Here is a 72089-nt window from a genome sequence, read left to right as displayed (position 1 = left end):
TACTTGAAATCCTATTTAACAGATAACAGATCGATTCGAGTGCATATCCCCAGAAGGATATCGACAAGCTAGCAAAACCCATCATGGATCGAACCATGTCTAACAGAGTCTGATTCCTCCTTTCAGACACACCATTATGCTGTGGTATTCCTGGAGGAGTCCATTGGGAGAGAATCCCATTCCCTCCTAGATATGTGAGAAACTCACTAGAAAGGTATTCTCCTCCTCGATCAGATCGAAGAGTTTTAATACTCTTCCCAGTTTGTTTTTCTACTTCACTTCGGAATCGTTTGAACATTTCAAATGAATCCGACTTATGTTTCATCAGATAGACATATCCATATCGGGATAGGTCATCCGTGAAAGTTATGAAGTAGAAATATCCACCTCTAGCACTGTTGCTCATGGGCCTACATACATCAGTATGTACTAGGCCCAAGAGCTCAGTAGCTCTCTCATCTTTTTCAGTAAAAGGTGACTTGGTCATTTTACCAAGAAGACAGGACTCACAGGTTGGAAGTGATTCACATCACTGACTTCGAGGATTTTCTCTTGAGTCAACCTATTTATTCTTGTTCTTCTTCCCTTTCTCAAAAGGTCGAGAACTAGAAGACGAACCTCCCACTAAGTTCACCGACTCCTTATGAAGTTGGTGATCCTTCTCAAAGTTCTAAAGCAACCCCAGTAACCCGTGATAGTTTACTTCAGGCTTTGTCATTCTATAAGGAGTGAGGAATGGGAGATAAGACTTGGGTAGCGAGTTCAGTATTGCATCTTTCCCAAGCTGCTCATGCAAGGGAAAGTCGAGCTTGCTCAATCATTCCATCAGCTCGATCATGTACAATACATGATCAGTGACAGAGGCACCATCCCGTATTTTGGCGTTGAAGATGGCACAACTAGTCTTGTACCTCTCCACATCATCGGGTGTACCAAAGATATCCTCCAACACTTGAAGCATGTCCTTTGGCTGAGCCGTCTCGAATCTGTGACTGAACTCGTCGCTCATGGCAGCCAGCATGATACAGTGCACCGTGGTCTGATCACTTAGCCACTTCTAGTAAGTGTCTATGACTGTTCCACATGCATTGACAGCTGGCTCCTCAGGTGTAGGATCCATTATCACATATAGGATCCGTTCATGCTCCAGGACTATCTTCAACTTTCGGTACCAGCTATCGAAGTTGGGACCCACCAACTTATCATTATCCAACAATGATCGGAGCGATAGGAAAGTGGCCATATTTGCACAAAGGAGAACCATAACCTAATTAGTAATTGATTCATTAAACCTAAAGATTTGGACTTTAATCAAAAGGTTTCTCTCACTATTTTATTCGAATTGGTAGCCTCTACCTCCAATTCGAGGAATTACCCTAATTTCTTAGTGGGTACTAGAATCCACTTAGACTACACACAAGCCCAACTTTGGTTGGCCAACCCATGTACATCTAAGGGTAGGTTCATAACCAATTATTTCTCTAAATAATTTTTAGTAATTTTAATTTTGCCCCAGAAACCTAATTAGTAAGCTTTGGCCTCCACTGTAAGGATCCGGTTAGGTCCAACCATTAACATGATCATACTTGGTGTATCTAACCAACGAATGATTAAGCCCAACTTTGGTTGGCTCACCTAACCACCATTAGAGAGACACTTTCAAGTCGTCATATGATGAGTGATAATTCCATTAGTCAACAAGCACCAGGCCTTTGGGTCTGCAATGATTATTGAGTTAATGGACTCATTATCAAATACCTTAATGGGAGGCTATGACTCAATTATCTCCATAACTTTATCATTTTAAGGATCTAATAATTTTAGAGGATTCAAATAATATAGAGGATGAGGTCAGATGAACCAACTTATCATGATCCTCCCACTGGCTTCACCAAGTCAGCTTAAGGGAGACCATTAAAAGGGCTGGTCTAGGAGCACCTAAATTAGTCACACTGATTTACCTAGCTGACATGGATCAGCTCGAATAGTCAAGTGATCCGATCAAAACATAATTTCACCAAGAAGCCAGGTAAGTTCGATCAGTGGGAGGGTCTGTCAAAGCTTGCCTTAGACACCATCAGAAATGGCTAGGTAAGCGGGCTCCCAATTAAAAACCATCGGTCTGGTTTACCTTAGACACCAACTGGTTTAATTAGTTTTGATTAGATCAACCTAACAGTTCGTGCTAGACCGCTTAGCCAAGAATCAAGTCCATTTGGTTCTCGTTAAAGATATGGACTTGACCAACTACAACTATTGTAATTAATCTAGAGAATCCTTGACCTAATCTAAGACAACAATTGATTAGATTTAGTCAATTCTCTAATTAAGTCCATCTTTAATCTAACCATAGGTCTAACCCAATTAATGGACCTAATTTCCACTAACCCATTAACTCAATGTGTTATGGTTTGTGTCTTAGGTTCTTCAATTCACAATCCTAGAACCTAATCAAACAACTTCTTAATTCTTAATTAAGTTTTGGGCTGAGGGTTGGGTTCGATTTTTCAGAAAATAATTTTTATATTTATAAAATAATTTTATAATATGATTCTACCAGTCATATTGCATGTTTGATTCATAATCAAGATACAAGTGAAATAAACATGAAACTATTTTAGATCTAATCTAAATAGGTTCATGTGATTGAAACAATTTCAACTTTAAATAATTTCTTTACACAAAAATTATTGACAAGAAGATTTTATTTCAGATTTAAATACTTTTTAAATCTAATAAATCATAAATTTAATCTAGATCATATCTCATAAATTTATGATTAAAGATAGATCTACACAAACTAGGTCAACCTTTGCACTGTAAGGGGTAAACCTTACAGCAGGACAACCTTGCAGTTCGTGATTGATCTAAAATTTTAATTTTAGATTTAATAATCAGATTATAAATTAGATCTAATCTAAGAAATAATCTAAGCATGTATAAATAATCATGTAATAAAGAACCTAGGCTCTGATACCAATTGTTGGAACCAGATCTAGGGTTTCATGGTTAGATCTTGAAACTTTTTCAAGATCATACAGTGGAAGACTAAAATAAATCAAAATTTATTTTTTAAAACTAGAGAATTCCTAGATCTAAGATCCTATTACATTATTATTATATAGTATTAAATCAAAAATTAAAATATAGAAATATAGCATGAACTACATGTTGATCATATCAACATGTTTCTATACTACATCTAATGTATGTGTTAAACAATAGATCAAATCTATTACCTTGCAAGTTAGATGTTCTAACCTTGCTGATCCAGACTTGAGGATGATGTTGAAAGCCGCACATGCGTCCGGCCTCTAGGAGTCGTCCACACGAGCCCACGAATCTCGATCAGAAGTCCTGCTTCAGGAAATCAGCACAGTATGCTAGTACTGCGCTGATCCTTCTTTGATGGTTGATCCAGTGCCTCCTTCTTCTTGATTTGGACTCTTCCAAAGATGAAAAGTAGGAGGAGGAGTTTCAGATCTGAGACGCTCTCAGGAAACTCAAGATGGAGGGAGGAAAGATATGAAAACAAACAACCCTAGAAGAAGACCCTCTTCTTCTTCTCGTTTCTCTCTCTAGACATCCTAACTTGTGTCTATTATACCTCCATGATCTAAAAGTCTTTCTCTCTGATTTTTGGATGGATCAAAGGTCTCTCAAATCTCTATATTTTTCAAAAATTTCATAAAGAAACTTATTTTATATAAAGAGATATGATAGAGTCCTTGTCTAGGTCAAATACCTAGTCAAGGCTTATCCAAACATGGCAAGTTAAGGGGTGCCCAACTCTTGAGCACCTCTTCCTTATTTCCATGCATGGATCATTAGCAAAGGGTGCACAATATGTACCCTAAAATCCATGAAAATTTTAAAAAAAATTTGGATAGATTCGGTGCAAAATTGAAAGAGTTTTGGATTTCTAAAACTCTATCTCATAGAATTCAAAATCCAAACTTATTCCTTTTTTATTTGATCCAAACCACCTTTCATATAAGAAAGAAGAGAGGAAACCTTTTGTGAATGTGGGAGAGACCTGGGAGAGGGATTTTGTCGCACAAAATAAGAGGAGATTGGCTTTGAATGAGAGAGAGGGTGTGGGGAAGGCTTATGTGGCGCAAGGTGGAATCCTAGTCTTATTAGGATTCTATCTTATGACTTATTTTAATTTGGTTTCTCAAACCAAATCAAACCAAAATTAGATCAACCCAATTAAAATAGGTCTTAATCCAATTAAAAACCTAATTTAATCAGATTAAATTAGATTTAAATCTAATTTAATTTTCTAATCAAATTAGAAATTAGATTGACCCAAGTCCTAGTTGAACTAGGACTAGTTTTTCCTTGCACTTGGCTTATCCAATAAACCAATTGGACTTGATCCAATCAAGTCCAAACTAAATCTAATTAAATTATATTTAATTAAACTTAATCTCAGCCTATTGGCTTAATCAAATTAAGCCAATTGGCAATCAAATTGCTAATCGATCCTCCTGCAACACTTGCACTGGGTTAAATGTCAATCGTATTGATCATTTAACCCTGGAACGATTCTTAATCATTGATCAACCATCCGATCGGATCATGAACTCTAATATGTGTGACCTCATAGGTCCAAACCTAAGCCGATAGCATAAGAATAAATTTTTGTACCAATCGAAGTGACCATCTAGTAATGGTATCCGACGACCGGATAGGTTGAATGTGTAGAACAACATCCTTAGAACCCATACGGATATAGTTTTCATATAATTCATCCCCTTGACCAAAATGATCATAGAACACCCCAAAGTTCAACTGTCAACTCTGATCAGGTTGTCCACATTGTATTTCAAAATATCAAATCCATCTGATGGATTACCCTGGCCAAGGTTTTGCTAAATTGAAATACAGCGACTCATTCTTCTCCAACTCTTGGAGTGGTCAATCCCATCTCGATCACACTCTGACTTTTCAAGTACTTGACTGTGCCCAGAAGCCTTCCATCCCTGAATTAGAAATTCAGTTAGTCCAGTACCAAAGCACAGTGAGTTGCTTGCAAGTTACTGAGGCGATCTCAAGTCTAAGGGATACTTATACCTATATCCTATCAGAGATATTCTCGACAGCAGAATACTCTGGAGTTGGTCACGTTCCATGATGATGTACCAGTACATCTCACCTGTATACCATACCAGTGTCTCCACACTCTTTGGTTAAGAGGACAACCAACCCATATGGCCTACAGTGACCTATGCTCGATAGAAGCTGTCATCCTTATTAACAGCCTATCATTTGGTCGTGAACTGTTTTAAGGACTAATCGATAAATCCTCTCTTTATCGAATCTAAATAGTCCTAAGGACTTCATCATAACGATGAAGTTCATTAGAAGATGAAAGCTTATGATGAAAATGTCAAATATATTTTATTTATTAACAAATCAATTACAATACTTGGTTGCTCAACCGTCAATAGCTTGACGATTGGTTTTTTGGGACACATTTCCCAACAGTATAGGGGTGGGAAGCTTTGCCAAATTAGAGGAGATCTATCTCCTCTTGGGTGAGAGACCTAGATCTGATCTAGAGTTTTGAGTGAAGAAAAATCAAAGAGAGAAGAGAGTTCTCCTCCCTCTTTCCAACATGACATCCTCTTTGTTAGTATTCATCTCTCAAAAGAGTCCGTGAGATCCGAAGAAGGAACATAATCAGCCATCAACAGGATTTATGCGTTAGCTAGCACTCCTGGGGAGATCGATCAGTGCAGAGCTTTGAGTGGATGTTCCATAGAGGTCGGTCATTCTATACGGCTGCGAGCAATCAGTAAGACCACAAATTCATGATATTCAATCATGGTGATCAGCTACCCGTGCTCAGGTATTGGGTTCGGAACTCAATCACTTAGTAGATATGATCTATTATAGATGTGATCTACTGCATATATTGATATGATCAATGCATGCTGTTTTTATTTTTAGATCTTATATATGCTATATATCATGTTGTAGATCCTAAGATAGGTATTTTTAGATCTGATCTAAAATATGCTTATTAGATTAAATCATTTAATTTGATCTGCTTCCGTTGAAAAGTTTTGAAATGCATGCTTGAAACCCTTGCTGATTCTTTCAATGGCTACAACAATCATCAATGGCTACTTAGGGCTCCCTAGGTATAATTGGATTTTACTTTTGATTTCTTTTAATGATTTTGTGTTATAATCTCCTATATGATTTCATATGGGAAAATCTCACATTATTGAAATTTCTTATAAGGTGGGCTCACATTATTGGCCTTTCTCATATGGACTAATTTTTTGTTTTGATTCATCATGAAATATGAATTAAGTTGTCATTTGAATAGATGATTGAGGAGCCTATAATTACCTATGATCATATTATTATTTTGGATTCTATTATATTAATCATGTGATGTAGCAAATATTGGTATAGGCCTGATTTGATTAATGGATGCTATACTGAGTAAGAAAATATTGACTAAAATTTTGCATTACTTTTCTCTAATATCTAAATTAAAAAAGATCTATGCATCATCGAAGACAACCTCATCAATGAGATGGTATGATGAAGGTGAAGAAAAAATGGATAGTTCAAAGTATGCATTTTTAATATTTTACAGCAAAATAATAAAAGATTAAACACTTTAATCTCTTAATCATACCTTAGATCATATTTAAACTATCATTAAGGATCTATGACATAAAAAATTTACATATAAAATATGATATAAAATAGAAAACTACATCAATCACATCGATGCTCTAAATCTGATCTAACCTTTAGATCATATTGGTTGAGTTCAAAACTCATCACCTTTTCATGGGTCGATAATCTCTACTACTGGTAGACATGATATGAAGCTCTTGCTGATATCGAGCAATCGCATAGATCGTCCGGCCTCTACAGGTCATCCACTCGAAGTCCTGATCGGATCTTCCTTCGTGGGAGTGCTAACTCGCATCGAAGGCTCTGGATGGCTGATCCAAGCTTTTTTCTTTGGATCTCCCAGACTCCTTCAGATCAGAAGATGAAGCTTTGGAAGAAGGTAGTGGTGTGGAAGATTGGATAAAACTCACTCTTATATTTTCTTCTTACAAAATCTAGAGTTGAAATCCTAGAACCCATAGCTCATACCCGAGAGGAAGAACACTTCCTCTGTTTCTCACGCATGGAAGACCAACCCACTCTCAACTTTTCACATCCCCACTTTCAAGTTTCTCACACCAAATATCACTTCTAATCTCACACAAAACTGATCTCCTTTTAAGGTTGGCATTCCATGGAAGATAAAGATAAGAAAGAGGTAGTTTCGATTCAAATTCAAATATTGGTTGATCCTTATCATCAATTCAAATCAAATTTGAATTAAATTTTGAACCAAACTTTATTCTCATCTTATAAACTCAAAGAGAGGTTTACCAACATCAGAATGGTGCAAAAAATCTCATGCAAAAATATTTTATGCATAGAGAAAGGTGGTGGTGTGAAGAGGAGAGTCCAATGGTGTTGTGAAGAGGAGAGTCCAACTCAATTTAGACTTTAAGTTCATTCAAATTCAAACCCATTTGAACTCAAATTTAAACCAACCAATTTCTAATTCAAAAAAAAATAGATGAGGATGTAGAAAAGACTTTTGAGCATGAGAAAAAATTATATAAAAATATTTTTCACGTGAAGAATAAAAGGGCAAAGAGAAAGGAGGTGCAAGGGATTCGAATTCGAATTATTTTCTCATCTAATTAAATTCTTAACCCAACCGAATTAGGTTAGACCCAATTGGATCACTAAATTTAATTTAATTAGATAATAAATAATTTTGATTAAATCTTAATCAAATCAAAAATTAATCGAGTTCAAGTCCTGATCATATCAGGAATCAAACACCCTTAGTGATTAGGTCATCTCATAACCTAATCGGGTCAAATCAAATTGAATCCAATTCAATTACATTTGATCAAAATATCAATGCTAAATCAAATTGAGCTAATTAGTAATCTAATTACTAATCAATCCTCCTACAATTCATCAACAATTAGCAAATTGATTTATTGCAACTTTGTATAGGATTAATCATCAATCGAATTGATTGTTTTACTTTAGAATGATTCTTAATCGTTGATCAGCTATATAATCAGTCAGAAATTTTTTTTGAGTGTGACTCCATAGGTTCGAACCTAAGTCAATAGTATAAGAATAATCTTTTCATACCAATCAAAGTGACCATCTAGCAATGATACCCGACGTTCGGATAGAAAGATTGCAAAGCATCATTCAAGAATCTACTGGCATATGGTTACCGTATAATTCATCTCTTTAACCCAAATGCTCAAAGTAACCTAGAATTTAACTGTCAACCCTGGTATGATCATCTATATTATATTTTAATTTTTAAAATCTATTACATGGATTACCCCGGCTAAGGTTTTACTGAATTGAAATATACTGATACATTAACTCCTACTTATTCAAAGGGGTCAATTTTATTGCCCAACTATGCAACCCAAGAGAAAAGGGTCAATTGGATTTCTAAAAATTTAAACTTAATTTGCAACTATGAAGATTATTTAACAAGAGCAAGATAAGTAAGGAGAGTATAATTTATGCAAGGATAATAGTTGGATGCAAGAATGCAAGAGAATAAATAAGTTTAGGAGTAGAGCAATTAAGCACAACACAAACAAGAAGATTTATAGTGGTTCGGTGCCAACCTTGCACCTACATCCACTCCCCAAGCTCCTACTTGAGAATTCCAATCCACTAAACTGTATTCGACCTGAATACACTCGTCGAAACCTCTGACTCTAGCTATCTCAAGCTAGAACACTTATTTTTCGGATACAAGCCAATCCAATACAATCCGATTCAAGGTTCGGATCAACCTTCCCACATTTTAGAATCCTTCCAAAATAAAAGTAATAACTCAAAAAGAGTATTACAGTTAATTGCATAAAAATACAGATGAAGCTCCTTTAATGAGCGAATAAAGCTTTAAATATATTTTACACAATTAGAAGGAAGCTCTTTCAGATTTCCTCAAGGTGGTTGAAGACTTGAATGAGCACTTGAGGAGTTGGTGAACTTGAATTAAAAGCTTCTTGAACTCTTTTGGTGGGCTCTTGCTTAGGGTTGAAATGAATGCTTGAAGATCCTTTTTCAAATCTCTCTCTTGTTATTGATTCCCTCCTTTAAGTGCCTTTTATAACTTTAAATGATGGTGGAGAGTAATCTGGACAGAAATAGAGTCATTAGAGTACATTAAATGGGTATTAAATACAGTTAAAATAGGTTAAAAACTAGCCATTGCGGAACTTTTCCGTCACAGAGGGCGACTCATAGGGTCGACTCATGCTCATGGGTCGACTCATGGGGTCGACTCATGGGGTCGACCTCTGTGGGAAAGAGCAGAAAATGACTGTTCTGTAATTTTGGCTTGCAAAGCAGTAGAGGTCGATTTATAGGGTCGACTCATGCCAAGGGGTCGACTCACAGAGTGTGCCAGCCAAAATTTTCCCATGCCGTTCAGCCCTTTTAGCCATGAGTCGACTCATGAGGTCGACTCAAAAATAAAAACTTGATTTTTTTACAAAATATATTTTCAAAAATATTAAAATTATCTCCAATAGATTGTACATCTTTTGTTTTTGCTCTTGAGGCTTTCGAATCAGAATTTGATAAAATTATGATTTTGCTCCTGAAATACAATAAGTCTTTTTTCAAGTCAAAATCATTAGTAACCCCCTCAAATGCTTTGTAATCATCAAAATCAATTCAAAGAGCAACAATCTCCTCCTTTTTGATGATAACAAAATACTTGAGCAAAAGTATATATAGAGTATTGAATATGAATTTCAAACTTATGAAGATGCATCACTTAAATATTACAGTCAAGTATTGGAACGAAATGCATCATAAGTAGTTTAAAGATAAATTTGAAATTTGCTAATAAGTGCATTTGCTTGGAAAGAAAAGCTGATTTTGATTCTTTGGCATATGACACAAGTTCCCATTTGCTTAATAATTTACTTGTTGCTCATTCTTTATTTACTGCTTATATCTCAATCTTGATTTATTGCTTATTGTTAAATCTTTATTGCTCTTATTGCTCAATCTCGATTTCAATTTTTATACCATCTCCTCTTTTTTGACAGCATCAATTGAGATTCTCTACTTTCCTTTTTAAAGGACATATTTCCTCTATTCCTTCTTTTTTATGGGATCAATTTTACTTCTTTAGCTTCCTTCTTTGATTGCTTGTTTCTTTATTGCTTATTGTTTTACTCCCCCTCAATATAGCAAACATAAAAGATATACCAATTTGCTCATTTAAAAGATATTGCTATTCAAGTGTTTCACAGCACAAATCTCAAAATTAAAAGTAATTTAATTTGATCACATTCAAAGACATTCATTGAAGGTCAAAGTATCTATATATATATTCAAAAAGTAACTGAATACATAGGTGTTTCAATACATAAGTGTTAACTTAGAGTACAAAAGTCATGGATAGAAACTATCCAAGAGTCAATCAGTCGACATTGCATTACATGGCCCATAAGATAGATCCTAGATAAAAACTAAAGAACAGACTACACTGGATCTAATAGATATCATGGCTGGATGGATCGGAGTCTGATGAATCAGAGATGGGGTGAGGAGATGAAGGATCATGTCCACGAGCTCGACCTCGATCGCGTCTGCCTCTGCCACGGGTAGAGGTGCCAGCACGAGTGGAGGGGTGAGAAGATCCTGAAGGCTGAGAAGCAAAGGACTAAGCTACTAGTGAGAGTCTGATGGTGTCCAGAAGGTTCAGAGCTTTCAAAATAGATTGTAGCAGGGCACTGAACTGAGTGGAAGCATGTTCACTAGAGCCCCTGATCTCTCTCCTCAGAAAATCAAAACCACTCTCTAAGACTCCTCGTAGTTTGGCCGCCTCCGTAGATAGGTCTGAGACCTCAGTGATGTCCTCATGCGGTTGTGGATGGGCTAGAGCTACACTTGCCCTTGCAAGTCAAGTACTCTGCCAGTCAGTCTCAATATACAACCCTCAAGCTGCTCAATGCGTACTGACTGATCAGCAATCATCTGGAAAATAGTGGAGATGTGAGGGATCAGTGTCTGATCAGATACATCATGAGGTATCGATCCCAGTCCAAAAGCTGAAGTACCAAATTGACGAGATAGTATGGAAGCTACACGCTGAGCTATCATGTCTATCTGATCATCAGCCAATCTGATCTCTGAAGAATGTCCTCTGCTGTCCAACTGCTGAACTGAAGTATGCCTCATCGCAGACTCTAACGGGCCAGCCTCGTGATCAGAAATAAACTAAATATCTGGTGATACTACCCTGTGATCACGGAGGGGTGAGGATGGTCCTTCTTCCTCTGCTCTATCCTCAGCTCTCTCTTCCACACCTTTTGTCCAACCACCATCAGTTTTAGAAAATCTCATACGGTGCAATGTATGGTGGTTGATAGTGTCGGAGTGAGATAGCCTAGCTACTGCCTCCCTCCCCCTCAAAGCTAACTCCGAACCTCCTAAATACTAAAGTGAGAGCCATACCAAAAGGCAAGTATGCCTTGGACCTATTCAAGGTCTCTCACATAGCCTCAAACATTAATGCCGGGAGGTTCAGGGGGGTTTGAGTAATTACATGATACATAATGCATATGTCCCAACCAGAGAGAAGATCATGTCTACCACTTCTAGGGAAAAATAACTTAGTTACCATGTGGTGTAGCAGTCTCATCTCAATGAAAAGAATCTTTGCCTCTAATTTGTTCAGGCTTTCAGTAAAGGTTCTCCCTAGAATAATATTTATTCCTTCTTCTTTAATTGGGAGTTCCATGTTTGTGTACCCCTCACAAGGTAAATGAAGTATCTCCTCCAAAAGCACAGGATCTAGGTTATGTCTACACCCTTCACTGTGGATTTTACTGTTTCATTGGTGTATCCCAAATTCAGTAAAATTCTCTAACAAGATCCACATAAGTATTTTCTTTTAGGGAGCAATAGAATTTCCAACCTTGGTTCTTAATTTTTGATCCGATAGTGAACCCTTCCTTTTCAAAAAATCTGAAATCAATATTTTTGTCGGGCTCTACCTTCCTATCAGAGAGAGGAACCTTACTAGGGCTGATTGGTGATCGGGTTGTAGCTGGAGCTGAAGCAGGAGCAGGGTTTGAAGCAGAAGTGGTCTTGGTTGCTGGTCTCTTTCGGCGCACACTTTCTTCCAACCCACGAACTGATTTCCTCCTCTGTGGAAGCTTCATCTTGGGAGCCATTTGCATAGGTAGGACTAGCATGAAACTTTGGAGAGCAAATGTGAGGGAGAAATGAAGGGTTTTTAGTAGAAAGATAAGGATTTTGGAGAAGTGGAGTGCCGATTTAGAGAAGACGGGTTGAGTCTAGGGTAGGCTCGAATCATTCCAAATGAAGAAGGAGAAGGGGAGGAACTTGGTTCCCGGAGGGCAACTTAAAGTGTGAGAGACGGTGGGAGAGGGATCTTGAGAGAAAACTTGGATTTAAGGAAGAAGGGAGGGAGACTTGGGTTTGGTGGAAGGAAGAAGGTGGAGTGTTGGGTCGGCTTAAGGAAGGATTTCCAACAAAAAGAGAGTGCCCGAAGGATTTTGTCATTATTACAAGTTTACCCTGGGGTCGACCCTAGGGGTCGACTCATGGCACAGAGAAATTCAAAAAAATGATGAGACAATTTCAAAGAAAATTGAAACATTAGGAGAAGGATGTTTACCCAAAAATTGATTATGAAAATGATAATTTTGGACTTTTGAGCTCAAAAGAAAAGATGAGAATTAAGCCAAAAAGATTTTTGGTAGTGATACCTTGAAATCAGAGAGACACTTAAGCAGATGGATCAAGGATTCCTAGTTCTCTCCTAATTTCACAAAATCTATCTTCACTTAAGGCCTTGGTAAAGATGTCAGCTAATTATTTTTCAGTACAAATATAGTCAAGAATTATGTCTTTATTTTGGACATGTTCTCTTATGAAATGATGCCTGATTTCAATATATTTTGACCTAGAATGTTGAATTAAATTTTTAATAAGATTTATAGCACTAGTGTTATCATATCTTATGGGAGTTTCATTAAGTTTGATACCAAAGTCTTCGAGTTGTTGCTTAATCCATAAGATTTGAGCACAACAACTTTCGGTTGCAATATATTTGGCCTCGACCGTAGACAGTGCTACCGAATTTTGTTTCTTGCTAAACCAAGAGATTAAGTTAACTCCAAAAAATTGGCAAGTTCTACTAGTACTTTTTCTATCGAATCTACATCCAGCAAAGTCAGCATCTGAATATCCTATTAAGTCAATTAATTAGTCCTTAGAATACCATAATCCTAGAGTTTGTGTACCATTTAAATATCTTAGGATTTTTTAACTGTATTCAAGTATGATTCTTTTGGATTTGATTGAAAGCGAGCACAAAGGCAAACACTAAACATAATATCAAGTCTACTAGCAGTTAAATATAATAGAGAACCAATCATGCCTCTATAAAATTTTAAGTCTATATTTTACCTTCTTCATCCTTGTCAAGCTTACATGATGGGCTCATTGGTGTGCCAATTGCTTTAGAGTTCTCCATTTCAAATTTTTTGAATAATTTTCTTGTGTACTTACTTTAGGTGATGGAGATTTCTTCCTTTATTTGTTTGATTTAGAGTCCGAGAAAGAATGTAAGTTCTTCCATCATGCTCATCTGAAACTCTCCCTGCATGAGCTTTGCAAAATCTTGACAAAGAGTTTCATTAGTAGACCCAAAGATAATGTCATCAACATATATTTGTATAACTAATATATCATCTTGATTTCTTTTAATGAAAAGAGTAGTGTCTATATTTCCTCTTGAAAAATCATTATTAAGTAAAAATTTGCTTAACCTTTCATACCAAGCTCTGGGTGCTTGTTTCAAACCATATAAAGCTTTATTTAATTTAAAAATATGATTAGGAAAAGCATGATTTTAAAATCTGGGAGTTGTTCTATATAAACTTCTTCAGCAATATATCTATTTAAGAAAGTACTTTTTACATCCATTAGGAATAATTTAAATTTCATAAAGTAAGCATATACAAGTAGAAGTCTAATGGCCACTAATCTAGCAACAGGTGCAAAATCTCATCAAAATCAATTCTTTCTTCTTGATTATAACCTTTTGCAACCAATCTTGCTTTATTTCTTATTACATTTCTATGTTCATCCAATTTATTCCTATATATCTATTTTGTGTCAATTATTGAATAATTTTTAGGTCTTGATACTAAGGTCCATACATTATTTCTTTCAAATTGATTAAGCTCTTCTTGCATTGCATTAATCTAATTATAATCTTTTTCAACTTCGTCTATAGTTTTAGGTTGAAGATGAGAGACAAAAGCAAAATGATTGAATGCATCTTTAAGTGAAGAACGAGTTCTTACACCCTGTGTAAGATCACCAATGATTAGTTTCTTGGGGTGATTGTGATCATACCTCCATTCTTTGGGTAGATTATTTGTACCTTGAGGTTGTTCTTGTTGTTCTTCACCTTCCTCATCCTGTTTGTCTTCATGTTCTTCATCATCTTGAATTGTTGAATCTTTTAGAGTGATCTCCTTTATCCCTTCTATAAGAGGATCTATATCATCAAAACCTTCATTCTTCCTTGAAGGAAGATCGTTAGTTTCATCAAAGACAACATGTATTGACTCCTCTACTACTAAGGTTCTTTTATTGAAAATCTTAAAGGCTTTACTAGAAGAGGAGTAACCAAGAAAAATTGCTTCATCAGATTTTGCATCAATTTTTCTAGTCTTTCTTTACCATTGTTTAACACAAAATATAGGCAACCAAAAATATGAAAATATGCAATGTTTGATTTTTTCCTTTCCAAAGCTCATAGGGAGTTTTCTTTAAAATTTATCTAATTAAAGCACGATTTAATATGTAACATGCCGTGCTAATTGCTTCCATCCAAAAATATCTTGGAAGGTTACTTCACATAGCATGGTACGGGCTATTTCTTCAAGAGTTCTACTTTTTCTTCCTACTACCCCATTTTGTTGGGGTGTCCTAGGTGCCGAAAAGTTGTGACATATTCTTTTTTCATCACAAAACTTTTCAAAATCTTGATTTTCAAATTCGGTTCCATGATCACTTAAATATTTTGAATTGAAAAACCTTTCTCATTTGTGACTTTTCGATAAAATTTAGAGAAAATATGAAAAGTTTCATCCTTGTGTGCCAAAAAGAAAACCCATGTAAAACGGGAGAAATCATCAATAATTACAAAACTATATCATTTTCCTCCTAGACTAGTAGTTTTAGTGGGTCCAAATAAATTCATGTGTAATAGTTCTAATGGCCTAGAAGTTGAAACAATATTTTTAGATTTGAATGAAACACTTGTTTGTTTACCTAGTTGGCATGCATCACAAATTCTATCCTTTTCAAAGTTCAATTTGGATAGACCAATAACCAATTCTTTCTTAATGAGTTTTGAAAGTGAATGCATGCTAATATGTGCAAGCCTACGATGCCAAAGTCAACTAGTCTCATTAATCTTGGCATTCAAGGATACTAGGCATTGCATGTTTATTTTGATAGATCATTCAGATTTACCATATAAATATTACCATATCTATGCCCAACAAATTTAATGCCTTCATTAATAGGACTAGTTACAATACAAACAGAAGATTCAAAAATAACTTTGCATCCTTTATCACAAAATTGACTGATGCTTAATAAATTATATTTTAAACCATCTACTAATAAAATATTTTCAATATACTTGGAGGGAGTGATACCAATGTTACCTATACCGATGATCTTTCCTTTGCCATTGTCTCCAAAGGTGACCATCCCTCCATTTTTAGCATCAAGTGTGATGAATTGAGATTCATCACCAGTCATGTGTCTCGAGCATCCGCTATCAAGATACTATTTTCGGTTTGCTCCTTGGGATGTAGACACACCTGCAAGCAAAAGTCAAGTTCTTACTTTAGGTACCCAAGCTTTTTGGGTCTTTTTGGTTAGCCACAATGGTTCCTTTTGGAACCCATATTTTTTTGTATTAAAATTTATGAATTTATTAGAGAGACAAGTGTATGACTTGTGACCTATTCTACTATATTTGAAGCAAGTAATATTTGAGAATTTATTGTTTGAAGAGTTTACATAGATATTTTTTAGAAATTTTATTTCTTTAACGGGTTGTAACCAAGACTAGCCTTATCATAAACGGCCTTTTGATTTTCAAGAATCATATTAAGTTTATTAGAACTTAAAGTGAATTTTTAACTATTATTTTAGCTTGGCAATTTCATTCTTTAAGTTAGATTTTTTTGAAATAGAGTAGATTTTTCATTTGAAATGCTCTCATTTTGTTCTAGTAAAGATTGATTCTTAGATTTTAACTCTTTGTTCTTTACCCTAGCTTCTTTAGTTCATCAATTAAATCATAAAAAGCTTCATGAAGTTCTTCAAAGGTAAAGTCAATAGGAGTTGCAGAATTTATCTCATTTTCATGTGCCATAAGCACAAGTTGGCTTGTTCATTTGAGTCTTCTTCTTCGGATCTTGACTCATCACTTCCACTCCAAGTAGCCATCATGGCCTTCTTCTTGTACTTCTTGGACCCTTCTTCAGTTGCGGCATTCAGACTTAAAGTTCCGATTTCTTGCATTCATAGCAAATAAGGGTTGGTCTTTATCCTTTTCTTTGCTATGTTCTCCTTTTGTGGGTGGCCTCTTCCTCATTTCATGTTTCCTTTTCCTCAAAAATTTCTTAAACCTTCTAGTAATAGAGCCATTTCTTCATCCTGCTCTTCATTTTTCGTATCATCAGTTTCTTCATCAAGTTGAGCATGGATTTGAGGGCGATTGTCCTCTCTTTTTGACTTCTTCTTCTTGATGTTGTTTCATGCTCAGCTCATGTGTCATCAGTGATCCTAGAAGCTCTTCCAAGGGTAGGATGTTCAGATCCTTGGCTTCTTGGATAGCGATCACTTTGGCTTCCCAAGTTCTTGGTAAGGACCTAAGAATCTTTCTTACGAGATCACTGTTAGAATAAGACTTACCAAGACTTTTCAGACCATTTATAATATCAGTAAAATGAGTAAATATTTCAGTTATAGATTCATCATGCTCCATTTTAAAAGTTCATATTTATGCACGAGCATGTTAATTTTGGATTCTTTCACTTGATTAGTTCCTTCATGAGTTACTTCTAATCTATCCCATATTTTCTTAGCAGACATGCATGTTGAAATACGATTGAATTTATTAGCATCTAGGCACAATACAAAATATTCATGGCTTTAGCATTTAGTTGAGCCATTTTCTTATCAACCTCATCCCATTCTTTTTCGGTTTGGTTGATTCCACACCATCAATTATTTTAGTGGATGGGTGAGGTCCGTTTACTATGATACTCCACATATCATAGTCAAGAGCTTGAATAAAGATTTTCATCCGAGCTTTCCAATAGGTATAGTTTGACCCATTGAAAAGTGGAGGTCGGTTAGTGGACTGCCCCTCGGCTAGAGAAGTGCCAACTTGAGTTGCCATAGATCTTTAGCTCTTTGATGGTTAAATCAAAGTAGGGCTAGAGCACCGAGCTCTGATACCACTTGTTGCCCAGCTATGCAACCCAAGAGGGGGGTGAATTGGGTTTCTAAAAATTTAAACTTAATTTCAACTATGAAGATTATTTAACAAGAGCAAGATAAGTAAGGAGAGTATAATTTATGCAAGGATAATAGTTGGATGCAAGAATGCAAGAGAATAAAAAGTTTAGGAGAGAGCAATTAAGCACAACACAAACAAGAAGATTTATAGTGGTTCGGTGCCAACCTTGCACCTACATCCACTCCCCAAGCTCCTACTTGAGAATTCAATCCACTAAATGTATTCGACCTGAATACACTCGTCGAACCCGACTCTAGCTATCCCAAGCTAGAACACTTATTTTTCGGGTACAAGCCAACCCAATACAATCGATTCAAGGTTCGGATCAACCTTCCCATTTTGGAACCCTTCCAAAAAAAATAATAACTCAAAAAGAGTATTACAGTTAATTGCACAGAAATACAGATGAAGCTCCTTTAATGAGCGAATAAAGCTTTAAATACACTTTACACAATTAGAAGAAGCTCTTTCAGATTTTCTCAAGGTGGTTGGAGACTTGAATGAGCACTTGAGGAGTTGGTGAACTTGAATTAAAAGCTTCTTGAACTCTTTTGGTGGGCTCTTGCTTAGGGTTGAAATGAATGCTTGAAGAACCTTTTTCAAATCTCTCTCTTGTTATTGATTCTCTCTTTTAAGCCTTTTATAACTTTAATATGGTGGAGAGTAATCTGGACTGAAATAGAGCGTTAAGCATTAAATGGCATTAAATATAATTAAAATAGGTTAAAAACTAGCCGTTGCGAAACTTTTCGTCGCAGGGTCGACTCATAGGGTGACTCATGCTCATGGGTCGACTCATGGGGTCGACCTCTGTGGAAAGAGCAGAAAATGACTGTTCTGTAATTTTGGCCTGCAAAGCAGCAGAGGTCGACTCATAGGATCGACTCATGCCAAGGGTCGACCATGGGTCGACTCAAGGTGTGCCAGCCAAAATTTTGCGTGCCGTTCAGCCCTTTTAGCCATGAGTCGACTCATGGGGTCGACTCAAAAATAGAAACTGATTTTCTTACAAAATATACTTCCAAAAATATTGAAATTGCCTCCAATAGATTGACATCTTTTGTTCTTGCTCTTGAGGCTTCGAATCAGAACTTGATAAAATTATGATTTTGCCCCTGAAATGCAATAAGTCTTTTTTCAAGCCAAAATCATTAGTAACCCCCTCAAATGCTTTGTAATCATCAAAATTAATTCAAGGAGCAACAAATTTTATCTTGACTCACACACCGACTTCGTCAGTACTTGACTGTGTCCAAAAATCTTTCATCATTAATTAAAATTCAGTAGTTGACATCAAAGCACAGTGAGTGCTTGCAAGTCACTATGGTGATCTAGTCGGAGAAACACTTATATCTATATCCTTCGTGAGCTACTCTTGACAGAGAGTACTCAACATTGATCACATTCAGTAAGATGTACTCCTACATTCACTGCATACTACCAGTGTCTCCACTCCTTGGTTAAAGAAAACCAACATACATGACATCAATGGTCTATACTTGATATAGCTATCATCCTATAATAATATCATTTAGTCAGAACTTAGTTTAAGATTAAACGATAAATCTTCTTTAATCGAATCAAATAGTCCTTAGGACTTCATCATATAACAGGAGTTCAAAATAAGATGTACACAGCAATTAAAAAATTAAATAATATTTATTAATTAATAATTCATATATAATTATAATAATAAGCTCAACCGTCAATATTTGATGATTGGCTTTGAGACACAATTTCAACAACTCTCATTTAGACTAAACCAATCGATATAGTATCATATATCCATCTTTGATTTGTAGTCTTCGAACTCCTTGACACGAGAACTATAGTAAATAGATTGGTCAGTTCTTCTTTCCATCGATCTTCTGAAGCTCGACATCACCTCGATCTATGATCTCCCAGGTTAGGTGGTAGCGGCATAGAATGTGCTTGGTTGCTAATGTGACTTTGGTTTCTTTCCTTGAGCAATGACGCTAGTGTTGTCGCCGTACAATAAGATGGAGCCATCAAGAGAGGGTGCCACTCCGAGCTCATTGACGAACTTTCGTAACCGCACAGCTTCTTTTGTAGCATTGGATGTCACGATATATTTTACCTCACAAGTAAGGTCAGCCACAGTATGTTGCTTGAAACTTTTTCAGCAGATTGCTCCACCATTCATTATATAAATATATCCCGACACGCTCTTGCTGTCATCATGATCTGACTAAAAATTAAAGTCTGTAAATCTCACAAGTTTTAAGTCGGATTCTCTATAGATAAGCCACTGATCCTTAGTATTTTTCAAATACTTAAGGATGGTCTTTACGATCTTCCAGTAATTCTCTCCTGGATTGGATTGGTATCTGTTCACTACTCCTAGTGAGTATGCCACATCCAGTCATGTACACATCATGGCATATATAATAGATTTCACTATCGAAGTATATAGAATTCTACTCATACACTCTCTCTCTTAAAGAGTTGTCGGATAATCACTCTTCGAAAGAAAAATTTCTTGACCTATCGGAAGATAGCTTTTTTTAGAATTCTTCATGCTGAACCTTTTCAGTATAGTATCAATATACATCGACTAGGATAATTCAAACAACCTTTTAGATTATCTCTATAGATCTTCATTCCAAGGATGAAGGATGCTTCTCTTAAGTTCTTCATAGAGAACTGTGATGACAATCAAATTTTTATTTCTTATAATACAGGGATGTCATTTTTGATTAAGAGAATATCATCGACATACAAACTAAGAAATACTGTCACAGAGTTATTAACCCACTTGTATATGCAGGGTTCCTCTCTATTCTTAATAAAGCTATACATTTTGATCACTTTATCAAAATGCATGTTCCAACTCTGAGATGCCTGCTTAAGTCCATAGATGGACCTCTGAAGCTTGCACACCTTAGACTCATCTGTGGATATAAAATCTTCAGGTTGTATCATATATACCTCTTCTTCTAGCTCTCCATTTAAGAAGGCTGTTTTCACATCCATTTGTCAGATTTCATAGTCCAGATGTGCTGTTATTGCAAGCATGATCCAAATGAACTTAAGCATTGCCATAGAAGAAAATATATCATCATAGTCAATATCATAACGCTGACGGTAACCCTTGACAACCAAACGGACTTTATAGGTCTCTACCTTCTCATCCACGCCCCTCTTCCTTTTGAAGATCCACTTACATCCTATGAATTTTATCCCTTTAGGTGGATCAATCAATGTCCATATATTGTTGACTTTTATGGATTCTATTTCGAATTTCATGGCTTCTAGCCACTTATCGGAGTCAGACCTCTGTATCGATTCATATAGGTGATCAGATCTTCATTGTTCTCATCGAGTTTAACTGGATCCCCATTCTGGACTAAAAAATCATAGTATCTATCTGATTGATATGGTACTCTGCTGGATCTCCTTAAAGATGTTTCTATAATAGATTCCAAATTTGATCTAATCAAGTTCGACTCTATGGGTTTACTAGATTGTGTCGGTTCTTCTACCGATCGAACTTCATCAAGTTTAATCTTTGAGACATTAGTTTCTTCATCAAGAAACTCCTTTTCTAAAAAGACTATCCTATTGCTGACGAACACCTTCTGCTCGTCAGTAAGATAGAAGTAACATCTTTTGATCTCTTTTGCATACCCTACAAATAGACACTTGTCAGACCTAGGTCTAAGCTTGTCAGTTTTCAAATGTTTGACATAAACTGGACATCCTCAAACTCTAAGGTGAGAGAGTGCTGGCTTACACCTTGTCCACATCTCATGTGGTGTTTTACTTATAGACTTACTTGAAACTTTATTTAAAATATAACAAGCTGACTCGAGTGTATATCTTCAAAAAGAGATCGGTAGACTTACAAAGCCCATTATGGATCGAACCATGTCTAACAGGATTCGATTCCTCCTTTTTGATACACCATTATACTGTGGTGTTTCAGGAGTGGTCCATTGTAAGAGAATTCTATTCTCTTCTAAGTATGTCAAAAACTCACTGGAGAGGTATTCTCCTCCATGGTCGGATCGAAGAATTTTAATACTCTTTTCAATTTGTTCTTCTACTTCATTACGGAATTGTTTGAATATTTTAAATGATTCTGACTTATGTGTCATTAAGTAGATGTACCCATATCTCGATAGGTCATCTGTAAATATAATAAAATAATAATATCCATCTCTGGCACTAGTGTTCATTGGTCCACATACATGAGTATGTATCATACCTAGAACTTCACTGGCTCGCTTATCTTTTTCAATAAAAGGTGACTTGATCATTTTTTTAAGAACACAGGACTCACAGGTTGGGAGTGATTCATAGTCACTGACTTCGAAGATTCTCTCTTGTGTCAATCTATTTATTCTGTTCTTATTAACATGACCTAACCTATAATGCCAAAGGTAGATATCAGAGACATCACTAATTCTAGGGTATTTGCTGGATGTGTACGTTACACTAACAGATTGTGACAATATGTAAATACCATTATTCAGCTGTCCATTTATCACATTAACACCATTCATAATGATATTAAAATTATTTTTTTTTATTAAAATTTTATAATCGTATATGGCCAAAAAGCCTACAGAAATAATATTCAATAAAAAGAAAAGACAAAAGTAATATTCACTTAGAACAATTACATTAGACTTGAATACAAGCTTAATAGTCTCTAACGCTAGAACTGAAACTGAACTTCCATCTTCAATATTAAAGAATCTTTCATCTTCTTTAAATCTCCTATTGACCTGCGGACCTTGCAACAAATTACAAATATTAAAAGGACTTTCAGTATCTAATATCCAGGTAGTAGAATCACAAATTAAGAAATTACAAGATGTTATCATATAATTACTTTATCTAGCAACAACTTGCTTCTTTCTCGATCTATTCAGATCCAAGGAGGTAATGTATTGAGGATAATTCCTCTTTCAGTGCCCCTGCTTCTTGTAGTAGAAGTATTCTGTCTGACTCTGATCGGACTTGGGTTTCTTAGTCTGACAGGATTTGGGTGTCCCAGCACTTTGCACTTTTTTTTTATTCTTCTTATTTTTTTTCTTTCTTAAAAAGTCGACGTCTAGAAAAAGACCCTCCAACAATATTCACTGACTCCTTGTGGAGCTAGTGATCCTTCTCAAAGTTCTACAGCAACCCTAGCAAACTGTGGTAGTTGACTGCAAACTTTGTCATTCGAAAATGAGTAAGAAAAGGGAGGTAGGACTTGGGCAAAGAGTTCAAAATAGCATCTTTTTCCAACTACTTATATAGGAGAAAATCGAGCTTACTTAGACACTCAATCATCTCGATCATGTATAATACATGATCAGTGACTGATGCTCCTTCCTTCATTCGAGCATTGAAGATGGCACAACTAGTCTTGTGCCTCTCAACGTCATCGAGTGTGTCAAAGGACTCGTTTAACATTTACAACATGTCTTGTGATAGAGCATTCTCGAAATGATGGTTGAACTCATCATTCATTACTGCCAGCATAATACAACGAACTATAGTTCGATCATTGAGCCACTTCTGATAAGTGTCTCTGACCGTGTTACATGCGTTCGGAGCTAGCTCCTCGAGTGTCGGATCTATCAATATATACAAGATCCATTCGTGCTTTAGGATAATATTGAGCTTTCGATATCAGCTATCGAAATTTGGTCCCATCAATTTATCACTATCTAATAGTGATTGGAGCGACAAGGTGGTGGCCATAACTGTAAAAAAAAATTAGAACCCAATAAGTATATGAATTGATTAAGCCTAAAGACATGAATTTTAGTCTAAAAGTTCTTCCACTATTTTATTCAAATTGATAGCCTCTACCTTCAATTCAAAAAATTACACTAATTTCTTAGTAGGTACTAGAATCCACATGAACTACACATGGACCCGAGTGTGGCTCGACCAACCTTTGTGCACCTATGGGTAGGTTCTTAACCAATATTTCATCAAATAATTTTTAATATTCAATTTTGCCCTAGACACCTCTTCAGCAGGCATGTGGAGCCTCCACTGAAAGTTCTGATTAAGTCCAACCATTAACATACCAGAATTTAGTACATCTAACAAACGAGTGATCAGACCTAAGTGTGGCTCGATCAATCTGATCATTATCAGAAAGACACAACTAAATCAATATATTATGAATGATAATTCTGATAGCTAGATGAGCACCAGGCATGTGGCACCTCCAATAATCATCTAAATTATTGGATTCATTATTATCCAACTTAATGGGAGGCTATGATCTAGTTATCACCATAATTATTTCATTTTTAGAGACCTAACAATTTTAGAAGATTTAATTAGTTGAATTGAGAGAAGAGAAAAGACTTGATCAGTTAATCTTAATCCTCCCACTGACTTTACCAAGTCAAATTAAAGAAGATTAGGTAAAAGCTAATCCAGCCAACTAGTCATAAATCCTCCCACTGATTTCACCAAATCATAAAGAGGACTCAAGACAAGTTGAACTAGAGGCACCTAAATCAGTCATACTGATTTTTTAGTTAGCATGGGTCAACTCCAATCATTAAGTGATCTAACCAAAATATAATTTATCAGGTTAGCCAGTTAAGTAAGATCGATGGGAGGGATATGCCATTAACTTGATATAGACTCAATCTATGCGAGTAGCTCTCAATTAATGACCACCGATCAAAGTTGCCATACTTACCTTAGACACCAACTAGTTAGTCATTTTTAATTTGATCAACTTATAAATGGATTCGACCACGAAGCTACGATCAAAGTCCATATTGGTCTAATCAAAGACATGGACTTGACCAACTACAACTATTAAAATTGATCAAGAAAAGAAATTGACCCAATCAGAATTGATTTTTAATTAGATTTAATCAATTACTAATATGATCCATTATCAATGATTTCTAATCTTAGGTCTAACCCAGTTAAATGAACTTGACTTGAGCTAACCCATTAACCCATGAATTATGAAATTAATATCTCAGATCTTTGATTCTCAAATCTAGATCGCTTAATTCTCAATTAAGTTTTGGACTGACATGGGTTCGGGTTTGGTGTTTGAAAATAGTTTTTAATTTTATAAAATATTTTTATAATCAATCATCTAATGATCAAGACTCTAATTTCAGATCTAATATATATTATTTTAGATCTAAAATAAAATTTTAATTTTTTTTTATTATTCATCATCATGGAAAAGATCATGCAGCACTCCTACATACCATAAAAGATCCCATCGAATGAATAAATAAGATTATGAAATTTTAATTTCTCCTATGACCAGATGACTATGAGAATCTATCCAATCAGATTACTATACTACTCAGATTTAAAATTAATTATTTAGATCTAATCTAAATAATTAAAATTAAATTATATGTAAAAAGTTTCTGTCATAAGAAACCTGGCTCTAATACCATCTGAAGAAAAAATAGATACTTCAAACTATATATTTTTAAAATTTTACAACAGAATAATAAAATATTAAATATTTTAATCTCTTAATCATATTTTAGATCAGATCTAAACTACCATTAAGGATCTATGATATAAAATATTTATATATAAAATATGATATAAAATAGAAAACTGCATCGATCACATCGATGCCTTGAATCTGATCTGACCTTTAGATCATATTAGTTGAGTTCAGAACTCATCATTTTTTTTTTAGATCGATGATCTCTGCTGCTGGTAGGTATAGTACAAAGCTCTTACTGATGCTGAGCAGCCGCACAGGTCATCCGATCTCTATAGATTGTCCACTCGAAGTCTTGATCAGATTTTCCTTCGCGGGAGTGCTAGCTCACGTCGAAGGCTCTGGATGACTGATTCAAGCTCTATTTTTTGGATCTCTCAAACTTTTTCGGATCAGAAGATAAAGCATTATGAGGAGGTGGTGGTGTGAAAGATTGGACAAGACTCACTCTTGTATTTTTTTCTCATAAAATCTAGAGTTGAAATCCTAGAACCCACAGCTCACACCCAAGAGGAAGAACGCTTCCTCTATTTCTCATGCATGGAAGCCCAACCCACTCTTAACTTTTCACATCTCCACTCCCAAATTTCTCATGCCAAAAATTATTTTTAATCTCATACAAAACTGATCCCCTTTTAAGGTTGGCATCCCATGAAAGATAAGGATAAGAAAGAGGTAGTTTCGGTTCAAATTTAAACGTTGGTTGATCCTTATCATCAATTCAAATCAAATTTGAATTAAATTTTGAATCAAACTTTATCCTCATCTTATAAACTCAGAGAGGGATCAACCAACATCAGAATAGTGCAAAAACTCTCATGCAAAAATACTTTATACGTGGAGAAAGGTGGTGGCGTGAAGAGGAGAGTCCAACTCAATTTGGACTCTAGATTTTCATTCAAATTCAAACCCATTTAAACTCAAATTTAAACCAATCAATTTTTAATTCAAAAAAAATTAGTTGAGGATATGAAAAAGGTTTCTAGGCATGAGAAAAAATCACATAAAAATATTTCTCACGTGAAGAATAAGAGGGCGCAGAGAAAGGAGGTGTAAGGGATTCGAATTAGAATTATTTTCTCATCCAATTAAATTCTTAATACAACCAAATTAGGTTAGACCCAATTAGACCTCTAAATTTAATCTAATTAGATAGTAAATAATCTTAATTAAATCTTAATCAAATCAAAAATTAATCAAACTCAAGTCCTGGTCATATCAGGAATCAAACACCCTTAGCGATTAGGTCATCTCATAACCTAATCGGATCAAATCAAATTAAATCCAATTCAGTTAGATTTGATCCAAACCTTAATGTTCAATCAAATTGAGCTAATTAAAAATCTAATTACTAATCAATCCTCTTACAATTCATCAACAATTAATGAATAAATTTATTACAACTTTTGCATAGGGTTAATCATCAATCGAATTGACTGTTTTATTCTAAAATAATTTTTAATCATTGATCAGCTATATGATCAGTCAAATTTTTTTTTGAGTGTGACCCCATAGGTTCGAACCTAAGTCGATAGTATAAGAACAATCTTTCTATACCAATCAAAGTGACCATCTAGCAATGATACCTGACGTTCGGATAGGTCGAAAGATTGCAAAGCATCATTTAAGAATCTATTGTCATATGGTTATCGTATAATTTATCCCTTTGACCCAAATGCTCAAGGTGACCTAGGGTTTAACTGTTAACCCTAGTATGGTCATCCACATTATATTTTAATTTTTAAAATCTATCACATGGATTATCCCGGCTAAGATTTTATTGAATTGAAACACACTGATACATTAACTCTTACTTGTTCAGAGGGGTCAATTCTATTTTGACTCACACACCAACTTCGTAAGTACTTGATTGTGTCCAAAAATCTTTCATCATTGAATTAAAAATTTAGATAGTCTGACACCAAAGCATAGTGAGTTGCTTGCAGGTCATCGTGGTGATTTTAGGTCAGAAAGATACTTACACCCATATCTTTCGTAAGCAACTCTTGATAGCAGAGTATTCAGTAATTGATCACGTTTAGTGAGATGTACTCCTACGTCTCACTTGCATGCCGTGCCAGTATCTTCACACTCCTTGGTTAAGAGGACAACCAATGTATATGGTACACAACGACCTATACTTGATATAACTATCATCCTAATAATAGTATATCATTTGGTCGTGAACTTAAGATTTAAGGACTAAATGATATATTCTCCTATATCGAATCAAATAGTCCTAAGGACTTCATCACATAATAGGAGTTCAAAATAAGATGTACACAGTGATGAGAAAACTAAATAATATTTATTAATTTAATAATTTATATATAATTATAATAATAAGCTCAACCATCAATAGACTGATGATTGACTTTGAGACATCATTTCCAATAGAAGATCGTACAAAGAATGGAATATTAGGACATCTAACTAATAGTTTAGTATGAAAAGCATTTGATGATAAGCTTCCTAATTTTGTCTCTGATATTTGCAATGTTAGATTGGGTTTCGATAGTGATGGCTTCAAACCATTTCTGACTTTGAGTTCTACTTACAGTACTTGATCGATCATTTTGATTTCTTATAATTTGCCACGGTGGATGTGTATGAAACTATGTTCACTTATTTTATCAATGGTCGTTTCGGGTAATAAGAGTATAGACAATGATATTGATGTCCGTTTGTAATATTTAATAGAGGAATTAAAACAATTATGAGAGGATATTGATGAATTCGATGCTTCCGATGGTCAAACATTCAAATTGAGGGCGGCTCTTATCTAGACTATTTATAATTCTCTTATATATGCCAGTTTATCCGATTGGATCACTAAGGAGCATATTACATATCCCTCTTATAGGAATTCAGTCTATTCATATTGGTTAAAACATGAAGAGAAGTTGTGCTATATGGGCCATCGTCGATGGTTAGAAGCAAACCTTTCATTTCAATTTTAAAAAGATCTATTTGATGGTACTATAGAGTTACGATTTGCCTTCTATATCACTGTTGGGTATAAATTACCCACAGCCGAAATCGACAGCAGAACGGCTCTGCCCGGACTCCTACGGGAGCCGGGCTCCTCCATCAACAGCAGAACGGCTCTGCCCGGACTCCTACGGGAGCCGGGCTCCTCCATCAACAGCAGAACGGCTCCGCCCGGACTCCCACGGGAGCCGGGCTCCTCCATCAACAGTAGAACGGCTCCGTCCGGACTCCTACGGGAGCCGGGCTCCTCCATCAACAGCAGAACGGCTCCGCCCGGACTCCTACGGGAGCCGGGCTCCTCCATCAACAGCAAAACGGCTCCGCCCGGACACCTACGGGAGCCGGGCTCCACCATCGACAGCAGTTGCAGCTCCGTCCGGGCTCCGCTCTCGGTACCAATTGCAGGAGGAGCCGAGCCTTAAAAGAGCCGAGCCTTAAAGGAGCCGAGCCTCATCCCTGACGCCAACGACTACAACCGCAGGCAGACTCCTCCCGGACTCCTACAAAGGCCGAACTCCGACCACTGTCGAGCCTTGATCAACAGATCTGTATCCCCTGGCAGATAACAATAACTGCCATGATCCTGTTCCACTTCCTGTAGCGGATTCCATGCGGCTCCACCTCCCCCTGCGACAGGTGCGGCACGATCCCACTACTCTCTGACAGGCTGTGTCGACAGCTATGATGCTGCTCCGCTCCCTGCGGCAGGTGCTACACGATCCCACTACTCGCTGACAACTAGCAGTAACGGACGCCGCCCCACTACCTGCAGCAGGTCCTATGTGGCGGGATATGATGATGACCACGTGTCTGCTCCATTATCTTTCGCAATCAATTCCCCTGACCATGGGCGGCCCACTACCAGGCGGTTACAGACGTCGCCATCAGTCCATTGCTTCCCCCGCCTATAAAAGGGGGGGACTCAGATACGTTATTCCTTAAGCTCTTTTGCCTTATCTCAAAAACTCTGCTAAATTCTCCGTTCGAGCACTCCATTCTTGTTGAGGCAGAGAACTGACTTGAGCGTCGGAGGGTCTTGCCGGAGCAACCCCACCTCCGGTTTAGACTTCCCTTGCAGGTCCCGGTGGCGACCGCGGCTTCCTCAACTCCAGCTTCTCCGGCGCCGGCGGATTTTTGCACCAACAATCACCATTTGGAACCAAAGTTCTTAAACAAATGCATGACATCAATTACAAGTATGGTGAGATTTTCAAGAATTATAATAAAAAAGAAAGAGAAAATATTGGAAGCTCAATAAATGAAGGGTTAATAGAGGATGACATCTTGTAATCTTGATGCAAGAGTATTTGAGAATACTGATAACTTCTATGAGGATGATGATCATATAGACAAAAGTGAAAATGATGATGACACAATAATAGCATCTACACATAGAGTTGTTAAGCAATTATGGAAGAAAAGGAGTAATTTTTTATTTGCCTTGTTGGGAGTACGATCTTTTTGGCATAATCTTAATGTGATACATATAGAGAAGAATATTTATGATAATTTAATTTAAATATTATTAAATTTTGATGGAAAGATTAAAGATAACTTAAAGATGTGTCTTGATTTGAAAGATATGGGCATAAGATGAGAGCATTATCCCAAAGAGCTTATCAATAGTAAAATTTATACACCTCCTACATGTTATATAATGTTCACTCAAGAAAAAAATCTTTTTCCAATAATTCTTAAAAAATCAAGACTTCTGATGGGTATGCATCGAATATTTCAAGATGTATAAATCTCAAAGAATGAAAACTTTCAAATCTTAAAAGTCATGATAGTCATAATTTGATGCAACATATTTTTTCAATGGCTTTAATTAAGGTCATCAATATCGAAATAAATTGTTACTATTGTTGCTCAATTGCTCTTATTTTTCAAGATATTATATTTCAAAGTTCTTGATCTATGAGAGCTTGATCAATTGAAATCTCATATCGCACTTATGCATTGCAATATGAAAAAGATCTTTCCTCCCTGATTTTTTTACTATTATGGTTCATTTACTCATTTAATTAGTTGTAAAAGCTAAACTTATTGGACAAGTATATTATAGATGGATGTATCCTATTGAGAGATGATGTTGCTAAACTATATAAGTATAATTTTGAATTCTTTAGTATAAGCAATATCATACTCTATTGATGTTTTAATAATTTTTTTATTTTTGAAGATATCTTGTATGTTTAAAGGATTACATATGAAATAGAGTCCATCTAGAGGGCTCAATTATAAAAGAATATATTACTGAAGAGTATATGATATTTTGTTCAAGATATCTTAAAGCTGTAGAAACCACTTTTAATGGATCTCAAAGGAATTGTAATATTATGGAGAATACAGAGTTTTACAAATTCTCAATTATTGAAAGAGCTTTAGGGAAGGTTGAAAGTATTGTTTTTGATAAAAAAAATCCTTACACAAGTACATCGTTATGTATTCCTTTGTAGTGACATAATATCTGAATACTGTAGATTAGCATAGTCATATGCTAATAAAATTCAAATCATATCATATTTAATATTCTCAATCAAAGAATTAATTTTTTGCAGAGATTCTTTTTGTTGCTCAGAGATGAGCCAATTATAGTATTCATCCTAATCCAATTGAGTAATAATGGTTGGTTGAGTTATTCTCTAATTCACTTTTCAAATAAGTTAGGCATATACATAAGAAATACATTGATTTTAGATACTTTTATTAACATCGAATAACACATAAACAATTTTATCATGATTTTTAGGTACAAATGATGATAGAGAGAAACTATTAAGAAGAATTAATAGCCATTGCTTGAGGTTCTAATAATATTGTCAATAGATATAATTGTTTCATTATCAACAGCTTAAATTTCATACTAAAGAGCATGAGAAATTTAGAAAAATCCAAAATAGTGTAAGTTATGATAGAGGTAGATGGAAAAACTTATTATGATACACTTACAAATATTTTTGAGCCAAATTATTATGAAAAGTTTAAAATAATATTATTTTGATATGATTGGATGGATATAAACTCATTGAGAGGTTTGAAGCAAGATACAAATGTGTTATGTTTTAAACTTAATGATGCATGGTTTGCATTGTTACCTAATGCTTTAAAGCACCATTAAGTATTTATACTTGTTGATGCTTTTTAAATGCATTGGCAAACATATAATGCTTATTAGCATTTTCAGTCAGTGATGCGAGAAAGTATCGATTGTATCTTTTACAATGCTTTTAGGTAATGTTAAGGCTCATCTTTACGATGCTTACAAGCATCAACAAGTGACTTTATTAGCATGGGCAAAGATCCAGTTTAGTGGAGTAAAGGTATTATTTGGATTCTTTGGATATGTATAAATATCCAAGATCTTTCTAACAGAAAACTGTAGAACTAAAACATGCTCGCACATATCCTTATGTATTCCCTCTATTTAAACACTAACATCCTTGCTAGGCTAAAAATCTAAATTCATGCAAATTCATTCATAAATACCATGATTAGCCCGTAGTCAATCCTAATGAACCCATGCAAGAATTGAAGTTATGTATCATTCTGTTGTTTATGTAAGGACCCATGTGTGTATGCATTTAGTCTCACATCGATTATCCACTAAAAAGATCTTGGATATTTATACAGAGCTAAGGAACCTAAATAATATCTTATAGCTAGTAATTTTAGGTAAGATCCTAGAATGTTACAAACGGTATTAGAACTGATCAGGCCTGTAGCTTATATGAATTAGTGGATACTATAGCATGAGTTCATTAGGGCTAACCACAAGCTGAAGTAGTGTTTATGAACATATTTGCATGGATTTAGACCCTTAGCCTAGTGAGAATGCTAGGACTTAAATGAAAAGAATATGTGAAGATTTATGCATGTATGTATTTAGTCCTATATCGATTATTTACTTAGAAGATCTTGGATACTTATACATAACTAAGACATCCAAATAATACCTTTTAACTAGTCTTTTTGGATGAAGTCTTGGGTGATTACATGAACAACTTCTTTAAAAAATGTAGTAAGCCCATAATCATTCGAGACTTTCATTTCCATAGTTAGGAGTAATAATAGTCCTAATTATATTCCAATTTTACAATTAAAATACGTTCTATTCTATATAATACGTCGAACCCAAGCTAGATTGTGAAAAGCTTGCTCATTTGCCAACCCTAATGATAGATAGATTGGGTGAAGCCAACAATTGTGCAATCTCCAATACAATAAGGATAGCATATCCATATCAAAGGTGATTTTTCTTATATAGGTTCCTAAGAATCAAAGTTTCCTATATTACTAAAATACTATCTTTCAACTGTATGACCACTCGAACTCTCGTATTTTTTTTTTGGCTATATATGGCATATTTCAGGATAAGCCTGAGGGGAATCCAAACAGGCCCTTATTGTGGCCAAGATACATAAATAATGGCTATCCATCGCGTAAAATCATCTCAGCATGAGATGCATGCAGGCGTTAATGATTTCCAGTGTCTATACCCTAATGGCAGCATGATGATTTCAAGGGACACCAAAATGGTGATAAAGTAATCAAAATCATGTCCATGAGTGCCACTCCATGCATTCAGTTAATAGACAAATATGGCTTTAAAAGTTAAAACTTTATTCACATCGTTGCAAGATCAAAACATACATCAAAAGGAAAAGAAAGAATGAAATCTTCTATAATGAATGTAAATTATAATGCAAAAGTCTCGGTTGAATCTAGATTGAGTTCCTTTGACTCATCTCTTTAAAGACCTCCTCTCTTTAAATGTGTCCTCTTCTTAAGCGATTATACCGCTCTTAGGGCCATCTAAAAGATCGATCAAGTGTGTTCCCCCTCCTTTTCTCCGTTCTTAAACTCTCACAAACATTGCTTGTATGGAGTGCTCGTTCCGAACGCTTTAGCACTTTGAATCAATCACAGGCTCTGCAGTAATCGAGCACCAGCATTTCATGCACGCCTCTGCCAAAGTAGGTGGTTCCGTGGTCCACCGAGGGCAAATAAAGTCGTACGAGGGGGCTGAGGGAAGTGAGTTGGTCCACACGGAGGTTGGCAACTTTCCAGAGGGAATACCCAGGCTTACAGCCCGGATCCTTAAAATGGGAAGCACCCCACCAATCACATGGCCCTACCCAACGGCCGGAAAAAAGGAAAAGCTGCCAACCCTCCCACGCTTCACTCCAACCTCCATCACCGAGTAAAGAAGATGGGGCCCATGTTTCAGAAGGGGATGAGTTTGGTGTATTTGCACTTCTTCCTACTCTTGTTCCCTTGGTGGTGATATGAAAGGTAGCCCTTCTCCTTCTCCTCCTCTGCTCCTAATTTGAGGCAAAGCAAAGTGGTGGTTGGCTAGCAGTTTCCATCAACTCGCACATACAAAAAGAAAAGGTTCTCTCTCTCTCTCTCTCTCATATGTTCAGTTATTTTTTTACTTCTTTTCCTTGTTGGGTTTTCTACAGTGTTGAGATTTTTTCATCTAACAGATAGGAATTTGGAACATACAAGCTATGGGTCTACTCTATTCTAGTGGTTGTGTTCTATCATCTATGTGGTATCTAGATCTTAATTTCTAACAAAGGCTTGGTAAGTAACATCCAACTATGGGTCTATTCTAGTGGTTGTGTCCTATCACCTATGTGGTATATAGATCTTAATTTCTAACAAAAGCTAGCTTGGCGAGTGATAGGAGATATATTATAAGATGGTCGTCCAATTAGGATGTGACACAGATATATACATTCTAGCAGTATGATGTACCTTGATGTGGATTTTTGTTAATTAAAATTGAATCAGTAGGCAGAAATATTATTTTCTCCTCTTCTCCAACCAGAGGTGGTGAATGATGAAGGGTCATTCAGTCCTAGGTAATTTTGCTGTGACAGGGACCGTCGGATAATTGACAACTTCTAAACGGGATGAGAACTAATTAAATCTCGCAATATTTCAATTGCCAAGAAGATTCCCTTGCATGCAATTTCGATGGGACTTATTTTTTGTTTGATTTCGACATTTGATCTGTGGTGAGAGCCACCATGTCTTCTCTTACAAAGATTTTTCAGCGAAAAAACAAAAAAAAACGATTAGTCATTTATGAACAACAAATCGCGATGGGATATTTGTGTTAGTATTTTTCTTTGGTTTTTAATATATGTACGAAGTCACGCATATCATACGATAATTTGTTATTTTATAGCAAGAACTATCCATCACGATTGTCAGAAAGATGAGGTAGCGGTCACTTTCAATGAAATACTTATCCAGTCAGGCTCAAGGATCTAGAACGTACCATATTTAGGATCTATTTGACAAATTCATCGAAATTAGGTAGGATTTTTCGTTGGATTCATAAAATGTGTAGTTTGTTCATGTATGCCCACAGATCCATAGGTGAAATTTAGGCTAAAATTAGTACGGATCTGCAGAAAAATATGGGCTGCACAGACCAATACACCTGATTTTGTTAGAAAACCCAATCCAGTTGGACTTTCTAAATAGACGCAAATACATTTTGTCAAATAACCTTGTTTATCATCCTCCTCACACATAAGTTGAGTTTTCATTAATGACTAATTATAGTTAACTATGATTTAGTAGGAAAGTTTTCATTGGCTGTGAGACCAAGAGGTTCATCATATTTTCAATAAAAAAAAAAAAAAAAGACATGGGGTCTATTATATTTTGAATAGAATCACCATCGGCTGCGAAACGATCAATAATAGTTGGAGCCCACTGTAGAGAAAAAGCTCCCAAATGGATAAGAAAGACTTGTTTTCCTTATATTGGGCCTCATTACCATGGTGGACCTCAGATTTAATTCAAAAAATGGTGAATTCCACCTCTTTTTAATAAGATTCAGTCCATCTTAAAGCCAATAAAAGCTTTTAAGTCATTAATGATTTTCTGCTAAATTATGGTTAATCATAGTTAGTCATTAATGAGAAATCAATTGATATGTGGGATTTTTATTTACATTCCCTATATCTTACCTCTTAAATGGATGAGAAAGATTTTTTTTTTTTTATTTCTATCCCACCTCTTTTTTTTATTCAAAATATGGTTCATTCCATTTCGTGGCCAATAAAAACTTTTAAGCCTGATGGTTTCTTGCTAAATCATAGTTAATCATAGTTAGCCATTAATAAAAAATTCACTAATGTGTGAGATTTTTATTGATTTTGCCAATATCTTATACGGTAGAATAAATCTACCTAGTAACTTCTTACTTTTATTGGAGTTCTATTCGTCACCTCAAATACTGTTCTTATAGTTCCAAGCAACCAAACATAACCGGGGGGCTTGCTTTCTTGGGTGCAATTGGATACCTCAAGAAAGAATGGAATGGTAGACTCAATATTTCACAAAAATAGACAATACTGACCAACTCCTCAAAGTTCTTTAACCGGTTAGAAGTTTGGTAGGACTATATATATATATACACACACACATACATGCATACATGTAGATAGACTGCCAAAACAAACTGAGAACACGGTGAATGATCTCTCAATTTTCAGAGCATGGGGTCTGGGAACGAGGCACCAAGTTGGGCAGATCAGTGGGGCACAAGTGGGGGCGGGTACGATGACAAAGGCGATGAGACCAAGGCCAAAGGCAGTGGGAAGAAGATGGCTCATGTGAAGGCCGTGGCTTGGGCGAGCCTGGACAAGGCCAAGGCTGCCGCGACCGTGGGAGCCCAGAAGGTCAAGAGCGGGGCCAGCACGGGCATCAAGTGGGTCAAGACACAGTACCAGAAGAGGACCTCCAAGTGATTGAATGATCTCTCCTGTCCAAAGCGTCGATGTCTTCCAAGTTTGTTTAGTTATCAATGCACGCTTGCTTTTGTGGTGCTTGTTTAACCAAACATTTTGAATTAATGTTGGTTTTGAAATCAAAAAAGCAGCCTACTTTTTGAATCATAATGTAGTTGTATAAGAGGGATGATAAACCTCGAAAGTACTAATATCTGAAGCAGGAACAACCACATACTAATCATCCAAGTGAATTTTAGGTCTTGCAAGTCCAAGTTAGAAGATCCGGGTTATATCCCATCATCGTATCTACTCTGGTGGCATCGAGATTCAAACTGTTGAAGATGGGATAGAAGCTAGGGCAATGTGCTCCATTAGAAGGGCCTGATCCTAGATTCAACTGAATTTATTTGAGAAACTTTGAGATCTGATTCTCTAAAACCAAAGAAGGTGGACATGGAAGAGACTCTGCTTCGTCCTTCTCATTCTCTTTCCCAAAGCCCCCTAATCTTCATCATCCTCAAGACCCTTGATCACCCACAACATACTCCTAGTACTCAAGACATATCACATATTGAAACACTTTAAACATTTTTGTCACAACATATTTCTGGTACTGAAGACAAATCACATATTTAAATACTTTAAACATTTTTGTGTTGATTCCATCTTCCATATAAGGTGCTAAATCTCACTATTAGAGCTATGCCATAGCTAAGTTCCATTAATCTCTATTGACGTAGATTTTCGTCAAGCGCCAGAGTAACTGGAGTCAGTGGAGTACCGGGACGTCGGGGGGGGTCAGATCTGTAAGAAAAATCCGGACCGAATGTGGCTCCGGTGGGAATCCTCCAACGTTTAAGTCAGAAATCTGGCCAACATGCAAAAAAAGGAGAGCATTCGAGGGAGAGAAAGGTCGCATATCTTTTTTGGGATCTCCGGATTACCTTTTTATAGGTCGAGTGGGAGCTTTAGAGAATGAGAAAGTCGTAAAAGATCTTTTTACCCCTCATCATGTTCTTGAGCACCACGTCTGGCCCTTTTGCCCTTTGGGGTTGGTGAGTGTTGTCATCTCACAGTACGTGAGGGCCGTCCTCATTAATGTCATAAGTTGATAACTTAAGGCTCTGAGGATGGCATAATAAAGTGGTGTGGCTTGATAAGACTACACAAAGGATTAACTTTTCTCAGAATAATAGTTTAAAATAGTCATAGATGTGATACACAATTAGGAGTAAGGATCAGCCGCACGAAAAATGTACGGAGAAGGATCGGCCGCATAAGAGATGCGTGGGGGATCGGCATCGATCGGGCTTACTTTGGGGTCCAGCCTCGACCAGACCCACCTCGGCCATGCTGGAAGCGTGCAGGAAGGCCCAGGAAGCTTCGATGCCGCCAGTGGCTTCAGCCATGCTAGAGAGGCATGTGGGTGTATGAAGGAGCTTCGAATCCATGGATCCAGCAAGGTTCAGTACTATCGAAGGTATGCAGAAGAGGTTGGATGCATGCGAGGAGTGGGGCCACTCATGAGTGGAGGCTGAACATGTGGGTGGATCCATTCCCTTTTCTTCCTCTTTTCTATTTTGTCTTGTTGTGTTGCCCATGATGGGACAAGAGGTGGAGAGACATTAATGCTCCTTGTCAGATCCAAATAACCCAAGGCATATGCATGGTGGGTAACACAGTTGCGGCTGGAATCTATCCTACATTTTCAGCCAGTACAAAAATACCCCCAATACTAACCCCCTACTCTCAAGTCCGAGTCATAACTGGATCGGATGAAGGGAGTATCACAGATTTGCTGAAGATGTGCCAAGGTCGTCCTTTTAATTGTGGCTTTTGAGAGCCTCGGTGCTGCTCGCTGAAGATTGAGAGGCCTTGGAACTTCATCGATGCTACTCGCTGAAGAGCATGGGAACTCGACGCTACTCGCTGAAGAGTGAGAGGCCTCTGGATCTTTATCGGCACTCCTCGGCCTTGGTCTACTCCCTTGCTTGGTCTTGTTTTTATCTTCTACTCCTGAAGGAAAAAAGAGAATAGTGAATGGCATCTTGAGAGCTTTTGACCATGAGTTTTATTTGAAGGCCCGTGAGTTCTACTCGACTCCTTGTTATTCGGCTTGGGCTTGGATTGTGCCTCGGATCAGGCTCTTTTGTCCCTTCTTTTCTTCATTCTTTCTCCTTCCTTCTCTCTCTCTCTCTTTTGGGGGAGGTCGGCCTCATTGAAGTCGGCCTCATCCATAGAAATGCATGCATGGAGGCATCTATAGAAGACAGCTTGGACAAAAGGGCACATATGGAGGTGTCGACTGAAGGGGGCTCGACCGAAGGTGAGACGCACGGAGGCATCTGTAGAAGAGGGCTTGGACGGAAGGATGCACATAGAGGTGTCGATCGAAGGGGGCTTGGTCGGAGATGAGATGCGCGAAGGCATCGATTGAAGCTGTTCTCGACTGGAAGGATGCGCAGAGGCATCATCGGCTGAAGGGGATGCATGCGGGCATCTCTGGAGGGAGGAGAGACGCATGGAGGTCGATCGAGGGGGCACACGGAGGAGGCCCGAGGGGCTTTAATGGCATTGCAGGTGGCTTCGGCCATGCGAGAGACACACGAGGAGGGCATCGGACTTTGGGATCGCCGCGGGCAGCTTTGGTCATGCATGGAAGCACATGGGGAAGGATCGGCCATGCGGGAGGTTGTCCGGAGGCATGTCGGGGAGGATCAATAGAGGTGTGGGCACGTGGACTCGGGGCCACTGATCTTGATGGCAGCAAAGGTGGGCAGAGTCGGCAAGGGGGACCTGGGGTCAGGATCATCGATCTTGCCAATTAGGCATATGGAGGCCTTGAGGCCGTCGATCCAGTGACGTCGGGGCCTTCGATCCCACCAGATATGTGCACAGGAGTGCAGGGGGCTTCGGCACCTACGATGCATTGGTGGTGTGCAGGAAGACTTCGCACCTACCGTGGCTGGCTTCGGTGCTTATGAAGATAGGGAGCAGCACTTAGGAGAGTCTTCGGAGCTGCTCCTAGGGGCTTTGGACCCATCAGAGGTGCGCATGGGCATGGAAGTCTCGGAGTCAATGGAGGAAGCCATTCTGGCCATCAGTGACCTTCTGGTGCATGCAATGTGGAGGCAATAAAGAATGTTGAGATGCTATATGCTAAGAGAGGATTTCATGATATGAGTCCGATAATTTCGTCACCATCTGCAAGTGACTTCGGTGATGATGGTCATGAAGATGGGGGGAAGCTATAGGGCCCCATGCGAGAGGCTTCAGCATGGTCAGAGATCGAACATGCTTGTAGGTGCTCACATGTCCAGAAGAAGCTGTTCGCAGGAGACCTCATGTGAATAATGTCGAGGTCGGACGAGGAGATGCCCTTATTCTTTTTTTGTGTAGTCGCTCCTGTTGTGGCTTGACTTCTGTAATCAAGCTGTTAACAATAAAATATTTTAAATTAAAATTTTTCACCTTTGTCTATATCCATTACTTTGATTTTCATGTATCGTTGTATTTCAAACTTAAATATGCTTGAGTTTTGCGTCAGGGAGGTCTTCTATACCCCATTGAAGAGTGGGGTCTTCTTCCCTACTGAAGAGTAGGATCTTCGATCAGAGGGTCTTGGCTTTTGCCTCCTGGGCATACTCGGCCTACTCCGACCCATCTCAGTCCGAATAGTGGGTTTTGGCTTCTGCCTCCTGAGTATACTCTAGCCTACTCTGACCCAACGATGATCAGAATAATGGGTTTCGGCTTTCGCTTCCTGAGGTGTACTCTAGCCTACTCCGACCCAGTTGATGATCGGTGGGTTTGAGCTTTCGCCTTCAGAAAGATACTCTGGCGTACTCCAACCCAATTGATGATCGATGGATTTTGACTTCTATCTCCAGGAGTGTACTCTGACCTACTCCGATCTAGCTAACGATTCAAGCAGTGAATTTCGACTTTTGCCTCCAGAAGCATACTCTGGCCTACTCCGATCCATGCCGTGGGGCACATAAAGGCCGTTGATTCTCTAATGCCATCCAGAGGCTGCTATATTTTCTTCTGAAATAGAAAAAGAAACGAAAAGAGCTCACGGATTTTCATTTCTTTTCTCTTTTCTCCCATCCTCTTCTCTTTCTTCATTCATTTTTTTTGCCCCACTTCCCTTTCTCTTTTATTCATCCTATCTTTTCTGTCATTTGTGATAGGATGGGACAAGAGGAGGAAGGATGCCAGGCACAAGTGGCCTATGGCAATTCCCCTAACGCACACAAATCAAGAATTAATGAAGGAATAATATGGCACCTTTTCTTCGCACAGGGTGTGGGCGGCCGTGCATGGGTGACTTTGGCTGAGGCCGAGGCCAGATGCATGGGGGGCTTTCCTTCTTCCCTTTTTTCCTTCATCTTTTTTTTTTTCTTTTTCAAACTTCTGCATCATTCATGGTCTCAGGGATCTCGAGTGTCTCCTGAAGGGTATCAAGGATCTGATGGTTTCCACAGAGTTTAGGACCATCTGCAGGTTGACATCTTTTTTCTATACTAAATTTGATCGTCGAATGATGTGGACCGTCGCAGTCGGTGCCCGCATTCGGATGGCAAAGGCACTCAACTAGTGCTAGTTCTTCATGAGAGCCGATAGAGAGGGTGGTGGAGATGCTTTCAGTAGTTAGTGTGAGGCATGATTTTCGATCAGAGCTTCCATCGACCGGCATGTATTGAATGGTGTGCCCCTTTTCTAAAATCGGACACAGGCCCTTCCTCTAGCGTCAATCTGTTGATGCAAATTTTTATCGAGCATCAAAGCAATTGGAGTTGGTGGAGCACCGGACCATCGGAGATGAGATCTATAAGAAAAATACTGATCAGAGGTGGCTCCAGTAGGGATCCTCCGATGCTCAAATCAGAAATCCGACCAACAAGTGGGAAAGGAGAGCATTCAAGAGAGAAAAAGATTGTGTACCTTTTTTGGGATCTCCAGATTACCTTTTTATAGGTGGAGTCGGAGCCTTGGAGAGTGGAAGGGTCGTAAAGGATCTTTTTAGCTCTCATCATGTTCTTGAGCACCATGCCTAACCCTTTTGCTCTTTGGAGCTAGTGAGTGTTATCACCTCACAGTATGCAGGGGCCATCCCCATTAATACCATAAGTTGATAGCTTAAGGCTCTAAGGGTATCGTAGTAAAGTGGTGTAGCCTAATAAGACTACACAGAGGGTTAACTTTTTTCAGAATAATAGTTTAAAATAGTCACGGATGTGACACACAATTAGGAGTAAGGATCAGCGATGCGAAAAATGTACGGGGAAGGATTGGCCACACAAGAGACGCGCGGGGGGACCTGCCTCGGTCGAGCTTACATCGGGGTCCAGCCTTAGCTAGACCCACCTCGGCTGCACTGGAAGCGCACAGGAAGGCCCGGGAAACTTCAATGCCACCAGCGGCTTCGACTGTGCTGGGGAGGTGCGCAGGTGTGCGAAGGAGCTTCGAATCCATTGATCTAGCAAGGTTCAATACTATTGGAGGCGCATAAAAGAGGCTGGATGTGTGTGGGGAGTGGGGCTACTCACGAGCGGAGGCCGAACACGGGAACAGGTATTAATGTTTCTTGTCAGATCCAAATGACCCAGGGCATATGCATGGTGGGTAATGCGACAGTGGCTGGAATTTGTTTTACATCTTCGGCCAGTACAAAAATATCCCCAACAATCTCCAAACCAAAATATTATGGAAGATTAACTAATCAAGAAAGAATGTTTATGGGTATCTCTTTGCTTCACTTCACTCGTTTGAAATCAGAATATAATGGTGCATGCAAGTATCTTCAAAAAACAAACGGGGCATAAAAGGCTTCAAATCTGGTATTAATCAGTAGAAAAGCCATTAGAGAACCATAGAACCAATTCTTCAGATTTGAACCAACTTGCATAATTCCGAAGGAATATATTGTATATGTATATTATCCCTTTCGAACTGTTATGTAAATGTTGCATGGAAACACAAAAACAATTCGCCCTTCTGTCATGGAAGGTCAAAGGCCTTCCTCGCACATCCAGCCTAACCTTAGGAACAAGATTACAAACCAGACAGAAATTTCTGATTTTACCTATAGGGCGACTCAGGTCATTAGCGATGACACGGTTGACCCAACTTTAATTGCCATTCAACCTCGTAACCTAACGTAACTTTATCCAGTTTACCTGCTAAGCTATCGATATTGCATCCTATCACATTGGGAGGTTCTACAATGATTTGAAGCCGAAGGTCAGCTTCAACTCGACCCTACTAACTAAAATTTTCAAGGTAGTAGTTCAAATACTGGTGATATTTTAGCTAACATATTGACTTTCCAAAAGCTTGTAGCTTTAGAAGATGCAACATCGCCTTTAATCCTAGCAAATAATTGCTCTCCAGGTATCAAAGTCCCTTGCCAATCAAGGGTAGACATTCAAATGTAACCAGATCCAATTATCCAGCGCCTTCAAAACAATGTACCACAATTATCCACATCCCAGCCTGAGCAAGGTGGGAGGCCACAGATGGAACAAGTGGCAGATGGGATCTCAATTTACCGGACTTTTACAGTATAACCACTAAACCAGTCATGGCCGGTTTATCATTTTGAGATCACATGCCAGGCAAACCAATCTATTGTATCATAATATCATTACAGAACAACAAGACACCACCTGGTATTTCTGGTGGCTAGTGGAGCATATATTAAGCAAAAAATAACAATACTTAAAAAAGCTAATGATGTAATTATCATAACTTCCGACATAACTGAAACAGCCAGCATACGTAGAGATGACAGTACGAAATCTCTTCCTCTGCTTCGCACCAAGGCCGAAACGAAGTTAATGATGACTGGGAGTTCTGGAACGGCCCTACCAGAAAATCACCGCCTGGAGGCATCACCTATATCGCTTTGAAGGTAGTCGGTCAACCGGTCATCGGGTCACGTCCACAAGTGGTCGGGGAAACTTCAACATGCGACATGAACGTTTTTCCGACGATCCTGACGTGGAAGAAGAACATACAGGCTACCTTCCGTGCACTTCCCAAAAGTTGGTAATCCCTCAAGATTTAGAGTTAATCCTTAATTCTCATCCTTTTCCCTGGTGGATTATCTCCAAGGTGCTTCAAAATCTTTATTCAAATTCAAACCAAAACAATGGGATGACCGTTAATTACTACTCCTCGAGTGGCTGGTCTGGGAGCCAAATCCTTGCTTCTTGAATCAAGGACAGACGGGAATGCTGAGGGAGCTATCATTTCAATCAACCAAGTCTATTCAAGCATTTACAAGGGCCTCAAGGAGTCTAAAAGTTCAACCGTTGCTAAGTGTGGCAGTGCAGTGGAACGTTGGGCTCCGGATACATCTCCTGACACGGCCGTCAATTCGAGTCCCGTCATGCATCTGTCTGTCAAATCAACTTCCAAGATCTCAACGGAAAGCAAAACGTCTAATCGTACCAAATCTACAGACAACTCATTCGGCAAAAAGAAAAGTGCTCGAGTCCGAGCCAAAAAAAAAATGAGGGTTTTGGGGCTGACAGATACGGATCTACATCCGGACGACATCTATTTCTTAAACTCCCTCACAACAAATGAAGTAAGGAGGCTGGGGGCTAAATGTGGAGTAATCTACTCAAGCTCGGACGACTCTGATGTAGTGAAGTTGAAGACGCTGGAGACCCGGAGGAGAGCAGAACTGCCAGTGGGTAATGGGATCCAGTCAACTGAAGAACCCATCTCCAGAAAGTTGGTTTTGGCTCATGCTAAGGAAAAATGTCTTCTATACCCTTATGGTCGGGAAGTTAACCTATCTAGATCTGGGTTTTTGGTTTAGATGCCGCAAGGACGGGGGAATTCAAATGTCTTTTTTTGTTGTTCCAAGGGATTGGGAAACCTTTTGTTGCGCCAACAGGCCTGGTTGTAAGGCATTTGGAAGGCCGTCAGTTGAAAGGTGCGCATGTACCTTAATTAAGAGTGTGTTCGTCTACTTTGAATGGCCTTGCCATGTTGGAATTTAAGAGGTTTGGGGAAACCAAACAAGCGTAGAATGGTTAGAGATATTATTGTCCAATCTCAGGGTGCACTGGTATGCTTTCAAGAGACCAAACTAAGAGAAGTATCCCGAACTTGTATTGACTCTGCATGTGGCCAAAATTGCGATGAATGTTTTTTCGTGGAGTCTAATGGATCGGCGGGTGGATTACTCAATTGCTGGGACTCTACCAAGATCGGAGGTGCCTTTTTTTATGAAGGGCCAGTTCACTCTCAGCACATCTCACTATATGCTTCACACCCCAAGTTCAGATAAATGGCCTCTAAGAGATGTATATGGACCAACAGAACATTCTTTACGTATTGCTTTCTTTGGAGAGTTATCTGAAATAAGAGAGATGGAAAGGGCCCTGGGTCATTTTAGGTGACTTCAACTCTACCAGATATCAGGGGGACAGGAGGGCCAGGATGCAATACAGCACCTTCGTTAGATTTCAACAACTTCATTGTCGGTTTCAATCCTTTTGAGGACAAGCTAAGCGTGGTCAAACCGCCGTGACGTACCTTCCTTATCCAAATTGGATAGATGTTTGGCATCACTGGATTTGGTTGATCTCTTCCCAAAGGCTTTGCTTACTCCACTTCCAAAAACAACTTCTGATCACGTCCCCTTGAGACTTGAGCTTGCACCTAAATTACCTCGAAACAAACCTTTCCGTTTCGAAGCCTTCTGGTTTTTAATGGAGGGTTTTGATGATCTTATAAAAGCCTGGTGGTTGGCTGCTCCCTCATCAATTGACCCAGCAGAGAACATGGTGTTAAAGCTCCGATATCTCAGAGCAAAGCTAAAGAAATGGAACAAGGAAACGAATGAAAGTATCATACAGAAGAAGGTGTCGATCAAGCGACGTATCATGGAACTTGATGCCCAAGAGGAAGTCAAATGCTTAACTTCGGAAGAACAAAAAACCGAGCAATATTTTGACACAAGAAGAGGTACTTTGGAGACAACGATCAAGAGCAAACTGGATTAAACTTGGGGATCAAAATACAAAGTTCTTCCACATCTTTGCTAGCTGCAGAAGAAGGAAAAATACAATCTCTTTTATTGAGTACTGTTGCGGCCAATCGCCTCGTCGTCTGATCGTCGGGAAACGTGCACCTGCAAAAATGAGAAGTCCACACTGACGGTCAAGTCAGAGAGGTGACTGGGCAACAGTGAAATGAAGACAGAGAGCTCGATCGAGGGAGAGAGGGAGAGAGGGAGGAGCGAGCCTGCGTTTTTGGGAGAGACGGAGCGGATCCCGTGCACTGTTGCCTTCCCCGGTTTATATAGTGGAGCACGGTATGGCGCCGTCATTAATGGCGCGGACAAGTGAGGAACTGTCAACTCACTGTGGACTGGCAGGGTCACCGTGAAAATGTCATGTCGCCGTGTGGCTGTCCAATCAGGGTTGACAATGCCCTCGGCGGGGCAATGCCCCTAGGTAACCGCGCCGCATGTCCGTGTCAGAGCTGACAAGGCCTGGCGGCTGTACGGCAGTTGGAGGAACCGACCGACCCAAAGTCGGTAGCCAGCTGAGTGGTGTCGGGCCCCTCCGTTGGTCGGCGAGCCTTCCGTGAGTCGGCCATCGGATCTCAGGGTTCCGTCGGTCGGGGAAAGGTGCGCCCGACGTATCCTCAGTCGGTCGTGAGCCGATAATTAGCCGGTGATGGCATCCGTCAGTCGGTCGCCCCGACCGACGATCGGTCGGTCTGTCGGCCAGTCGGAGTCGGTCGGGCCGCCAGTCGATCGGTCGGGCCGTTAGTCAGTCGGGCCGCCAGTCGGTCGGTCGGTGGGTATCCCCCAACAAGTACAAAAATTTTGTTGTTACAGACGAAGACAAAATCAGAGAGATCTTCAGTACAAATTTCTACACCAATCTTTTTTCGGTGCCAAACAAGACTCAGATGAGGTCCAAGCTGCAATTTTCAGCCTAGCAAAAGATGGTGCCCCGGGACCAGATGGATTCCCGGCTCCTTTCTATCAGAGATATTGGGAATTGATTAAGAATGACATACTTAACCTTTTTAATGGAATATATGAAAATACAGTCAAAGTTGACAGGCTGAACTACTCACTCATCACACTTATACCAAAGAAAAAAAGAAAGTCTGAAAGTTAGTGACTACAGATCGATCAGCTTGATCAATGGAGTGATGAAGATTCTAACCAAGACTCCGAGTATAAGATTGAAAAAGCACATGGGCAAACTAGTATCTGATTCTCAGTTTGCTGTGGTCACCAAAAGATAAATTAGTGATTGTTTTCTTTGTGCGGCAGAGGTACTGGCTCATAATACATTTCAACCTGGTTTGCTTCTTAAGCTCAATTTTGAAAAGGCTTTTGACAACATTGGTTGGTCCTTTCTCATAAGTTTACTCGGAGCAAGAGGTTTTGGATCTAGATGGTGCCAATGGGTGGAAAGTATTTTGTTTTCTAGTAAAATTGAACTAATGATCAATGGGGAACCGACAAAATGGATTCAAACAAAGAAGGATCTCAAACAAGGAGACCCCCTATCTCTACTTCTATTTATTCTGGTGGCTGATATTTTGGAAAGGATGCTCGAGTTAGCCAAGAATAACAAGCTCATCACTGGTATTGGATTACCAGAAATGACAGGTTGCATCACAAGCCTTCAATATGCTGATGACACCATTATCTGGTGCAATGCAAATACTCAGCATGCTCTCAACCTAAAGTTCTTATTATACTCCTTTGAGCTGCTCACGGCCCACGGGGTTGAAGATATCAATTTTGAAAAGTGATCTCAGATGAGGCTTGCAGCAAATTTACAGCATTGATAGGGTGCAAACATTCCAATTTTCCATTGCAGTATTTAGGATTCCCTCTGACTAAGGGTGCGATCAGATCATCTGACTGGAAATTCCTCATTGAAAAGATGGGAAAAAGATGATCTGCTTGGAAGGGAAAATTTTTGTCGATTGGAGGGCGTTTAACTTTGGTGAATTCTGTTTTAAGCTTAATTCCAACATTTTGGATGTCCACGTTCCTACTTCCCACAAAGTTGTTAGACATATTAGACAAGAAGGGACGAGATTTTCTGTGGAGAGGGGGAGGTATAAACTCGGGAAGTTTATGGTCAGCTGGCTGGGATAAGGTCTGTAGACCAAAAGCTCTCGGAGGTCTAGGCGTGATAAACTTAAAGCTATTAAGTCGCTGCCTTTTAACGAAAACATGGTGGAGATACTATCAAGAACTGCTGAACTGTGGAGAACTCTCATACATAAGTAGTATAATACCAAGATTACGGCCTTACAAGCACCATCAAACGCTCATCGCCTCGCGTCCAATGCTTGAAAAAGTGTGGTTAAGGTTCATCAATTTTTCAACCAAAGCATTCAATTCAAGATAGGTGATGGAAAACATGTGGATTTTTGGTATGACCCTTGGGCAGGTCAAACAGAACTGAAATAGATTTATCCAGAGTTGTTTCTCTTTACAAGAAATCAAACATGTACTGTGAGTTCTTTGATTTATCAGATCACAGGAGCATCTTCCACTCACCTCTAAGTGCTCGAGGTAACAAGGAACTAGAAAATTTCAAGAAGCACATGTCATCCATTCAGACGGTTCAAAAACTTGATTCAATAATTCGGAAATGGAGCAAAAGGGGCAAATTCACGATTAAAAACTGCTACCCTTTCTCCAGCTATGGAGGGGTATTACGTCTCCATGTGCAACAACAAATTGGAAGATGCTGGTTCCTATAAAAATTAAAGCCTTCAACTGGCTGGTGTGGAACAATACAGTGCTCACATCGGATAATCTGAAAAAAAAAGAAATATATTAGGTCCATCTTGTTGTGCGTTATGTTGCTCGGAAGAGGAAACCATTAATCATCTATTTCCGACGTGCAGATTTCCGGCTGACCTTGGGAAAGAGATCACTGACAAATTGTCAATACAAAGTATACCAAACAATTATTCTACACTATGGATGGATTGGCGAAAAAATCTTAAGTTCGCTTCCCAAATCAGCATGGGATGCTCTTGCTATCGCGGTTGTGGGGAGTTTGTGGAAAGAAAGAAATGAAAAGATCTTTAGATATGAAGCAAATGCTAAATGCCTAGTTTTCGAGAAAGCCTTGCTCTACACAATGGAGTGGTTGGTTTTGGCCAGAGAAGACAAAGTCAGAGATAAAGAAGCTTCTACAAACCACCAGAGGCTGAAGTTGTCTTGACAGATAAAGGGGCTTCTTCTACCGACCAAAAACAGCAGAAGCTGCAAACACCAACTCATCCTTCAGCATACTAGACAAGTTAACACAGGCTCTGGAAAGAAAATTACAGGTTTTGACAAAAACCTGTACGTTTTTAGATCAGCAAAAACAGGTTCTGACAGATTTTCCTTACAGAAAATTTACAGATTTTAATGTTTTCTCCTTAGCCTCCTTGGCCACCTCGGCTGCAGGCAATGTTATGCTGTACACTTTTCTTGCATTTCAATAAATAAAGAGGGTGGGGTTATCCTCTCTTTTCATCAAAAAAAATTGTAGAAATGGCAGTAACCACCCTTCAAAAGAAATTCTCTTGAACAGATCACAGGTATAAGAGGCCTAATTTAACTGTATAGGTATTAATTTTATACAACCAGGCTTGTGTTAAAAAAGAATCAAACACTTAAATTTGATATTATCATGTTTTTGTGGACTGAACTAGCCTTGGTATTGCCATTATTATGTAATACACAGCTAAAAGCTGTGTGAACATTCAAAACAACATCAGATAGAAGTCTCGACCATAACAATTCATATCAAGATCCATATTTGTAATATCAAACTCAGATGTCCAGAACTTTTGAAATGTAAACAGCATTGCTCTTAAGCATTGGCAACTACTGAGAATCTTGGGGAGAATGATGACAGAATATACACCTTCTTTTCAAGGTTTTTTTTATCTACAGAGAAATTTTCATTGCCTTAGGAGGATCCAAATGTGTTCTCGCCACTGTATGTCATGTAAAGAAAACCATCTTCATCTTTGTTTTCCTCATAGATTGCAGACATCATAGCAGCTGCATTTTACAAACATAAAATAAATATACAATAAGATAGGAAATGTAGTAACCACAGGCATAAATTTAGATGATGACTGACCTGTGGGAGGTAAAGTGTTCTTGACAAATATGAAGATGGCTTTCTCTGCACTGAGCTTAATCCTCTTCCGAACAACATAGACAAACTGTCCAACAGTTAAATCTGCAGGAACTAAGTACCTGCATCGCCATAAGATATGTATACTCTAAAAACTTTAGATAGAGAATGTGAAACCATGATAATAATTAGTAAGCTTTGTCCCAACAAATGGGGTTAGACACCCTAAATCCTCATCTCTAAGCATTTCCATTTAGTGGTACCTTTGATAATTCGTATAAACTAGAGAGAAAAAATAGAAAATTTATATCAATAATAATCCAAAGCTAACTGAAACTAGCATATGGCAAAAAGGAATAATAAAGAAACTTCACATTCGATCTAAAACTAAAGGTTGCTAATAGTATAAATGAGTATTGTCATGATAAACTACTGAAATATATATCTTGCAAGCAGAACCCAAATTAAACAGAAAGGAATAAAAAATACAGCTGTCAAAGGTCTGACCGACTGTTTGAAAGATCAAGTGAGCCAAATACATTATAAAGAGAAGCTTAAAAATAAAAAAAGGAACCAACTTCTTCTTGTCAATGTCCGGTATATCACTCCTTTCAGCCTTCTCAACAATCACCTAATTTCATTATCCAAACAAAGCATAAGTAACACTGAACATAGGATATCATGAAAAGGAAATATAGACCAAAGAAATTCTCACCGGAATTCTGTCTGGATACTTCTCTCGGATACGGGCAGCTTCTGCCTGCCTCCTTTCTGAAACATGAAATAAATATTCCAAATTAACATAGGATCAAAAGAAACATGCTACTAAACCACATGCAAGACAAATTAATCATAGCATGGATGGTTGCAGAGGAAACCAAAGCTCTAAGAACCATAATTAACAACCTTGAACACAATCTAGCATCCCGCAAAATGGAAAGCATCTAGGTAACATAGGCACTTGAACTGATACACAGAAACCAAAAGGGCAACAACAATTTCTGATGTGTAAGAGAATTGCTATGCACGTTCAGTGCCTAAATTCCTATAAGACAATACAAAAGTTTTTTGGACAGCATACGTATCAGGCTTGAGCCTTTTACTCCATATACATAAAAAAAAGTTTCACACTTTTAGGTTGCCATTCACCTGTTTGAAACTCTCAATTTCTTAATGACTTAATGTGCACTAATAGACCACCCATTACAGAGAAACCAACATCTAAGATACATAACAAATTTCACACTGTCACTTGTCATAGCAATTCATATAAGAACACTGGCAGCATAAACAGATAAAAATAATAAATAGGCTTAATATCAAATGACAGGTATACTATAAATTCAATAACTTATAATTGACAAAACAAAACAATATAATGATAAACATTAGTCTTTATTAAGCAAAAATAAACTTTAGAAAAAAAAGACCTATCCAAAACATATAACGACACAACGATATACTGAAAAAAAAAACCTCTAAATCTTAAAATGCACAGCCAATGAAAATTAAAATAAGCAACCACTGATGAAATAGTGTCTGATGGTGCTACAAGTCCTCAGAAACAAAACTGAAATAAAGTAAGAAATACCAAAGGTGACATGAGTGGCTTCAAGACATCAAGTATTCAACCATGATCATGTAGTCCAACATCATGGTTGAAATTTTGTATGAGCAATGCTAGAGGACAATGGAAAGTTCACATGTTTGGTGACATATGAATGCAAGCTACATGTCAAAGAGGTCTGGGCATGGGATGATATGGCATGTTTTTTTCCTTATACCAATAACTTTGTCTAATGCCAACATTCAATTTGGATATATGTCCAGGATATGCAGTAGGCTTTTTCAAAATTACAAAATAATCATTTATCCAGCATGTGGAGAACCTAACAATCTATAACTACAAAGGGAAAACAATTCAAAACCAAAGGAACATGTTTCATAGTTAGCTTTTAATCAACCATACAAATAAATAATCGCATATGATGAAGCATCCTAGCTTCTAATGAAGGCCAGTGGCTGTTTTTTAAGACAGTGAGTGCAACTCCAACTGGCCATAATTCTTTTTGCCAAGATGTTCTTGTCATAATAGAACAGATGAGCCATTCACAATCAACAAAAAAGGCTTGAATGACATAAAATTATTCCTATACATTATGTAATAAAAACATGATACAAGTATTAGAGGTTCTCACAAAATACCAAAACAATGCCATTCCTTAGATGTTAATGTACAAATTCATTTGTTAAAATGCTGAAGTTTATTTAGTATATATAAATATCACATGTATGCTACAGTATACTATGAAACATAAATACCAATGCCATAAAACTGGCATTTCAACAAGATTAAATGCTATACCTTTCTTTCCACTGAAAGAGAATGGAAAAAAAGCACCTAATGCATGGCATAACAATATCAATCATTAAAAAAGATCCTCAACCAAAAAATTAAACAGGTCTAGATTTAACAAATACATATAGCTAAAAATTTCACATGCACAAAGACAAACTCTAATAGGAGACATCATGAATATTCCCCAACCATATAAAGTCAGATTTACAGGGAAAGCTTCACCTATGAGAGAGAATTGCATGCACTAACCTAATTACAGCCAACTATGTATAAAATAAGTTTTCAGAAACCAAGCGGGCAGACAAATACCATTGACCAATGATTCTATATTAATAATTTGCAGAATATATAGAAGCAAAAGATGATTATAAGATAACAATACCCATACAACCGTATCATGTGAGGACAGAAGAACATATAAAAGGGCCATAGAAAAGTAAGAACATATTCAAATTTTTGCTTACCACCAATTAAGATAACCTCCCAAGTGTAGCACCGGCTGTTGCAGATCGGTGTATGAGTAAATTCACAAAAAAATGCTTGATACATGCATGTCTCAAATGCATCTCAAAAGCCTCCAAGAAATGAAAATTGGGAAAAAAAACACCAATTGCATTCAAGAACATAGCCAAATCATAGTTTTTCAGGCACTAAGAATTTGCAATCTTGAGGTTAACCCAGCTATGAGACATCCAAAAGTACAAAATACCAATCTGGATTCAACTCAGAATCATCATTTAACCCACAAAAAAAAAAAAAAAAGAAAAAAAAAAACTCATCACTACCCTTGAAATGCTTTGCAAAGAAAAAACATCAAGGTATCAACATGCACTTATAAGACTCACACAAAGGAGGAGGAGATTCAAATATCAGTAAACAAATGCTTCATTAACATCAGAGCTTCCTAAAGTATTCTATTAAATGAAAGAGTGTTTCTTAAAGAAAAACGAAAAAGAAAAAGAACAAAGTAAGAGAGTTTCATATCTGCGATAATTGAATCCTAGCAAGATAGCATAGAAAGAATATAAATGCACAATAAAAGCAACACGAACAGATGAAATACTTTCAATGCAAATATGAAGAGATATCAAAGTATAATGTTAACAGGGAAAATAATACCACTAATTTAAAAAAAAGTGCTCTCAGAAATGGTTTGACAAGAGGAAAAAGAGAAGTAACAATACTAGAAAATGCCTTTCTAAAATATAAATAAATACAATTCCTAATTATATCATCTACTTATGACATTAATACAATTATTGTTTTCCAGTATTTCCCCTTCGTAACCAAAAAAAAAAAAACCCAAATGCCATCAGATCTGAAGAACAAAGTTCCAAATGTTATTAACATGGAAAACTCAAAATATCTAAGGCATAGCATAAAAAAATCCAACTGATGCAAAAAGATATTTGGATTTTACACCATCTTGATTCATCATGTAGATTTAATTGTGTTATTTTTTAAAATTATTCTTCCTGACAGACCTAAACCGACCGCCTCCATCCATGCCAATAGCCCAAAATTGAATTTAGAAACTACGAGCACAAATATAAAGAAGCAGGTAATAGTACCAGCAATAATGAACAAAAACAATGTATTCACGCGATCTTGATCTTTGGATGCACCTCTATTACCTCTTATCAATTATTTCCTTCCTCCCCCCCAAAAGAAAAAGCAACTCAAAAAAATCTCCAATTCATACAGAAGAATTAATTAGACAAAACCCTTAAATCACACAAGGGCTACGATCAATAAAGAAGCTTTATCCAAAATTCCAAGAAAACAAAACCCTTAGAATCGAAATCAAACGATTTCCTTCGAGAAAAAGTAAGGAATAAAGGGGACAAACCGAGGGGATGCTCCAGCTTGAAGGAACTTTTTGCCATAGCGTGGTAATTTCTCCTGCGATTCCCAAAACACATGACCATCGTCACATCGATCCGAAGAAACACAAACGAATGAACAAAGAAAAAGAAACATCGAACCAGACCGATCAGAGTAACAGCGATTCGCGAAGGAAAAGGGGAAAGAAGGCGTACCGAGAGGATCAAGAAGACGAATAAATCGATGGATCGCCGCCAGACAATACCCCGTCAAGAAATTTGGGCGGAGGGTTTGGGGTAAAGGGACGAGGAGTTTTCGGATCTCACGGGAGAAATATTAATTTGGGTTTATAAAGAAGTGCACGGAACCTATTAGAAAGGGAGAGCCGGACCGGTTTCCAGCCCCACGAGAAGCCTCGGGCTCTTTAAGATCCAAATTCTATCTCATAACCAATTCCATCTACATTGGGTTTTCTGTTTTATTCTATTTTCTAATATAAAATTATTTTTTCGAAAAAGAATAATTATAAATAGAGTTTTGCCGTTACGGGAACTCGATAGAGCCGTCCGGCATCCATATCGCCCAGCTCCAAGCGGCTGGATCTCATTCTAGTCCCTAGATGAGATCTTCCAAGGTTTCTTTGCAAAAAGTTGGATATATTGATAATTTGATGCACTATTATCCACTTGATTATGCATCAAGATATGTGTTATACATCATATGTACAAAAATGGGCTTATTTGTAATATTGGAGGTGCTAAGTCCAATGCGTATCAGGCCATTTGATGGTTGGGGAAGGTGTGGTCCGTGATGATGCATCAAGGTGCATGAAGCGTGGATGGATGCTAGAGTTCACGCTCATGGAAGGAGACAGATTATTAATTAGACCTCATTGAGCAATCAGCTATATACCGTCAATTGTTAGTCACTTCATTGCCTAAGCAAAAAAAATATTTTCTCTCGTTCTCAACCATACCAGAGTTAAGCAAGGTTATTTCATCACATAAAATGCATTTGCCACATAACAAAATAATATTTTTTCTTTAAAAGTGAATTGAACAAAAAATAATATAAACTAAACAAAAATAAAGTTATTACAAACTCAGCTTCTACCTTCTCCATCTTCTTATAACCTTAAATGGCCACGCTCTAGGCCATCGCCACCACCAAGCTAGATAGTGCCATAGAGTGCTCCCACCACCAACTTATACGGTGCTACCACCATTATGACTATCAAAAAACTCTATAAACTGTACGTTCTCTTCCTCTCTCTCTCTCTTTCTCACTCTTACATAGGCAAAGACTTGTCTTTGCATGATCATCTTTGTTGAATTCATGTGAAGGTAGAGTATCATTTTAAAATTTCATTAAATATAATTTTATTGATTTTAATGGTATAAAGGTATGTAGATTTGAAAATAAATAAGTATAAAAATTAAAAAATATATATAAATATATTATTGCACTGGATTTGGATGCCATCGTAGCTTTCATTTCATTAAGCTAAGTAGTGAGCTTGAGGGCAATAGCTTTCAAATTAATAGAAAAATAATAGTAATTTTTTTCTCAACTAAATAAAATAAATTAACATCAACCATGCAGTTGGTATATATTTATAATGTACATACTTTTACTATATGAAGTTTTTCAAGTGAAATATTATAAATAAAAGCCATTTATAGGTTCGGGCAATTGGATGGGCTGCTCTTCTTTCTTGTTTAACTATTTTCTAATTGATCTAATTGGGAAAAAGAAAAAAATTTCTTAAACTGCTCCACTTAAAAAAATTTAAAAAAAGATAAAAAAATTTTAAAAGTAGAATTTACGTCCCCTTTTCTTTCATTAATAATAAAATCAAGATACATAGCTCTATTTATAATGATGAGATCTATCCTTGCATAATTCGGATGGAACTCTTCTCTTAAATCTAATAGGACTAATTTTTTTAAAATAAATATGACTAGTATAAATAAACTTAAAAAAACTAAAATTCTATAAAACGTAGATCTCGATTTCTATATTAACTTTAACTTTTGTTGCTTCATCTGGTTTGTCGTGCATTGAAAAATACTTCCGATTAAAATCTTTTCAAAAAAAGATTTTGATTTGACCAATTTATTTCAACATCCAAATAAAAAAATTTATGACTAACTTCTAGGGTGTAGCACTCCTTAGAATGTCATATTGTAGATCTTAAAAAATTATCTGATTTCAAAAAAAAAAAGCTCAATAGGACATCGTACGATCAAGTTATGACTTCAGAAGTTTGACTCATAACTCAGCATTTTGAAATGGCAAATCTCACTTCCAAACCCTATCAAGTCCTATCCATAATGGCTAAATTGATTCATATCGAGTTTAATAATCATTCTGGATCACCAACTTAGTTATTTTGCCATGAGTGATGATTTAGAATCATTAATTCATTATAGTGACATTTGTTTTTTTCTTATCTATATATGTTTCTAGGGAGAGGCAATGGTAAAACAATTAAATATTTGTTTGGCATGCTATTAATAGCATTTTTGACTTGTACATCGAAAATGTTGGAACAAATTTATCTTATTTGGCTAATCAGGTGCAACAGTCCAGCCTTGATTGAGACATTAGGACCTCAAGCCAAACAAGACAAAAAACATGTTAGATATGGTGTACAACCCTATTTAAAAAGTAAATTAAATTACGAATCATAGAAACTATAAGTCCCTGTTTCAAAAACAAATTACAAGCAGCAAAAATGTGCAGATCCAATTAAACAAATTATGAAAGCAAACTATAAGGCACCGTTTATAATAAATATCATTTGAGATCGGGCCTCTCCTTTGCTGGGCTTCATAGACAAACAAAGAAAATATAACAGACCAATATAAGAATATGAAGGAAACATACCAAACTAAAAAAAGATGGAGAAAATGTAAAAAATATGCTAGAAGATATAAGAATACAAAGGAAAATCCTTATGATATGTCTGGAGCTGGAAAGTAGAAGAAAATGGAGGAACATCTATGGAAGACTATTGAATCATATGAAACTTTGTTTGGATGTGAACAATTTCACAAGCAAAACCAAATCTGCGACTATAATGGTTGTCAAAATCATTGAGAGGGGGAGAAGGAGATGAAGTTTAGAAAGATAGAGAGGAAGCGTGAGAGAGAGGCATTTAGAGAGGAGGGCAGAGAGAAAGGGGTTTAAAGAGAGGAAGGGTAGAGAGTCAGTTTAGAACTTGAGAGAGAGAGAGAGAGAGAGAGAGAGAGCTAAATATCTCTTTTCAATTGCCAAATGGAGAATATAAAAGTTCTCAAATAGCTTAGTTAAATTCAAATTTAACTTGACAGTGAGAAACGATTGGCCTAGTCTGTGCTAGACCTGATTAATAATTTCTTCAAAGCAAGATAGTCAAAACAAATATTTCATTTTCACAAAAGACTTCGAGTAGATGTATCTCTCAGTTTGAGATAAATTAGGGATTGTAGCAATAAATAGTATTGTTAGAAGTAATTTGGAATGGACCGATGATGTATGAAGATTCACGCCCATTATGATCCATCGGATCCATATCAGCACCTTTCAAGCGGTCTAATTATTGCGGTTTGCCCGACCTCTAGTCGGCAAGTATCTGTCCCGACTCATGGTCGGAGGCTATTCTGTCCGATCTCTCGTTGATATGTTCTTGATCCGAGCTCTTAATCGAAAAACTATCAATTCTAACTCCTAGTCGGCACGCCACACTCTCTGACCTCTCATCGAAAGCAGATTGATTAGGCTTAGATTCAAAGGGCAAGCACCAACTGGCCATAGCTGTCAATACTATTTGGACATAATCGCTTGATCCTGAGAATCATTTTCGACGTAACAGTCTGATTCCAAGAATCATTTCTGATGTAACCGTCTGATCCTGAGAATCACAACCAAATAACTGCACCAGATTTGGCTAGCTTGTTTATCAAAAATAGATTACACAGGCATCTCCTCTATAAATACTCAAATTCCGAGGATCCAGGTAAGTAATCCATCTCAGAGAACTAAAACTCTACGTCTTTGTTTGCGTATTTTGACTTGAGTATCGGAGGGTCCTCACCGGAGCACAATCCTTCGGCCCGAACTTTTATGCAGGTTGCTCTAGCACTGTGCTTCTCAATTTTCTAGCGTCAACTAGAAACAAGCCACAACAGATAGAGCCTCGTCATCATCAGCCTCCTTAGAAGACTCGGCCCGAGCAAAAGTCTTAGAAGGTTGAGGTCGCTCAACAATCCCCTCTTGGGAGTCGGCAGTCAGGGTCTAAGTAGCTGCAGGTATCGCCAAAATTGTTCTGATCTCGGAAGAGACTGCTTGATCGATAGTGGCAAGCTCTTGGCTGAGTTTAACAGATTTTGGCTTTTTCTTCCTCTCGGTCCCGACGGTCTGAGTGTTCCTCTTCTGTGGAAGAGAGGCCTTCAATTTTGCAATGTCCTTTGCCGAGAGTTCCATTTCTACGATTGTTCAACAAACGTCGGATCAGAGAGCTATACTTATATATATATATATATATATATATATATATATATATATATATATATATATATATATATATATATATAAAGAGAAAAAGCGTGGACGACCCCATTCACTCCTGGGGTCGTTGGAGGAAAGTCCTGTCGAGAAAAGAGATTCGTCAGATAAAAGCTCATCCAGATGAGGAGTGTTGCGATCCAGAAGATCCTTAAATCCTCCTTTTTTCTCAGCACTCAACTCTACAGGCTTCAAGGATGAAGCTTCGGTCTGGCCCCAATCCGAAAGCCCCCAGTCATCTATTGAAGCACAGGAGACAAAAAAGAAACGGCTCTTCCAGCCATGAATGGATGAGGGAGCACCAAAAACTAGGAAAGTAGCACCCCTCTAGGAGGAGATATACAGCCAATCGGCATATGGATGCTTCTTTAATGTGAAGAGAGTTCGGAAGAGAGGAATTGAAGATTGGACTCCTGCCTAAGAGCAGAAAACAAGAAATCCTATGATATACTAAAGGAATTCGGGGATACAGAACAAAAAGCAATTCTGTAGAATCTAAAAAGCTCAAAAATGAAAGGAAAGATGGAAAATCTAAGATCCACTCAAAGATTTTTCTCGTACACTGCTAATCGGTCTGGAGGTGGCCTGTGGACTTGAGCGTTGGAATCAGAAAGTTCAAGATGGAACTCGTCCGGAATATGGTATTAGGCTCGGAGGAACTTTAGGTCATTCAAGGTCAGTTCGGTTTGGATCTCTCCAGGTCCAATCGAAGAATTGGTTTTAGACCTAGGGCTTTTCGGATTCTTTACTTTCTTTCGCACGGAGCTCTCGCTCACAGAAATTTCAGAACCCACCATGAAAATAGAAACCTAAGAGGAAGTAAAAGGAAAAAGAAAAATCAAGAAGGTAAGAGAGACTTACCTTCGAGTAAGAGATCTAAAGGAAGTAACTATCTTCCAAGGGAATGGTGAAGAAAGAAGAAAATCTGTCTGTAAGAGCTTTGGAGCAAGAACAATGACAAAGGAAGAAAAAATTTTATCGAAATCAGCAGAAGAGAGAATAAAATGAAGGAAACAACCTCTTTAAATAGAAGAACGCACATCTTTTGGAGAACGTCAGATCAATACGAGTTCCTAAAATGGACCACACGTCAAGCCTTCATTAGCTCAAAGTTGACCGATGGTCTTCATATTTAATGCATCTTGGTAGATAAGAGTGGTGTCTGCGCAGATTTTGAAAATTTCATCATTAGTTTGCCTAAAAAATCGTGCACAGATTTTTGATTTAAAAACAGCTTTTTACATCTCCGGTCATTCAAAAATGCCAAGATAAATACTTCCGTAGCCCGACCAGAGCTTGGACTAGAGAGTAGGGGATATCTGTTGGGAGTAATTTGGAATGGACTGGTAATGTATGAAGATTCAAGCCCATTGTGACCCATCGAGTTCATATCAGCACCTTTCAAGTGGCCTAATTATTGCAGTTTGCTTGACCTCTGGTCTGCAAGTATTTGTCCCGACTCATGGTTGGAGGCTATTCTATTCAATCTCTCATCGATGTGTTCTTGATCCGAGCCTTTGGTTGAAAAACTATCAGTTTCAACTCCTAGTCGGCATGTCACACTCTCCGACCTCTCCTCGGAAGCAGATTGATCAGATTTAGATTCAAAGGGCAAGTGCCTACTGGCCATAGTTATCAATACTATTTGAACATAACCATCTGATCTTGAGAATCATTTCTGACGTAATCGTCAGATCTTGAGAATTATTTTCGATGTAACCGCTTGATCCTGAGAATCACAACTAAATAATCGAAGCAGATTTGGCCAGTCTGTCTACCAAAAATAGATTACACAGGCATCTCCTCTATAAATACTTAAACCTCGAGAATCCAGATAAGTAATCTATCTCAGAACTAAAATTCTGCTTCTCTGTTTGCGCATTCTGACTTGAGCATCAGAAGATCCTCACAAGAGCACGATCCTCCAGTCTGGATTTTTTTGTAGATTACTCCAGCACTGTATTTTTTGATTTTTTGATGTCAAACAGAAATAAGCTGCAATAAGTATTAATATAGAAGTCAAGATTTGTGCTATGCAAGCTTTTAGTTTTTTTGTAACTATTCGCATTAGTCATATCTGTTTTGAGAAAACTAGAACATCTTTTAACTTAAAAAAAAACCTAAATTGTAAAAAGATGAATATTACTAGCATAAGTAGATGTTTGTAACTTAGTTTATATTCATGAAAGAAAATAGGAGTATAATTCTATTTTTAATAAATTTTCTATTTTCTATTTTTTAAAAAAATTGAGTTTAGTTGGTTGTAGAAATTTCTTTTTTTTCCTGATTAGATCATTTGATGCATGATTTGAGACTACCAACGCATCCATTATTAAATGGCTTGATGAGCAAGAACCTATCTGTCTTTGATTCTTTCTATGCCATTAACATTGGATGCATCCGACCATCAAAATTGGTTTGATTAGTATTGGACTTGACCAGTCTTCTATGCCATTAGACCGAAGACTAGGTTGCCCCACAGGCCTAAATTTATGTTGTTCAAGATTGGTTGTTGGACCTCAATTTTCAAAATTTAGATATCTTCTGTTAAGTCCTGCCCATCTACAACCTTGCTAGGAATAGACCAAGGTCTATTCCACGAGGTCTCGACCATTTTATTTGGGGTCTAGTTGGCTGAATGGTCAAGATCAGACTAATTTTAAAACTAGATTCTCATGGGTCTTAGCAAGGTCTAAGGTATTATTGCATACCTCTGTAACCACGTGAAGCTAAAACTATAAGCTAAAAAATAGATGATTTCCCCTTGGCATCCCAACAAACACCACAACTAAGTGCTAAATACATAAAAGAAATAGATGATTGAGGTATATGCTCCTGCTTATATTCGTGTTTATTAGTGTGAAGTGTATAAGATGCTTCTCTCCATGCAAGTGAAAGGCTTTTTTCTTGAGACAAATCTTAATTACCTAAAAAATTCTATACTTTTGCATCCTTAATTTTAGCACATTATTCAATTTTTTTCAATCAGATATGCATACTTTATAAATTATTGCAATGTTTGCCTACCGTCAACCTATGTTTAACTTATCCGTTACATGCATAAGTGAAAATGGTGTATTAATATTTTAAGAATGACATGTGATACATCACATTAAGCACGGAAGGAAGGCAGGAAAGAAAAAGAGATATCGAGCTAGAGAGACGGAGAGAAAAGAGAAGGGATGAGAGGGGTGAGGGTTGAGATTAGTGTTTACATTTAGAAATTTGTTCTTGAATGCCCCTAATTTCCATGTGCTCAAAAGGATGAGAGGCGAGCTAAGGATTTACAATTGGAAAAATCTATGGAAGACTATTGAATCATATTAAACTTTACTTGGACATGAATAGTGTCACAAGTGAAACAACATCTACAACTACAACCGTTATCAAAATCATTGAAAGAGATAAAAAAAGTTTAGAAAGATAAAGTGGCAGGGTATAGAGAGAGGGGTTTAAAGAGGAGGGTAGAGAGAGAAAGGGGTTTAAATAGAGGAAGGGTAGGGGAGTGAGTTTAGAAGTTTAGAGAGAGAGCAAAATATCTCTTTTTAGATGCCAAATGAAGAATATAAAAGTTTTCAAATAGTTTAAGCAAACTTGAAATTAACTTGATGGTGATATTCTTATAAAGATTTTCATGTTTTTAGCTGTCAAATTTTCAAATTTGGCTGAAAAAATAACCATGATTGTCTGATTTGGTTGAGAATGAAACAAAATATTTTACTTTGAAAAGTCAATATGGTGAGCAGGGTCTAATTAATAATTTTTCCTAAACAGATGACTAAAATAAATGTTCCTTTTAAAAAGGGACATTGAGTAGGTATATCTCTCAATATGAAAAAAATTAGGGCATGTGGTTGCAAACAATGTTGATATAGAAATTAAGATTTACTTTATGTAGGCTTTCAGTTTTTTTATGACTATTTGCAATGGTCATATTCATTTTGAGAAATCTGCAACCTCTTTCAACTAGAAGAGCCTAAATTATAAAAAGATGAATATTACTAGCATAAGTAGTGTTTTGTAACTTTAGGTTTCATTCATGAAAGAAAATAGGTTCTAGAATTCTATTTTAATCAAATTTTCTATCTTCTAATTTTTTTTAAAAATATTCTAGTTTAGTGGGTTGAAGGAATTTCCTGATTAGATCATTTGATGCATGATTAGATACCAGCAATGCATCCAATTATTAAATGTCTTGATGAGCATGAACCTAACTATCTTTGATTCTCGATATGCCATTAACATTGGATGCATCCAACTATCAAAATTGGTTTGATTAGTGTTGGGCCTGACCTATATTTTATGCTATTAGACTGAAGACTGGGTATAAATAGGCTGCCCGGCAGACCTCAATTTATGTTGTTAAAAATTGGTGGTTGGACCTCAATTTTCAAAATTTAGATATCCTCTATTAGGGCCTGGCCCATCTACAACCTTGCTGGGAATAGACCCAGGTCTGTCCCAATAGGTCTTGACCATTTTATTTGTGGTTCGGTTGACTGAATGGATCGGGATTAGACTAATTCTAGAGCCAGGTGCCCATGGGTCTTGGCAAGATCTGAGGTATTATTGCATCTCTCTATGGCCATGTAAAGCTAGAGCTGTAAACTAGAAATAGAAGATTTCCCTTGGCATCCCATCAAACACCACTGCTACGTGCCAAATACATGTGTGAAGTAGATAACTAAGGCAATATGCTTCTATTTATATTCTTGTTTATTAGTGTGAAGTGTACAAGATACTTCCCTTCATGCAAGCAAAAGCTTTCTTTCTAAAGAAAGGCTTAATTACTTAAAAAAAAGTTCTATATTTTTTATATCCTTTTCAATTTCGGCATATTGTTTGATTTTTTTTAATTATGTATACTTTGTAAATTATGGTAATATATTAGAAGGCCATCAACTGGTGTCCAACTTTGCTTTTAACACATAGATGGGGAACAACATATTAACATTGTATGGATGATGTGTCATACACCAATTAAGGATAGAAGGGAGGCCGGTGTTGGTGTGATCCCTCCTCATATGGGACCCACCGACAAATAAAGAGGAGCCATGGAACCCAAAACCATGTAAAAAACTTTTCATGGCATGCAAAAAAACCAGAGAGATGCGGAAACCTTTTGTTACATGTAAAAAGAGTCCGTAAAAGATTCTAATTTTTGCCTATAAAAGGATGGGTCGTGGATGTGAAAAAGTGAACAAAAAAAAAAAAAAAGATCATGAGCCATCAAAAGGAGAGAGAGAGAGAGAAGAAGAGAGATTTGGAGGATCCTTCATTCAAGAAAAGAAGATCGGAGAATATTGGAGGAGTTCGCTCAACCTCGGATTAGAGTGATTCTATTGAGGAGGGTTCTTCTGGAAGTTTGTTTAATCTTAGATTTCTTCTTTCTTATATCAGGAGCGATGTTCCCGACGTGATGTTAGAGAAGTTTTTTTATATTCAAAACTATTATTATAATGAAAACTCCTTCTTACTCTGATTCCTGTGTGGACGTAGGCTTCGATCAAATCACAAGAAATTTTGGTGCTTTTGTGATTGCTGTGATTTCTCTATGTTTGTCGTTAGCGTGATTTTTTGCTTTCGCTTTATTTGTTATTTTTAATATTCAAATCTCAATAAGTGATATCAGAGCCTGGTTCTATGGAATTCAGAGTACTGAAGAAAGAGTTGAGATGCTAACAGATGGAGGACCAATCTTTATCGGGTACTATGATCAAGCTGATGTCAACCAACTACTCGATTTGGAACCTCTTATGGAAGACCTCCTTTACTGTAAAGATCTTCATAATCCATTTGAGGAAGTTATTGCTTAGCCCGATAAGATGTCAGATAGAGAATGGGAGAAACTGAATTGTAAAACCATTGGGCTCATCCGACAGTAGATTAATGATAGTGTCTTCCACCATGTTTCAATGGAGATTAACATCCATAGCTTCTGCTTGAAATTGAAAAGCCTATATGAGAGAAAGACGGCATAGAACAAGATATTGCTAATTCACAAACTGGTGAACATGAAATATAAGGAGGCGACTTTTGTGGCAGAACATCTAAGCAACTTTTAGAATGCAGCGAACCAGCTCGCTACGATGAAGATAGCATCAGATAAGGAGTTCTAGATCCTACTACTATTGAGTTTCTTATCCGATAGTGGGGAGACTTTAGTGGTGTCTCTAAGTAACTCTTTATCGAAGGATTCTATAGCCTTGACAATGGTGAAAGACTATATACTTAATGAGGAGACTAGGAGGAGGGAGCAAGGGTTCTTGAGCCACAATGAGGCCCTCGTCATGGAAAGAAAGGGAAGAAGCAAGCATAGGGACTCCCAATCTAATTTGAATGATGGCCATGCTAAATCATAGAGAAGATCCAAATTCTAAAGTAGCAGATATTCAACTGCGGCAAATGAAGCCACCTTAAGAAAGACTGTCGATTACTGAAAAAAAAAAACTGAAGAACAAATCAAGCAATGACTCTAGCTAGGACAATGAGAAGATAGCTGTAGCTACGGATGGAGAGATGATCGTTGTTTATGGCACAACAGATGATGTTCTTGCAAGTACCATTGGCCAAGACTCTATTTGGATGATCGATTTGGTTGCTTCATATCATGTTATGGTAAGATAGAAATTATTCTCGTCTTATCATTTTAATGACTTTGGGATAGTAAAGATCGAAAATGATGGAGAATAAAAAATTATTGGTGTTGGAGATATTATGCTGATCATGAGCTTAGGATACAGATTAGTATTGAAGAATATTCGACATATACCAGATTTCTTGCTGAACCTATTTTTGATAGGAGTATTAGATGAGGAGGGCTACTACAGTGTATTTGGAGATAGCAAGTGGAAGCTGATCAAGAAATCATTAGTAGTAGCTAGAGGTATCAAGCAAGGCCCTCTCTACTTCATGTAAGCCAAGCTTGGTAAGAAGGAGGTAAACGCAGCGAAAAAATCTTCTATCTTAAAATTTTGACATTGACGACTTGGACATATGAGCCAAAAGGAGATATCAATTTTGGCCAAGAAGAATGCTCTTCCTCTTGATGCTTCTGGATTGAAGACATGTGAAAGCTGCCTGATTGGTAAGCAAAATCAATTATTTTTCAGAATCTTTTCTTTAAAAGAGAAATTGATTCATTAGATTTTGTTCACAGTGATATTTGTTCTATGAGTGATAAAACTCTTGATGGATGCTCTTACTTCGTGACCTTTATTAATGATAACTTTTAAAAAGTTTGGACATATCCACTGAAAATGAAGGATCAGATGCTCGATATATTCAAGCAATTTCACGTCTTTGTTGAAAGGGAGACTGGATGAAAGTTGAAGTGCATACGGACGGACAATGGGGGTGAATACAGAGATCCTTGCAAAAAATATTGTCAACAGAATGACATCAGACTGGAGAAGATGGTGTCTAAGATGCCATAGTAGAATGGGATTGCTGAGAGATTGAATAGAATGATCTGCGAGAGGATCAGGAGCATGTGCTCTCATGCCAAACTATCGAAGGTATTTTGGGAAGAGGCATTGATGACTACGGTCCACATCATTAATCTTTCTCCTTCCTATACTCTTGAGGGTGATACACCATAGAGAGTATGGTTAGAAAAAGATGGTTCTTCCAATTATTTGAAAATTTTTGGATGCAGAACATTCGTGCGTATTCCTAGGGATGAGAGGTCTAAACTAGATACCAAGATGAAATAGTGCATATTCCTGGGCTATAGTGAGGATGAAGAGTTTAGCTACCAGTTATGGGATCTTGTGGAGCGAAAGATCATATGCAGTTGTGATGTTATTTTTTTGGAGGATCAAATAATCGATGATTTTGAGAAGCATAACAAACCAAAGTCAGCCCCGAGTAGCCCTGTAGACTTATGTCCAGATACTTCTCCAAGAAATCTTAATGATGGGGGAGCAACTGTAGATGACAGTACACATAACAATCATGAGATTGAGGAGAATGTGGGTGGTGTTCAGATTAAGCCGCATGCTGAACCACTTATACAGAAAGTTCAGAGATCCACAAGAGAGTGGAGACCGTTCATGAGATATCCATCGCAAAATTATGTGCTATTGACAGATGTTGAGGAGTTTGAGCCCTACTTCGAAGCCATGGAGCACCAGCATAGTGAGGAGTAGATGAAGGCAATAAAGAAAGTGATGAATTCTTTGCAGAAAAATAATACATATGAGTTGGTGAAGATGCCTAAGGAAAATTGAGTGCTAAAAAAGAAATGGATGTTCAAGTTGAAGCCACAGTAGAACAATTCACAACCAATGTATAAGATGAGGTTAGTTGTGAAAGGCTTTGGTTGGAGAAAAGATATCGATTTTGAAGAGATTTTCTCACCCATTGTGAAGCTTACATTTATTCAAGTTGTCCTCGATCTCACTGCCTGTTTAGACCTTGAGGTAGAATAACTTGATGTGAAGAGAATATTTCTTCGTGGTGACTTGGAGGAGGAGATATATATAGAGCAATCAGAAGGGTTTGAAATTAAAGACAAGGAGAACCTAATGTTCCGTGTGAAGAAAAATCTTTATAGATTGAAGCAGGCACCGCGATAGTGGTACAAGAAGTTTGAATCCTTCATGATGGAGAACAGATATAAGAGAGCAAATTTTGATCATTGCATGTTCATAAAGAAATTCTCTGACGATAATTTTATCATATTTTTGCAATATGTTGATGATATGCTGATTATGAGAAATGACATTGCCAAAATAAATGATCTGAAGGTGAAGTTGGGTCAGGCATTCATGATGAGAGACTTGGAGCAAGCCAAAATAATCTTGGGAATGAGAATCACCTAGGATAGGAGATCCAGGAAGCTATGATTGTCATAGGAGGCCTATGTTGAGAAGGTGATGGATTGATTTAACATTAGTAGATCGAAGTGAAGGAAAGCTAGGGCAGTTCATGCATGATTTTCAAAAAATTTTCTCACAATAGAAGCAAACTAGATTAAACTATTTAATCTACCATACACCAGATTTAATCTACAACTACCTAAGCATGAATCTTATGACATAAAACATGCTTGCATAATCTGAAAATAACTTTTGATATAATAGATCTAATCTACTAGATGGTAGAGATCTGATTTCTATACATGAGCGCGGATCAAAACACACCATTGTTGAAAAATCAAGATCAATAGATTCTTCTAGCCGCACACGCATACAACCTCTATCAGTATCCACATGAAGTCCAATCAGATCGACCTTTCTGGAGTGCTAGCTCCTTGTAGAGACCCTTGATGGTTGATCATAGAAGGAGGAAAGGATTGGTGGAAGAAGGCAAAGGGAGAACTTTTTTCTCTCTTATTTTTCTTCTTACCCAAAACCTAGTGTTAATAAGGAGGAACTCACGCCCAAGAGGAGATGCCTCTCCTCAAATTCTCTTATGCCAAACAATAGGGAAAAATCATAGAACCCACACCCCCAGAGTCTCTTCTCTAGTTACTCACGCTAAAGCCATCATGCCACTCCTTTAGATGTTGCGCCCAAAGAAAAGGTCCCGCCCCCTTTTATTTCTTTTCTTTCTCATGGTAAATCAGATCTTCATCTAATTTCCCACACACACATCCCTCCTTTTGTCGCATAAAATAAGAGGTTTTATGGCAAGGCATCAGAGAAGTTGGATGAGATCAAACATATCTAGATAGATAAGGAAGTTTTAAATCAAATTTAAAACCTACCTTATTTAATCTATGTGAGGCATTGAGAAATCAGGTTTGGCATGAATAAGGGGGCACGCAAGAAAAGCCAAAAGGCATGAAAAGTTTTAATGCAAAATCAAGAGGGCGTGGGGTTTTAGCATTAGGGTTTCGTATGTTGTGCGTAGGGGATAGAGTCATGTCTAATTGGGACTCTGAGTTGTTTTAATTTGGTCTAAACCAAATCATATTTAGTTAGACACAAATAGAAGATGAGACCTAATCCAATTAGATAGATGAATCAAATCCTAAGCCAATTAGGATTTAACTGAATTCAAATCCTGATCAAATCACCTAACCGAGTCAAAACTAATTGAATTCAATTCAATTATACTTGATCTAAATTTCATTGTTTAATCAAATTAAGCTAATTAATAATCTAATCATTAATTAATCCTTCTATAATTCACTCATCCTTAGCAAATTATTAATTACAACCTTTGCACAAGGTTAATTATCAACCATATTAACGATTATACCCTTCAACAATTCATAATCATCGATCAGCCATTAGATCAGACCAAAACTTCTATTGTATGTGATTTCATAGATTTGAACACTAAGCTGATAGCATAGAAATAAATTTCTATACTAATCGAAGTGACCATCTAGCAATAATACTCGATGTTTAGAGAGTGTCAAATAATTGCAAAACAATATTCAAGAACCTAAGATATGGCCATCACATAATTCATCTTTTTGACTCTCAATACCCAGGATGACTTAGGGTTAAACTATCAACCCTGAATTAGTTCATCCACATTGTGTTTCAACCTCATAAATCCTATGACTCTTCACAAAGATTACCTTGGTTAAGATTTTGCTCAATTGAAACACAATGATGCATTAACTCCTATAATTTGAAGGGGATCGATCCCATCTTGACTCACACACCGACTTCGTAAGTATTTGACTATGTCTAGTAGCCTTTCATCACTGTTTTAGAAATCTAGATAGTCGTGCATCAAAATACAGTGAATTACTTATAAGTCACCATGGTGATCTCAGGTCTGAGAGACACTTATGCTCATATCCTTTGCGAGCTACTCTTAACAGCAAAGTGCTCCGTAGTTTGATCACTATTCAGTGATAATGTACTCTTACATCTTATCTGTATGCCATACTACTGTCTCTATACTCCTTAGTTACGAGGACAACTAATCCATATGGCACACAACGATCTATACTTAATAAATATTATCATCCTAGTAATAACATATCGTTGGTCATGAACAAGTTTAAGAACTACATGATAAATACTTCTTTATTGATTGTAAGTAGTTCTAAGGACTTTATCATAAAATAGGAGTTCAATTAAGAAGATGCACGATTTATGATGAAAATATCAAATAATTTTTATTAATTTATAATTTATAAATATTTATATAGAAAGAGTATAATTATTTACAACTTAGATAATTAACTTTAGGATATATTTTTTAATAACTTTCATTTGGACTCAAGCCAATTAGAACAGTATCGAATACTTATCTTCCATTTGTGTTTATTGAACTTCTTGATTTCGAAGACTTTAGTAAATGGGTCGGTCAAGTTCTCTTTTTCATCGACCTTCAGAAACTCGACGTCACCTCGATCCATAATCTCTCATATAAAGTGATAGCAATGCAGAATGTGTTTGGTTCTCTGGTGGGACTACGGTTCATTAGCCTGAGCTATGGCTCCAGTGCTATCACAATACAGTAGGATTGGATCATCGATGGAGGGTGCCACTCCAAGCTCACTGATGAATATTCGCAACCAAATAACTTCTTTGGCAGTATCTGATGCCGTAATATACTTTACCTCACAAATAGAATCGGCTACAGTATACTGTTTGAAATTTTTTCAGCATATCATTTCTCTATTTTAGAATAAAGACACAATCCGATACACTTTTACTGTCATCTCGATCTAATTGAAAACTGAAATCAGTATATCCCAAAAGTTTGAAGTCAGATTCTCCATAAATGAGCCATTGGTCCTTAATATTTCTCAAATACTTAAGGATAATTTTGACAACCTTCTAATGATTCTCATCCAGATCAGACTGGTACCTACTCACTATTGTTAGTGAGTAAACAATATCTGATTTTGTACATATAATGGCATATATTATAGATCCCACTGTCGAAGCATATGAAATTCTACTCATACGTTCTCTCTCTTGAAGAGTTGTTGGACAATCTTTTTTAGAGAGAGTAATTCCATGGTCTATCGGAAGATAGACTTTTTTGACATTCTTCATACTGAACCATTTCAGTACTTGTTGAGAATTGTATCCTAAAATCAATCATGTGACAATTGAGTTCCTATTTGTATATGAGTTATTGATAAATGAATAAAAGTTATTCTGATATTTTTCATCACAAAGTTATATTTTCTTTGTAGAACTCGTGTTGTGATGAAGTTCTTAGAACTATGTTAGTAAACGATAAAGAGAGGATTTATCATATAGTTCTTAAATATGTTCGCGATCAAATAATACACCATTACAGGATAATAACATTTATTGAGTGAAAGTCGTTGTATGTCATATGGGTTGGTTGTCCTCTTAATCAAGGAGTGTGGTGACACTGATATGGCATACGGTGAGATGTAGGAGTATATCATCACTGAACAGGTGACTCACTTGCTGAGCGTTCTACTATCAAGAGCTACTTATGAAGCGTATAGGCATGTGTCCCTCAGATCTGAGATTACTATAGTGACTTACAAGCAACTCATTGTGCTTTGGTGCTGAACTATCTGAATTTCTAATACAATGATGAAAGACTATTGGGTATAATTAAATACTTGCGAAGTTTGTGTGTTGATCAAGATGGGATTGACCCCTCCAAATTATAAGAGTTGATGTATTATTGTATTTTAATTTAGTAAAGTCTTGGTCAGGGTAATCCATGAGATAGATTTGAAAGGTTGAAATATAATGTAGATGAAACACTCTCGGTTGACAGTTAACCTGAGATCATCCTAGAGCATTCAGGGTCAAAGGGATGAATTATGCAGTAACCATATGCATAGGTTCTGAAATATTCTTTTGCGATAATTCAACCTATCTGAACATTGAAAATCATTGCTAGATGGTATCTCGATTAGTACAGAAATTGATTCCTGTGCTACCGACTTAGTATTTAAACCTATAGAGTTACGCACACAAGTCAGACATCATAGAAAAATATTGGCCTATGTTTATGTATCTGATTTGAAAGTACTTGACTTGATTGAACATATAAGTTAACTTGATTGAGAATTAAATTTTGGATCAAACAGGATTGAAGAGTTGACTATATCTAATTAGCACTACATATAAGGTTCAGGTTTAATCTCGGAGATGAACAGTTTTTGATCTATGATCCATAAAGCATATGAGAGATTGAATTTAAGTGTCGATTAATTTTAGATTAGATCTAAATTAATTAGACTTAATTGGGCTCAAAATTCAAGTTAGATTTGGTGCAAAAGTCCTAAAGAGTTTGGAATTGACAGTCTTCGAAATTGTTTCAAACTAGTTTCGAATTGGATTCGAATCAGATCCTTATTAGATGAGATATGAGGAATCCTACTTGCACTGAGGTTCCCTCCTCCCTTGGGCCGACTAGCACCTTGAAAGGTGCTGGTTGTGGGCATCCCATGTGGGTGTGGAATTGGGTGCATTGTGAGTACCATATGTGATGGTAATTCTATCTCATGTAAGAGTCCTTCTTTCATAAGTATTGGACTGATTCAAACCATGTTTGAATTAGGAGTCTTATACTTATTGGGTCATAAAAATCATCTATAAATAGAGAGGATTTCTATTCATGGATGCATAGAAATAAATTAGATTGAGAGAAGAGAGAAAGAGAGAGAGAGAGGCGTGAGAAGAGGGAGCTCCTTCCTTCCTTGGCGTCTCCCCATCATTGCCGCCCATGCTCTCCCTTGCCATGGGCCTACCTTGGGCGTTCTCCTTATTGGTGTGAAGCGTTACACCAGTACCTCTCTTCCCTCATTTGGTTGGGTTACAAAGGTGATTTGATCGGAGTTCATTTCGCTTTCCTGCATTATCTGGCATGCATGCGAAGTAGAAGGTCTGTACATCCAGGTCTCCGCGAAGGTTGATTTCAGATTTTTAAAGATTTGATCTCCTATTCCACTGCTATCTAGGTAAGGATTTGATCCTTATTCATATAGATTTGTAAAAATTTTTTTGATGCAACCTGGACTATCTGAAGAGAAACAGTTTTTCTTCCCTTCAATTGGTATCAGAGCAGGCTTTGATACATGCATACATAACTGAATTTTTCTAGATTATTTACATATTGTATGTAATTAGAATTTTATGTTAGATATTAAATCTGATTTAAATCTATTTAAATAAAATTTTTGATCTAATTTTGATTGGATTAGATGATCTTAATCAATAGTTGATTAAGATTGTTATAAGTTTGTTATAACAGAATTTTGCTGTTGCTAAATTTTTTATGAAATAACAATGTTAATTAAAATCTATTTTAAATTTATTTTAATAAAATTTTAATATTATTATTTTTATTAAAAAGTGGGACTTATTTCAGATTTGAATTG

The 72089-nt window shown here is 37.2% G+C and overlaps 2 protein-coding genes across 2 annotated transcripts; one reads left to right on the top strand and one right to left on the bottom strand.

Moving 5' to 3' along the window:
- The first annotated feature begins 33352 nt into the window (after positions 1-33352).
- Positions 33353-36073, top strand: LOC105046822 (uncharacterized). The gene is made up of 2 exons (XM_019851238.3): positions 33353-33551; positions 35678-36073. Exon 2 carries the CDS (start codon positions 35681-35683, stop codon positions 35930-35932), a length of 252 nt encoding a protein of 83 aa, XP_019706797.1. The 5' UTR covers positions 33353-33551; positions 35678-35680; the 3' UTR covers positions 35933-36073.
- A 12646-nt stretch (positions 36074-48719) lies between these two features.
- On the bottom strand, positions 48720-53681 carry LOC105046821 (autophagy-related protein 8C-like). Its single transcript, XM_010925550.3, has 6 exons — positions 53464-53681; positions 53274-53326; positions 49781-49836; positions 49644-49696; positions 49069-49187; positions 48720-48986 (listed from the first exon to the last, which is right to left on the bottom strand). The coding sequence occupies exons 2-6, from the start codon at positions 53308-53310 to the stop codon at positions 48892-48894; spliced, it is 360 nt and encodes a 119-aa protein (XP_010923852.1). The 5' UTR covers positions 53311-53326; positions 53464-53681; the 3' UTR covers positions 48720-48891.
- Between the last annotated feature and the right edge of the window lie 18408 nt (positions 53682-72089).

Source organism: Elaeis guineensis, chromosome 6, assembly GCF_000442705.2.
Source record: "Elaeis guineensis isolate ETL-2024a chromosome 6, EG11, whole genome shotgun sequence".
Classification (NCBI taxonomy): Eukaryota; Viridiplantae; Streptophyta; class Magnoliopsida; order Arecales; family Arecaceae; genus Elaeis; species Elaeis guineensis.
The sequence above is the reverse complement of the archived record's forward strand: the minus strand, read 5'-3'. Positions and strand labels throughout refer to the sequence as shown.

Excerpts from the sequence above, each read along its gene's own strand:
- LOC105046822 (XM_019851238.3), top strand. The coding sequence starts at position 35,681 with ATGGGGTCTGGGAACGAGGCACCAAGTTGGGCAGATCAGTGGGGCACA.
- LOC105046821 (XM_010925550.3), bottom strand. The coding sequence starts at position 53,310 with ATGGCAAAAAGTTCCTTCAAGCTGGAGCATCCCCTCG. Across the intron at positions 49,837-53,273 it reads CAAGCTGGAGCATCCCCTCG|AAAGGAGGCAGGCAGAAGCT; the intron begins GTTTGTCCCCTT and ends TTCATGTTTCAG. Across the intron at positions 49,188-49,643 it reads CCGGACATTGACAAGAAGAA|GTACTTAGTTCCTGCAGATT; the intron begins GTTGGTTCCTTT and ends ATGGCGATGCAG.